At 33.9% G+C, this 52,083-nt stretch overlaps 4 protein-coding genes and 1 non-coding gene across 10 annotated transcripts; all 5 read right to left on the reverse strand.

Moving 5' to 3' along the window:
* Positions 1-6,464: 6,464 nt before the first annotated feature.
* Positions 6,465-10,769, reverse strand: LOC18051020 (fatty acid hydroperoxide lyase, chloroplastic). The gene is made up of 2 exons (XM_006447537.2): positions 10,125-10,769; positions 6,465-7,704 (listed from the first exon to the last, which is right to left on the reverse strand). Exons 1-2 carry the CDS (start codon positions 10,590-10,592, stop codon positions 6,673-6,675), a joined length of 1,500 nt encoding a protein of 499 aa, XP_006447600.1. The 5' UTR covers positions 10,593-10,769; the 3' UTR covers positions 6,465-6,672.
* Positions 10,770-13,553: 2,784 nt separating this feature from the next.
* On the reverse strand, positions 13,554-13,657 carry LOC112101293. The gene has a single exon (XR_002907420.1). It is a non-coding gene; the product is annotated as a small nucleolar RNA R71 (small nucleolar RNA).
* Positions 13,658-32,003: 18,346 nt separating this feature from the next.
* Positions 32,004-37,544, reverse strand: LOC18051021 (condensin complex subunit 2). Of its 3 annotated transcripts, none has more exons than XM_024191973.1 (13): positions 37,107-37,544; positions 36,746-36,847; positions 36,005-36,122; positions 35,775-35,848; positions 35,645-35,705; positions 35,351-35,551; positions 34,961-35,247; positions 34,722-34,878; positions 34,396-34,646; positions 34,208-34,241; positions 33,583-33,719; positions 33,213-33,323; positions 32,004-32,597 (listed from the first exon to the last, which is right to left on the reverse strand). In XM_024191973.1, exons 1-13 carry the CDS (start codon positions 37,368-37,370, stop codon positions 32,409-32,411), a joined length of 1,986 nt encoding a protein of 661 aa, XP_024047741.1. In that variant the 5' UTR covers positions 37,371-37,544; the 3' UTR covers positions 32,004-32,408. The 3 variants fall into 3 exon arrangements, with proteins under 3 accessions (XP_024047741.1, XP_024047740.1, XP_006447601.1); XM_024191972.1 differs by having other exon boundaries at positions 34,390-34,646; XM_006447538.2 differs by having other exon boundaries at positions 34,390-34,646; positions 34,722-34,854; positions 37,107-37,543.
* A 261-nt stretch (positions 37,545-37,805) lies between these two features.
* Positions 37,806-40,653, reverse strand: LOC18051022 (uncharacterized membrane protein YuiD). 4 transcript variants are annotated; one of them, XM_006447542.2, is made up of 5 exons: positions 40,186-40,653; positions 39,700-39,864; positions 38,584-38,634; positions 38,353-38,445; positions 37,806-38,136 (listed from the first exon to the last, which is right to left on the reverse strand). In XM_006447542.2, the coding sequence occupies exons 2-5, from the start codon at positions 39,862-39,864 to the stop codon at positions 38,077-38,079; spliced, it is 369 nt and encodes a 122-aa protein (XP_006447605.1). In that variant the 5' UTR covers positions 40,186-40,653; the 3' UTR covers positions 37,806-38,076. The 4 variants fall into 4 exon arrangements, with proteins under 4 accessions (XP_006447605.1, XP_006447604.1, XP_006447602.1 ...); XM_006447541.2 differs by having other exon boundaries at positions 39,700-39,856; positions 40,186-40,650; XM_006447539.2 differs by lacking the exon at positions 40,186-40,653 and adding an exon at positions 39,975-40,145.
* Positions 40,654-42,664: 2,011 nt separating this feature from the next.
* Positions 42,665-49,623, reverse strand: LOC18051023 (CSC1-like protein At3g21620). Its single transcript, XM_024190437.1, is given in 13 exon segments — positions 42,665-43,089; positions 43,269-43,502; positions 43,685-44,009; positions 44,314-44,559; positions 44,930-45,270; positions 45,694-45,774; positions 45,914-46,033; positions 46,814-46,915; positions 47,285-47,420; positions 48,267-48,413; positions 48,727-49,070; positions 49,295-49,435; positions 49,605-49,623. Coding segments are annotated over 11 exon segments (2,280 nt in total). The 5' UTR covers positions 49,041-49,070; positions 49,295-49,435; positions 49,605-49,623; the 3' UTR covers positions 42,665-42,855.
* Between the last annotated feature and the right edge of the window lie 2,460 nt (positions 49,624-52,083).

Below are 52,083 nucleotides of genomic sequence, written 5' to 3' on the forward strand. Positions count from 1 at the left end.
GTGGTGTATATATTTGTTCTTTACAATTTATAATTTTCACAAGTTGATTAGTTTAGTAACATTAAAAAAAATGCTACCATTGTTAATCTTAATTTAATTTTTTAATAAAAGATGTAATGATAAAATCAAATTTTATTATAAAGACAAAACTGTTATTTTATTTTTGAGTAATCACAATGAACATAATTTGATTTGTTTAATATTTTAATTTAGTTAATGTCATCATGTGAATAAAAATTTAAAGCAATTAAAAAAATAACTTCAAGAATAATACAAAAAATATTAGGTTTATACATAATATTGGAAATACATGAATTGTTGAGGGTATTTTTGAGATTTGAAATTGAAATTTTCTATTTAGACATCAGATTTCAGATAAAATTGAATTTTTTCTACTTTTTCTATTTAGATAAAATTGTTTGACAATAAGTGATAAATTAAAAAAACAAACAACCTAAAATAAACAAATGTCTAAAAAAAGTTAAATTCAGACTTCAGACTAAAAAACAAACAGCAACTTAGTCTAAATTTTAAATAGATATAAATGTCTGAATATGAATAATGTATTTATTTTTTTGTCTGAGTCACTAAAAATAAGTATTAAATTTGTTTGTTTTTTAACTTTAAAAAATATGAAAACCAGTATTTTTATATATGTGCCCTTACAACCAATTAATAATATCTCAAAGAACATAAATAAGATAATATATTTTTATAACATAATTATGCTTAATTGAATACAACCCTTTAATATTATATATTAGTTTGTATCAATCATAAAATTTTATTGATGTTGTATCAACAACAACAATTTTATTGTTGTTGAGGATATTTTATATAAAAAAATATTCATAAAAAAATTAATAAAGTCTACTACTATATTATCTTAAGTTATATAGATGGATAATAATGTTAATTATTAAACTTATTTAGGTGTAGATGAAATTAATTAATTGGATAGGGATATTTTTGAGAATATTTTTTAATGGTGTCATTTAAACTTTTTAGATTAAGTAAAAAGCTAAAAAAAAATTAGCTTAATAACTGAAATTTTTCATTAAGTTGAAAAAACAGACAGACTTAATGACTTAACTTATTGTAATTAAGTTCCTAATTCTTAATTGCAGTAAGTTAAGTCATTAAGTGAAAGAAAACAAACAGTCCCTAATTTTTAACTCCTTGGGAATCAATTTTCCATCTACCATTCCTAAATTGGAGACTTTAAGGGTGTGTTTTGTATCGTTTTACATCTGCCATTTTTCATTTTACAAAAACATAAAATAAGAAAATGTGCTTGGTTTCTATTCTCCAACAAAAATGAAATCATCTTGTTTTTCACTTTAACAAAAGAAAGTAAAAGATAACCTTTCAACTTTTTTTTTTATGGACCCACTAAAGCTTCAACTTTTATGCTTTTGTTTGTGAATAATGAAAAATGATAAATGTAGAGAAAAATAAGAGAAAGATGAGAGAACTAAAGAAGAGGGAAGAGAGAGAGTGGGTGGATAGAGAGAGGGGGTAAATTTCTCTCGTCTTTCTCTACACCAAGCACCACTATTCACACTGCACAGGTCCCACAATCCACTCACTTTGTTAATACTATATTATTTATTCATGTTATAATTTACTTTTTCTTTTTATAATATGCTAATAAATTTTAAAAAGTAGTACGCCAATATTATTTTAATTCTTTACAAATATTATAGTTAGTGTTTTAACGAATATCAAATTGCTATAATTATATATCATCTATAATTTATGTGTATAAATCATCAAACAATATAATTAAATAATGTTTTAAATGATATAAAATCTATATTATAAATTATGCCCTTTTATAACTATTGTAGTTATTTGTTAAAATTAGCATCTATAATAATAATAATAATAAAAGACCATTTAAAATATTTAGATATTGAAAAAGATTTCATTAAATTATTTCATCATTGTTTTTCATTGTCACTAAATTTTTAGACAAACAACCAAATATATTTTTACTGTTTTCATTTTCATATACTATTTTTAAACAATCAACCAAACACATTTTCAATTTCACCAAAAACTAATCATTTTTATTCTATAAAGTAAATTCAAAAACATTATTTAAAAAAGGGTTAATTTCAGTCTACCCCCTCACAAAGTGACAATTTTCAAATTGTCCTCCTTACTATTAAAAACATTAAGTTACCCCTCAAAAATCGTTACATGTCTATTACTTTTAACGGCTAAAAGGGTAAAACAATATTTGTGCATTCCTCTAAGAGTCAAAAAAGGAAAAAAGTCAAACCTTTGTATGGGTTAATTTTTATGGGCTCAAATATTTCTAAGTTTTTCAAAACACACATAAATATTTTAAATATTTATGATATGCATCCCTAATATTTTCATTTTGCATCTATAAGTCTAATTTTGTTCGAATTGATTAAATTTTAATTTTTTGTATTTAAAAAATTTATTTTAAAAATAAATAAAGAAATTAATTAAAGTTATAAATGGAAAAAGAATAATATTTTACATTTTTATATTTATTATTATAATCATTATTATTCCTTTTCCTTTTGCAAAGGTATTTAAAAAAATATATGGATAAAAAAAATCAAAGAACAAAAGAAAAATGCAACCACAAACTTAATCTAAAGCTTTAAAACCATTCTCACCAAAATCATTGTCATTGCACACAACCCAAAACTCTTCAAATCCTTTGCTTATTCATCAAACTGAAAAAAATAAACAATAATAAAATAAATTCATTCTATTATTAATAATATGGTTAGTTCAAGATTAAAAATATTTATAATCTAAAATTAAGTAATCCCAAATATCATTATTATTGTAAAATTCATGGAGTTTAGAAGTCTGCCTCTTTATTATTATCATTATATATTTTTTTCATTTTGTAAAGGTACTTAAAGAAAATATAGATATAAAAAAAAGGAAAATCAAAGAACAAAAGAAAAATGCAATTGGAGTTTCGCCAAACAAATAAAAGGAGTAAGGATGAGAAAAATGAAAGGAAAAAAAAAAGCTACTAGAGTCATGTACATGAAAGAAAAAAATGAAGAAAAAGACGAAGAAGAAGTAAGGATAAGAAAAAAAAATGAAATGAAAAGAGGAAGGAGTAAGGATAAGAAAAATTAAAGGAAAGAAAAAAAGTTACTGGAGTCATGTAAATGAAAGAAAAGAAAAAAATGAAGAAAAAGATGAAGGAGTAAGAATGATGAAAAAAACAAATGAAAGGAAAAGACAAAGGAGTAAGGATGAGAAAAAAATTAAAGAAAAGATGAAGATAAATGAAAGAAAAAGACGAAGATGACATTATCGTAATTTATATATGATGACATATCTTGTAATTTATTTAACTAACATGTCTAATTTAAGAAAACTATCAATTTATTTAGGGCCATTAAGTCATTTCAATTTTTTTTAATTTATTTTTTGGAAATTATCATTCATATACCCTATATTTGCTCTGTTATTAAAAATACTACAACATTTTTTAGGGTGTATCCATCGTCCACAAAACCGTTAGTTGTCGTTTGAAAGTTAACGGAGTTACAGTGAATTGACGATTTTACCCTTGAAAATTATCACTTGTATACCCTTAAATTCTCTTTTTATCACTTGTATACCCTTAAATGATCACTTGTATTATATGAAAAGACCAAATTACCCTTCTGACGTCATCATACTTAAACGGCAACTAACTGTTTGGTGGTCAGCTGATACATTTTGTCAACTTAAGGTGGACGATTGATACACCCTCAAAGTGTTATAGTATTTTTTATAATAGAGTAAACTAAGGGTATACAAATGATAATTTCCCTTTATTTTTCAATGACTAGTCATACATCAACTACTTTTTTCATTTTCCAATGACTAGTCACATATCAACCTTTTTTTTATCCTCACAATGTCGTTATAAGAATATTCTGTTAAAGTACGGATATTTTTATACTTTCATGAGTCAACGACGATCAATGATTAAAGATAACGAGTTTTAGAGAGTAACTTGATATTTTCAATAATAAGAGGGACGATTTAAAAATTGTCACTTCACGAATGAGATAGGCTGAAATTAACCCTTTAAAAAATAATACCAAACGCACACTGAGATTTCGACTGTAATTCACACTTATTTTATAAAGTAAATCCTATTAATAATTCTGATTTTTCGATTCTCTAATTCAAAAAGTAAATATACCTTAAAAGCGATGTGATTGAGAGCCCAACATAGAGAATAGTACCCAATTTCTCTACTTTGTAGTTAGTAGCAGGCAGGCAGCAGCTGCCCCTGCTTACCAAGCCCAACCCCATGCTTCTTTAAAGCCCATCTTGGTTTCCGTGGTCGTACTCTCAACTGACTCTGTTATTGAATTATTTATTCAGCACCGATACTCACACCACATTAAGCACCATGCTAAGCCCCGAACGCAGCGTTTTTGTTAATACTATATATGGTCACTGTTACGTGTTGACTTCTCAGCGCACACACACCGTTCGCAACACTCCCTCTCTGGCTCTCTCCCTTACGGCTCACTACCACAAATCTCCCCTTCATCCTCACCACGCCCCCCCCCCCCCCCCACTAAAGTTCACATGGTTCGTGGACGTGATTGCTTTTTTGCAGTGACATGTCATTGCTTTTCACAAGCAGAATGAACCTTATCTGTGATTGACTACCTCACTTTTAAAAGTCTAATTTTCTATTTAGTCAGTCTAATTTATTACTAGTTTAAAAAGTGCAAGTGTGCAACCTTAGGATCTTATTTAACACTTTGTATCCTGCATTAATAATTTTAATTTTATAATATACATATGCATTCTAATCCAAATCTGATTATGGTCTGTACTGGTATTGACATGGCTGTGTCATGGAGTTTTCCATGCCGTATTAATACTAGTCTATCTTTTCTTGGGACTCTCTGCTACCCCTGAAAGTCAATTGGCTGCTGGATTTTTTTTTAGGGGGGGGGGGAGGGAGAGGGAGGAAGTGATCCATGCGTTTTTGTGCTGGATTTGGAAGGGGAGAGGGGGGGGGGCAGAGAGAGAGCCACTGACGGAGCATGGTGAGGATGAACGGGAGATTGGTGGCTTAATGAGATTTGGGGCAGTGAGCCGTGAGGGAGAGAGCAAGAGAGCGTGTGCCGTGAGAGAGGTGTTGTGAATGATGCTTGTGAACGGCGCATGTGTTGACAAGTTAATGCGTAACAGTGACAATATATATTATAAACAAAACGCTGCGTTCGGGACTTGTTGTGGGTAAAGGTGGCCAATGGGCCGGACAGCACGAGGCACGGCATGTGTCCGTACAGCACGGCACGGCACGAGCACATCTCGGTAGAGCACGCAGCACGGCACAACACGCACGTAGGCAATGCCGGGCTTAGATTTTAGGCACGCGGGCCTTAAAAGCACAACACGATTAGAGATGGGTCAAAGCACGGCACGCGAAAAAGCACGCAATAAGCACATTTCATTTTTTAATGAAAGTAAACTTAAAATTTTATGATTTTATAAATAACTTGAAATTGAATCTTTTAAGATCTTTTATTGGCTCAAGTTTTTTAAATTTATTTAATTCTTAGTTTCAAAAAAAATTATAATTGATTTATGTTTATAATTTATTAAATAAATATTGATATTATGCTTTTAATAAATAAAATTATAAATATAATGATTTTATAAATATGTATTAATATTATTATAAACTATGATATATGACTCTACGTAATTTCAAGTTAACAATTGAGTTAACCCTTAAAAAAATTATTATTATTGTTATTGTTAAGTGCTAAAAAAGAATTCTAATACCATAGAGTCAAACTCAGTAACTAATATTACATTCTCTTATTATTATTATTATTGAATATGAACTTGAGTTTTAAATTTGTATTTTATTAAATTAAAATAAAGGCATATGGATAAAAAAAAATACATAAACTTAAAAAAAATAAGACAACAATTTAGCATACGCTCTTAAAAAAATAAAAAAAATAAAAACACTTAGTAGATTATTTTTCTTAGGCACAGCACGGCACAGCTCATGGCACGACACGTGTGCCGGGTTGGCACAGTACGGCATGACAAAATAAATAATGAACACGGCACGGCACGAGCACGAACACGCGTAGGCATCCTTTGCCGGCCCAGGCCCGTTGGCCATACCTGTGGGGTTTAACGTGATGTGAAGGTCATTTGCCTTATTTATTATTACTGCCATGCCATTTTGGATTCAGTGTCATTCAATTGGTCAGCAATTTAGCGCCTCATAAATGACTGGTCGAATTTATATCTTCATCTCTGTCGTTTCCTTATTTTAATTAACAAGTTGGGTGGCACGTCAATCAATTGCGACCAGCGGTAGCTTTGCAAGCCACCCATTTATGACGACCCCATTCACGTGACCATAAATAAACTCAAGGCATTCATAAAAAAAAGTAATGGGAAAGATGGAGAGAGCCGCGTCGCACCATAAATATCATCCACGAGACTTTTTTATTCATTCACCGGTTCGCTACTACTACATCCAAGGGAACCGGTGGGACCCATCTCTACATAACTTTCTCTATTAACAACCAAACCAGACAAACGTTACAACTCGACGTTACGTTCACGATCCATCACCGTCATACGACCCCATTCACGTGATGATGCTCACGTTCAAAATCACCATCACTTGGCCTTTTCAACGGCCGTGATCGAAGATGAGTTCCCAGTAATAGACTCGTACCTTTGGAACACATAAGCCACGATCAAACAAGCAACGAGAGTCACGTAATCCTTTCCGGCACACTGCTTGTTCATGTCATTGGGAGTCCCCGTCTGTGGCCCATTTGACCAATACAAGTAACTCAACAACTCGCTCCCCTTTTCGCCCATAAACCTCTCAGCCTTAAAACTCTCAGCATCGTCAAACACCTTCGAATCCCTCATGACCAAAGGCTGATACCCGCAAAGCAACTCACCTTTCTTGATATCGTACACCGAGTCGTACGAGCTCAGTTGGAAGTCCTTCCTTGCCCTTGCAAACTGGAGAGGAACCGGTGGGTTAAGTCTCAGAGTTTCGTAAACCACAGACTGAACCAACTCTAGACTCTTGACTGACTCAAAAGTCAAGGCGGATGTCCCACATTTCTCTTTCACTTCACTTCTTAACTTTGCCTGCAACCCAGTTGTGTCACTAGCAATTGCATTAATCAGCTTTGGCACAAAAATAGAGAACCCACCGAAAGCATTAAACCCTAGAATGAACAGCAAGTTGTGAATGGCCTCTTCTTTTGTTAGCCCAAACTCGTCCTGCCCCCGCTGCACAACTTCTTTGCCTTCCTTTTCAACGAAGTTGTGGAGCTTGTTGTAGTCTCCACTGACAAGGGCAAAAGGGTAAGCAAAAGAGTGAAGAAAGATCTCTTCAAGGGGCTGCAAGATGTTTATGCTGACTGTGGGCAGGATCTGCAAGGCCAGCCACTTGTCGAGCATGGAGAAGCCGTTCTCGGCGATTTCGGCGTCGGCTTTTGGGTCGGCTCCCACGATCGATTTTGAGAGGAAGTTAAAGACGCATTTTTGTAAAGGGACCATGTAGCTTATGCTGTTCTTTTCGGAGAGCTCTTTCTCGACGGTGTCGAACAGTGTGTCCAGACTTGATACCACTTCTGATACCCATAATTTTGAGCTTCTTTTCAGAGTGTCCATGGCGAAGCCTTTGAGCTGATCAATAACAAGGACGGTAGTTAATTAAACATTTAAATATATTTTGGCGGGAAAACTGTTTTTTTTATTTTTTTATTTTTCCAAATAATTATGGTAATGCTATCAAAATCATGAAATTACTTAAGGGTTCAACACAGAAAACGTGCACGTGTGTTACCATCTAGGAGACTTTTCCTCACCATAAAATCTAGATATTTTAGAAATACAAACATGACAAATTAAAATTTAATTTTCAATGGAAAACAAAAAGATTAATAATAGATACCTGAAAATTTTATTTCAAATTTATATTTTAAGTAATGTGCCATTCTGTAAGTAGTTGATTTCTTTTCCTATAAATTTTATGTAAAGTAATTTCACTACTTTCATAATCAATGAAATAAATGAATGATAAATTATTTAAAATAAAATTTTAAGATAAAATTTTATTATGTGTAGTACTACTAAGATGAAGAATCAGAGGAAAAATTTCAGCACCATACTTCTTTTCTATTAAATTTTTGTCATAAATATCTCGCCATACTAATCTGACTCACGATCAAGGAAGCATCCAAGATTTTAACCCGAAGGGCGAAAGGAACCTCCCATCGCTTGTGCTACTAAATAAGATTTGACGACGAGTGGCGTGAGAAAGCTTAAACGGACCACCAAGCTAGCTAGTTTCCAAAAATGCACTCTTAACTGGTAGCGGAAAACTTGAAATGTTTTCCTACACGAGACAAATTAATAGGAGGTGACAGCACGTGGGCACGCCAAAGAGAGTGCAAATATGTACGAGACTACAGGCTATGTGCCCGAAAGTTATTGGGTCTGCAAATATCGTCTCATGAACCTTATCTTCTCTACAAAATTTTCTCAGAAATAAATGGTTTTTCTGATGCTTTTGGACAAAGATTAAGTCTAGTATTAGATAGTGAAAAAAGACTATTATTTAATACTCCAATGTGTCCTCTTTTTATCTCTTAAGAGCTACTTACTCGCTCAGGCCTAATTAGCCTTAAATTTGATCCATATTTTACGCTCCGTATAGAGTTTGTAAAGATATATCGGTTTCTAAACCGTAAGCAGCTTGAACAATCACAGTAAATCAGTAAATGGCCGGAGTAATTCAGCCATCCACATCTTATCCTACCTGTCAAGTGTTTCACTCACGAAATGGCCTAAATGTTTGTTCATACAAAGAAAGTTCAGCATTTATCACTATTAATTCATTTAATTGGATTCAATTCCGAAAGAGAGGGGAAAAAAAAATCAATAGTTGATAACTTGATCTTGTATTTGTGTGTATCACATGATAGAAAATTCCAAAAAGATGCCTATCTGCCTCTCTATCTATATATACCCAAAAATATATATATAGTTGAGTTGCTAATGAAGGTCAATAATTGACGATATTTATTATATCAATTTAAAACAATAACTCAAGCAAACAATTACTAGTGTCATGCGTTATCCCCAAAATAAATAAATAAATAACAATTGATATTCTTAAACACCAAAACAAATGGCCGTCCATGATATAATTACATAAACATAATGATTGTCAACATTAGAGATTAGAGATGGCAAAACCCCGGGCCGGGTCCGGGTATTGCCATGACCGGACCCTGCCCGGATGCAACCGGTCCGGGTCTGGGTCCGGGCCGGGTTTTAATCCGGGTACCCGGATTTTATATTTTTTAATATTTATGTGTATATATTTTTTATTTTTTGGTAATTTTATAAGTTTTAAATTTATTTCAATAAAATTTGACATGAAAATATAAATTTTAAGTGTTTAAAACTTTATATATGTATAATAAATAAGTCAAATAAATATAAAATATTTAAAATAATATATATTTTATAATTTTTTTTAATAAAATCCGGATTCCGGGTTTATCAAGTGATGTCCAAGACCGACCCGGCTTCATACCCAGGCCAGATAATACCCGGCCCGCAATGCCCGGGTACGGTCCGGATCCGGACCGAACGGGTATTTTTACCACTCTATTAGAGATTGGATCAATCGTAGAGAATAAAAAAATAATATTAATAATAATTTTGTCATTGTCACAAATAGATACCAATTGATATTCGTACGCGCCAAAACCAATGGTCATCGATAATATATTCCGTACAGGCAAAGATTGTCGAAATAGATCAGATTTATTGTAAAGAACGAAAAATATATTATAAAAAATGTTTGATGTTTTTGAAAAGTAACACATTTTTTAAAAAACAAATTACAAACTTTCAAACCAAACATCATTTTATCATTCATGATGAAGAGTGAAATATAGAGCCTCACTACTCAATAAACAGCTAGCAGCAACAAGCAGTAACACAACACCAAAAAATAATTAAAGAAAAAGGTTAAAAAAAAAAATTAGAACTAACGAAATGAAACTAGTTGATGATGAATTAAAGATTCATACCTGGGCATGTTTAGGCTCAGAAGTATCAAGATAAGCACTAACCCTCAAGCCTCCTGTAAACTTAACACTGGGCATGAAATCACCAACAAGAATATTTTTCTTCTCCACAATCTCCATATCAAAGAGATGAGCAAAAGATTTGCAGTCAAGAACAGCAATGACATTGGGGTTTACGTTGAGAAACAAAGGCCACGTGGGTGGTATGTTTGTACGGAACACCGTGCTCTTGTGCTTTTCAATGCGTTTTCTGAAGAAAGTTTCAGGACCCTGGAACCAGAAATAGTCGAGGCGGTCGGAGATGGGGCCCAGAAGGGGCCAGCCGTAGGATCCGGGGATTGTTCGGAGCGGGAGCGACGTGGACGGTGGTGATGAAGTGGGTGTGGAGAGCGACTGTGACTGGAAGGGCGATGATGAGGGCATGTCTGGTGATACGCTCATTGAGTTTATCATCATCATGGAGGCATTCATATTGAGCTTGGATTGGTGTGTTATCTTCTGATATTTGTGACGATACTATTATCAATCAGTGGAGTTAATAACTTCATATTTATATTATATTGGAGGCAAGACTTTTGACGTAACACAGTTTTTGTACTCATCTTTTGATTAGATTGCGCATATGGAATCCATGGACGAAAAGTGACAGGCAACTGGCTACGGGCCAGAGGGCTTTGTAGATGCTTAGTTAAAAACTTAAAAGACATTTAATTTGCCACCGGCTATTAATGACCACGAGACATTTTAAAGAGCCATCAATAGTTGAGCAAATCTAGGGATGGGCAATGGGCACCAGCTGTCGCAAGTTTGTCATTATTAAATTTATATTTATAAAAAAAATTAATTATTAAATAGTGAGTTTTAATTTTTTTAAAAAAAATTATTCGGATTTTAATAATTATCAAATCTATAATAATATCCAATAAATTTTTTTATATATTTCATATTTAAAATCACAAATATTAAAAAATATTTTAATAAAACTAAAAAAATTTAAATTATATAACTCTATGTAAATTTGTAACAATACATAAAATGTCATATAAAATAATTAATTCTAAATTTATTCAATAAAAATGAAAACTTAAAATTTCAATATCAATCCAAAAAAACAAGTCCAAAAACAATTTTCAAGTTTAAATATAAAATACACAAGCCTATTGTTGAGTGTTAGAAAATGCATATTTATAAAGGAGAAAACCGTCATTTTACATTTCAAGTCTTACTAACAACCCTTACTTTTATGTATTTAACATTCTTATGATTTAATTACGTGTGTTTTATTTTAATTAAGTAATTTATGTATTTTAGGGGCATTATAGTCATTTCACAATAAAGGAGAGATCAGACGGCAAAACGGACATCACTTTTGAACTCAGGACGGTCGAAAACCTTAGGAGGAGCATAAAAGGAAAAATGGCACTATTCACATGTACGGTACTATTCACGTGTACGATACTGTATACGTTACTGTTCACGACACTGTTCACATAGACGGATGATGACGTGGCATTGACCGATGATGTGGCATTGACTGATGAGGTGTCACGATCCTGTTGGACTAAAATTCTTATGTACTGTTGATGGTGACGTGGCAGCATATCAGTGGACGAAAAATCTCGCGTACGGTGCATGCATCACACAGGATTATTTTCAACCAAACCGCGTTACTGTTCATCCGGGTCAAACCGCGTTACTGTTCAAAGTCGGGTCAAACCGTGTTACTATTCATCCGCGTGGTCAAACCGTGGACTGTTGACTGATGACGTGGCGCAATCCTGAGCGTCCAAACTGTTTTTAATCCGATGGCCATGATTTACTCCATGTATCTATAAAAAGGGGGCCTCCCCCCCCTAATCTGATATCTCTGAATCCATTTTTGGGATCCATTTTCTGTAATTCCCTCTCCATCTTGTATTTTCTTCGTATTTTAATAAATTCCCATTTTGCCCCTAGTTCAACTATGAGTGGCTAATTTTCTTTCAAGCTTGGGTTGAAGGTGAAGTCTCAACATGTGTCATGGGCTTAATTTGGTAAATTTATTTTCTCTTCCCCTCTAATTTTTGTGGATGTTTTGACTTCTCGTCGACAAATAATAATAGTCTTGTCTAGATACCGCCTTGGTTACACCGGCTCTCTAGTATAAGGTTATTATTATTTGGCACGATAAGCCCTTAGCACCATATTGATTAGAGCGTGGTTCATGAGGTGTGGATTCCCCCCTCATGATTTAATTAGCATTAATACGGATTATTTAGCCCATGATGCATGTTGATACGGATCCAGATACCCAAGTACGTCATTTCAATATAATTCTCGTCAATTTATTCTCGCCATTTCAATACCAATTTTAGAATTTATCCTCGCCATTTTAATTTAAGTTTTAGCATATTCCAAATCATTTCCACCATAAATCCAATCACCCATTTACAAAATTAATTCTACACAATTAAAATCCGCCTCCTCGTGGGATCGACACTCGTCACCATAGATCTATACTACAATAGATTCGTGCGCTTGCGAGTACATTAAAATTTGCACAACAAGTTTTTGGCGCCGTTGCCGGGGAGGTAAGTAATTTTAATTCATAGAATTAATTTTTGTGAATAATTTCTTTTATTTGTTTTCTTGTATTTTTTTATTATTAAAAAAAAAAGAAAAAAAAAAGTGAATCTACATTTAAAGGTTAGTATTTCTTTTCTTTTTCTCTTCTTTAAAATTCTGTAATTTAATTTTCCATTTATTTTTCTTTGTAATTTTTTTTGTTTATCTTATTAATTTAATTTTTAGTTAATTTCTTTCACGTATTTATTTTTGTGTATTTTTATAGAAAGGTGGTAATAGCGCAATAAGGTTAGTATCGTAATTTCTCACTCTTCTTTATTTTTATTTGTTTTGTTCCCATCTTTGTTTTTTGTTTTGTTTGCATCTTTATTTTTATTTTATTTATTTTGCATGCATGGTCGTAGGTCATTATTACCTAATCTTGAACCTATAGACCTTGAATTAGAAAAAACACTTCGCACACACAAACACGTTAAAAATAAAATGGATTTACAAGCACCACAGGAGAGGCCATTTAAGGACTATTTTAGTCCCTTAGCTAATTTGAGCACGTCATGCATAAGATACCCAAATGTAGCTGCTAGGAGTTTTGAATTAAAACCTAGTGTGTTAAATTGTCTCCCTACATTTTATGGCCTAGAAAATGAGGATCCATATAATCATTTGAATGATTTTCATGCCATTTGTCAAACATTCAAATATGAGAATTTTTCAGATGATGATGTTAAACTTAGACTATTCCCATTTTCTTTAAAAGATAGAGCTCGTTCATGGTTAAATACTTTACCTGCTAATAGCATTTCATCATGGGAACAAATGGTAACTAAATTTTTGAATAAATATTTCCCAGTGCATAAAACCAATGCTATTCGCAGGGAAATTTCAGAGTTCACACAAAGAGAGGACGAGCAGTTTTTCGAAACATGGGAGCGATTCAATGGGCTACTCTTGAAGTGTCCACATCATGGGTACGAGAAATGGCACCAATGCCAATACTTTTTGGAGGGATTACTGCCGAATGTGCAAGAATGGCTAATGGCAACAAGTGGAGGAGAGCTAATGTCAAAAAGTGCATCAGAAATTTGGGAATTCTTCCAGCGACAAGCGGATAATTCCCAACAACGGAGTCGATCACTCAGGAATACTAGACGAATTAAGGGAGTAAATGAGGTTCACATTGGCGAGTCAACTTCGGGAATCAAAGAAGTTAAGGAGATGGTTGAAGGTCTTGCTCGACAAATAGCATCGTTATCGACTGCTAAATCAACAGAACCACATGACCAGGACTCATACTCAGATCAAGCCAATGCCATAGGTGTAATGAGAAAGCCATCAAATTACAACCCATACTCCAACACATATAACCCTGGATGGAGAGACCACCCCAATTTTTCATGGTCTCAAGGATTCCAACAGAATGGACCAACAGCTCCAGCTCCACCAATTCCACAAAATCCTCAAGCCTCTCAGCCCCCATTTAGACCATTCAATCAGAATCAGAACTACTCTCAACCCAGACCATGGGAGGATGCATTCCAAAATTTCAAGAATGTTACTCACTCCACGATTGAGCAACAGAACCGCACCATTGATGGACTACGAAATGAATTGAGAGCGGGCTTCAACTCACAAGCTCAATCAGTTTCAAGCCTCGAGAAGATGGTGGGACAACTCGCTTCTTCAGTTCAGACCTTGGCAATGACTGTTGAGAAAGGAAAATTTCCAAGTCAACCAGTGCCTAATCCTAAAGGAGTGCATGAAGCGAGTACCAGTTCACCACAGCAGCATGGAGAGGTCAAAGCAATAATGACCTTGCGAAAAGGAAAAGAAATCGACAACAAAGTGGAGATGCCAGTGACAAAAGAAAATCAAATTGTACCTGTGAATGTTGAGGAATCATCACCGGAGGAGAAAGAAGAAACCAACCCACGAGAATACGTTCCGAAAGCTCCATTTCCTCAGAGGTTAGCGAAAGGAAAAAAGGGAAAATCTACAGGTGAGATTCTCGAAATCTTCAAACAGGTAAGTGTTAACATTCCTTTACTTGATGCTATAAAGCAAGTTCCATCTTATGCCAAGTTTCTTAAAGATCTTTGTACTAAAAAGAGAAATATGCATGTCCAAAAGAAGGCATTTTTAACAGAAAACGTTAGTTCTATACTCCAACATAAAATTCCTTTAAAATGCAAAGACCCAGGCTCCCCCACTATCTCATGTAGTATAGGGAACCACACAATTGAGAATGCTTTGTTGGATTTAGGAGCTAGTGTAAATTTATTGCCTTACTCTGTGTTTGTGAAACTTGGACTGGGAGAATTACACCCAACTCCAGTGGTGTTACAACTTGCAGATCGGTCCACGAAAATACCTCGTGGTATTGTGGAGGACGTGCTTATCCAGGTAGACAAGTTTTATTTTCCTGTTGATTTCATTGTAATTGACACTCAACCAATACAGGATTCAAGGAAGCACATCCCCATTATTCTAGGCCGACCTTTCTTGGCAACTGCGGATGCTCACATTCAATGTAGGACCGGAAATATGCAATTGTCCTTCGGCAACATGACTATGGAGCTGAACATCTTCAACATTGCCAAACAACCTCACAGTGCAGATGATGGAATTGTTGATGTGGATTTAATTGAAGCATTAGTTGATGACACTTTTCTTTCAAACCTTAGTGATGATCCTTTACAAACATGTTTAACTCACTTTGGTTTTGATTTTGATATTGACAGATCAGTCGATGAGGTCAACGCCCTACTTGACTCAACACCATCCATGGACACTAATAAATGGAAATCAAGAGTTGAGCAACTAGCACCATCAGAGAAGCAACTCATTCCATCATCAGAATCACCACCGAAACTCGAGCTCAAACCATTGCCCAACACTTTGGAATATGCGTTTTTGGGAGAAGAAAGTACTCTGCCGGTAATCATCTCATCATCCCTAAATGACGAACAAAAAGGTAAGTTGTTGGATGTTTTAAAAGAGCACAAAGAAGCATTAGGATGGACCATAACAGATATTAAAGGTATAAACCCAGTAGATTGCATGCATTACATTCACCTTGATGAAAATGCTAAAACTACTAGGGAGATGCAACGTCGGTTAAATCCTAACATGAAAGAAGTTGTTAGAACTGAGGTTCTTAAGCTATTAGATGCAGGTATCATTTACCCAATTTCTGATAGTTCATGGGTCAGTCCTGTACAAGTTGTCCCTAAAAAGTCAGGAGTCACAGTAGTTACCAATGCTGATAATGAATTGATACCCACTAGAGTGACTACAGGATGGCGTGTATGCATTGATTATAGAAAGTTGAATTCTGTCACACGTAAAGACCATTTTCCTTTACCATTTATTGATCAAATGCTTGATAGATTAGCAGGACATGAATTTTATTGCTTTCTAGATGGCTACTCAGGATATAATCAGATTCCCATAGCACCAAAAGATCAAGAGAAAACTACTTTCACTTGCCCTTTTGGCACATTTGCATATAGAAGAATGCCATTTGGATTATGTAATGCACCTGCTACATTTCAACGATGCATGCTAAGCATTTTTTCTGATATGGTTGAACGATTTCTTGAAGTCTTTATGGATGATTTTTCTGTCTTTGGTGACTCGTTTGATCAATGTTTACATCATCTAACACTAGTTTTGCAGAGATGTGTCGAGAAGAACTTGGTATTAAATTGGGAGAAATGCCATTTTATGGTAAAACAAGGTATTGTTCTCGGTCACATCATTTCGAGCAAAGGTATTGAGGTTGACAAAGCCAAGGTGGATCTCATTTCTAATCTTCCTCCACCCAGAACAGTCAGAGAAGTAAGATCTTTCCTTGGGCATGCTGGTTTCTATAGACGTTTCATTAAAGATTTTAGCAAAGTTTCTAGACCCTTATGCAATTTACTTGCTAAGGATGTACCTTTTATCTTTAATGATTCATGTCTTATGGCGTTTGAAAAATTAAAACGGTTGTTGACATCATCACCCATCATTCAGGCCCCAAACTGGAGCTTACCATTTGAGCTCATGTGTGATGCATCTGATTATGCAGTAGGAGCAGTATTAGGACAAAGAGTTGATCGAATTTCCCATGTTATTTACTATGCTAGTATGACATTGAATGATGCACAGTTGAACTATTCAACTACTGAAAAAGAAATGCTAGCAGTAGTGTTTGCATTGGAAAAATTTCGATCTTATCTCATTGGTTGTAAAATAATTGTGTTCACAGATCATGCTGCTCTTAAATATCTTCTCACAAAGAAAGATGCAAAAGCTAGACTAATTCGTTGGGTGTTACTTTTGCAGGAATTTGACTTGGAATTCAAAGATAAAAAAGGGACAGAAAATGTTGTGGCGGACCACCTCTCTCGTCTCCATTTTGACACAATTATAGAACAATTACCATTAAATGAGTCATTTCCAGATGAACAATTAATGAGTGTGGAAGTATTACCTTGGTATGCTGATATAGTTAATTATCTTGTTACAGGTAAACTTCCAGAGCATTGGACCAAGCAAGACAAGGCTAAATTCTTTGTAGAGATAAAGAATTTCTTTTGGGATGACCCGTATTTGTTCAAGTATTGTGCGGATCAAATTGTTAGACGATGTGTCCCAGAAAGTGAAATTCAGAATATCCTTTCATTCTGCCATGAACAAGCTTGTGGAGGCCATTTCAGTGCTAAGAAAACAGCGACTAAAGTTTTACAATGTGGTTTCTATTGGCCAACACTATTTCGAGACGCTTACACTTTTTGTTCTTCATGTACTAGGTGTCAACGAATGGGGAGCATTACACGAAGGAACATGATGCCACTAAATCCAATTTTAGTGGTTGAGATTTTTGATGTATGGGGTATCGACTTCATGGGACCCTTTCCCCCTTCTTTTGGCCATCAATACATATTGGTTGGTGTTGACTACGTCTCAAAATGGGTAGAAGCAATTCCATGTAGGACCAATGATCACAAGGTGGTGATAGCATTTTTGAAAAGCAACATTGTTTCACGCTTTGGATTCCCTCGAGCAATAATCAGTGATGGTGGTGCCCACTTTTGTAACAAAGCATTCAAAGCACTTTTGACAAAGTATTCAATCACACACAAAGTGGCGACCCCGTATCATCCGCAAACCAGTGGCCAAGTTGAGATCTCCAATCGAGAAATAAAGCACATATTAGAAAAGACGGTGAGGCCAGACAGGAAAGATTGGTCATTAAGACTTGATGATGCATTATGGGCATATAGAACGGCTTTCAAGACCCCGATTGGGATGTCACCCTACAGGCTAGTGTATGGAAAAGCTTGCCACCTACCTGTGGAACTCGAGCATCGTGCGTATTGGGCCATCAAGAAATTCAATTTTGACATGCAGCAAGCCAACTCAGAAAGAAGATTACAACTGGCAGAACTTGAAGAAATTCGCAATGATGCATACGAAAATGCCAAGATTTACAAGCAACGAATGAAAGTCTTCCATGACAAGCACATTATGAGAAAATCGTTCACTCCAGGTCAGAAAGTGCTTTTATTCAATTCTCGCTTGCACCTATTCCCAGGTAAGTTACGCTCTCGTTGGTCTGGTCCCTTTATTGTTCATACTGTTTTTCCACATGGGGCAATTGAAATTAAGGACCCAAAGAACGGTGTCACGTTTAAAGTTAATGGTCAAAGATTAAAGCCATATCTAGAATACCAACCACGTGGAGAAGACACCGAAATAAATTTGAGTGACCCACCAGATTTGAATTGATTTTTTTTCTTTCTTTTCGTTGATTTGATTTTGTTTTCTTTCTTTATATTATTCTTTTGCTAATTGAAATTGTTTTTGCATAAGTGTGTTTATTTTACCATTAAGTTTTCTCTTATCATTGTTAATCATGAGTCTCATACTTAGGCCATTCCTCCTGAACATTCTTAAACCACTTCAACGTGTCAAAACTCATCTCAAAAGGCAGATTCAATTTTGTAAAACACAACGCATTTGGGCTCTACAACCACCAGAGTTAGTAGCCTATGTTGAGGGTTTAGAAAGCCAACTCAGAGACATTGAGAGAAGTGTTTACGACATCCAGTTGGAGCTTGAGGTAAATTCAATAAGAGGACGATTTTAATTTTCTTTGTGTGTTTTAATTTGTTTTTCTATTTGTGTGCTTTAGTTTGTTACCCCGGTGAAGTGGCGGATAACGGTACTCCGTGACAATCAAGTCGGTTACTTCAGTTTCCCATAATAACTGATATTCTGAGGCGAAGGTATGGACAGAAACGAGATTCTAACGAAGCTTCACAAGCGATTCCCTTCACTTCCTCAGAATGCCCTCCTTACGATCTATAAAGCTCGGTCCGAACGCATGCGATTACTCATGAGAAATAACATACCTGCTGACATCCGTTGGTTAATCGAGGCTAAAGTACGATCGGCAGGTGAGTTACCTCCAAAATTTATTGCATACATGCCTGGTTGTGGTAAAGGAAATTATGCAAGAAAACGACGAGCTCGAAGAATTTCTGTTGCTTGTCATAAGTGTGCCAGAATGAGTTGCAATAAAAACCCATGTTCTTTAGGAATGATGTCTGATAACAGGGAAGATAAGATTCAATTCATTAGGGATGGCTTGAATAAGGAGTCATTGGATGATATCCTTTTGTCTCTTGAAACGCATCCCAGTGGATATGTGCAAGGAGCGATTCTCCAGTTATGGCCATTATTCCAGAAAGAGCATGCACGATATAGTCTCGGGAATCTGACTATAAACGACCCTGTTTGCCTGTTTATAAGAAAACTGGATGGGAAGCCTATCCTCGACCCATAGAGGGCGTTCAAGCCGTTTCTGGACGTAAAACCAGAGGAAGATGTGAGCCACAGTCGCAACTACGTGTAAATATCCTTTTACTTTACTGTTATTTTATTTCATTTCACTGTTGTTTTATTGTTTGCATTATTGTCTTTAATAATTTTATTACTGTTTGCTTTTTCCTTTTTACTGTTTTCTTTTTGACTCGCGAGCCATGTGCTTCATGCGTTATTTGACACTAACATGTTACCTCATTCACAGCTGTGACCCACTATCACCAAGACTCTTAAATGTGATTTCTTTTGTCAAACACTCACAAATTGTTTTTGAGAAATATTCCAATGGCAGCTACTCCCAATAGACAATTCAAGAACATTTGTGTGCTTTCTGGATTTACCTATGGCAAACATAAAGAGTTCGTTGAGGCAGCCATAGATCTTGGTCGAAGCATAGCAGCGAGAAATTTACATTTGGTGTATGGAGGAGGTAACCGAGGGTTATCAAAAATGGTCTCCGAAGCAGCTTTTATCAGAGGAAGTCAAGTGTTAGGCATCATCCCAAGAGTCCTAAAACCATTGGGCAGTTCGTCTGACTCATCAACTGGAGAAGAGTTAGTCGTCTCAGGTATGCAAGAAAGAATAACTGAAATGCTTAATCATGCTGATGCTTTTGTTTTCCTTCCAGGAGATCTTGCAACACTAGAGGCACTTATGACACTAGCATCTTGGGCCCATCTACACATTCACCAGAAACCCATCGGTTTGTTAAATGTCAATAACTTTTATGATGGCTTTATCGCATTTCTTAACCATGCAATAAAAAACTATTTCATTCCCTCTAATGCGAAAAAACTCTTTATTTGTGCTCACACTGCTAATGAGCTACTTGATATGTTACAAGCTTATCGACCGGAGCCAGACCCCTGGACCTTTGTGTTGGAGCGTCCAAATAATGATGGTAACAGTAGCCGCAGTAAGAAGTACAAATTAGATTTAACTCTCCGCCTGTAAATATTTTCTTCTGTGTTGCACCACCCAGGTGATGTCTTCTAAACTCTACTTCTTTCATTTCAAACATTGAGGACAATGTTTCGTTCTGGTTGGGGGGAGGGAATAGTCGACAATTGTGGAATTTTGGTTAAGTTTTTACTAATTTTTTGTTGTAGAAACTAACTGTTGCTAACTTTTTGTGTTGAAGATGGCTGAATATGGAGTGTAGTTACTCTAGAAACGCATCTTCATTGTTTAAAAACAAATTCAAAAAAAAAAAAATTCAAAAAAAAAAAAAATTAATTTCAGACATTTTCTTTTTCTTTATTATGTGTTTATGTTTATTTTTCTTCTTTAATTTCTCCTCTATAAATATACATTTTCCAACTTTTGAATCAAAGATGGCTGAATATGGAGTGTAGTGCCTCTAGAAACGCATCTTCTTAGTTAAAAAAAAAAAAAAAATTTTTTTTTCTAATAAATTTTTCTACATCATTTTCACATTCCTGCATGCATATTTTTCTTTCATGTTTAGAATAGGTTGGGGGGTAGAATGTTGTTAAAAAAAAAAAAAATTGTGTTATTTGTTTTAACATTGGATGACATGATTAATTTCAAATTTTATTATTTGTATTATCTTTGGTCTTAAGTGATGTTACGCTATGTTTGCTACTTTACATGTTGATGTCGGAGACAAATATGAGTTGCTTGAAGGAATGAACATGTCATAAATAAGTGCCAAGTGAGTTGTTGAGCCTATCATTTTCTTGGAGAGTAACCCTTTTGCCCATTCTCTATACAGCTTAGCAGTTTATTATTTTATACACGATCTCTACATTTCTTTTGAGTTAACCCTTTAAAAAAAATGGTAAAAAAAAAGAGTGTGTTGCTACATTTGGAGGCCCATCTAACTAGTAGATATTGAAAATTATTTAGAGCCCTAAAAGACGATGGAGAGGCCATCTTTGATCCGTTTGAGCCTTTCAAGCCATCCCTTTTATTTAATATCCATAGTTAACCCTTTTGAGCCTTTAAAAAAAAAAAAACATTTTCTTTGTCAACTTATCATCTTGACCCACTCCGATTTGGAGTATTACCTGATATCTTATAAGTTCCATCACCTATGTATGTTTGAGAAAATGTAAATAATTATTTTGTTCAGTGAAGTTATGCCAAATAAAAGCAAAAAAAAAACAAAAAAAAAAAACAAAAACAAAAACAAAAGTTGTTGTTTCAAAAGAATAAAAATAGGTGAAATCCACCTTGCAACTTCCAAAAAAAAAAAAAAAAAAAAAAAAATTCTCTGCATTTTTCTCAAACATACACTTTGTTTTCCTTATTTTCCTTCTTTGTTAGCCATGTCCCTAGCCTACGTTTCGTCCTAATAAAAGTCCTTCTTGATTTTAGGGAACTATAGTTTGAAGTAGAAGCTAGTTATATGGGCTAAAAAGATGTAGTGATGCATAATTAAAAAAAAAAAAGATAAATAAAGTGGGTTGACTAACATTTTATTTGACTTGAGATCGTATTATTTCTAAGCTGAGGGCATATTTATTTCATCTTGGTGAGAGCATGTGATATCACTTCTTTATTATTTTCTCTCTCAATTACCATTCATTGGAGTGACTATTTTTATTGGGATTAATTTATTTGTGAGAGTGTCACTACTTCCAGTGAGATTTTGGGGTTTGACATGTCACTCTTGAGAGTAGCTAAAACAAAGTCTACTGGGCTAATTCATGTGGATGGTTGATGTGGGTGTGATGTTGCTTTAGACTGGAGATAATGCTTATACTTTTATTTGATTGCTATCATTAATCTGATGGAATAAATACGAGTGTTTCTATTAAAACAAAAAAAAAATTATTTTGAATTTGAATTTTGTTTTCGCTTTATTTGCTAGGGACTAGCAATAAGCTGGTTGGGGGGTGTGTTGAGTGTTAGAAAATGCATATTTATAAAGGAGAAAACCGTCATTTTACATTTCAAGTCTTACTAACAACCCTTACTTTTATGTATTTAACATTCTTATGATTTAATTACGTGTGTTTTATTTTAATTAAGTAATTTATGTATTTTAGGGGCATTATAGTCATTTCACAATAAAGGAGAGATCAGACGGCAAAACGGACATCACTTTTGAACTCAGGACGGTCGAAAACCTTAGGAGGAGCATAAAAGGAAAAATGGCACTATTCACATGTACGGTACTATTCACGTGTACGATACTGTATACGTTACTGTTCACGACACTGTTCACATAGACGGATGATGACGTGGCATTGACCGATGATGTGGCATTGACTGATGAGGTGTCACGATCCTGTTGGACTAAAATTCTTATGTACTGTTGATGGTGACGTGGCAGCATATCAGTGGACGAAAAATCTCGCGTACGGTGCATGCATCACACAGGATTATTTTCAACCAAACCGCGTTACTGTTCATCCGGGTCAAACCGCGTTACTGTTCAAAGTCGGGTCAAACCGTGTTACTGTTCATCCGCGTGGTCAAACCGTGGACTGTTGACTGATGACGTGGCGCAATCCTGAGCGTCCAAACTGTTTTTAATCCGATGGCCATGATTTACTCCATGTATCTATAAAAAGGGGGCCTCCCCCCCCTAATTTGATATCTCTGAATCCATTTTTGGGATCCATTTTCTGTAATTCCCTCTCCATCTTGTATTTTCCTTGTATTTTAATAAATTCCCATTTTGCCCCTAGTTCAACTATGAGTGGCTAATTTTCTTTCAAGCTTGGGTTGAAGGTGAAGTCTCAACATGTGTCATGGGCTTAATTTGGTAAATTTATTTTCTCTTCCCCTCTAATTTTTGTGGATGTTTTGACTTCTCGTCGACAAATAATAATAGTCTTGTCTAGATACCGCCTTGGTTACACCGGCCCTCTAGTACAAGGTTATTATTATTTGGCACGATAAGCCCTTAGCACCATATTGATTAGAGCGTGGTTCATGAGGTGTGGATTCCCCCCTCATGATTTAATTGGCATTAATACGGATTATTTAGCCCATGATGCATGTTGATACGGATCCAGATACCCAAGTACGTCATTTCAATAGAATTATCTTCAATTTATTCTCGCCATTGCAATTCCAATTTTAGAATTTATCCTCGCCATTTTAATTTAAGTTTTAGCATATTCCAAATCATTTCCACCATAAATCCAATCACCCATTTACAAAATTAATTCTACACAATTAAAATCCGCCTCCTCGTGGGATCGACACTCGTCACCATAGATCTATACTACAATAGATTCGTGCGCTTGCGAGTACATTAAAATTTGCACAACACCTATCAAACTGCAAAAATATTTTCAATTGGAAAAAAAAAAGATTAAAAAAACCACGGACTACTATCCAAAAGTAACAATACAATTATACAAAAAGTATCACCATTGCACCATCAACAATTATCATCTCAAATTCTTATTCAACACAAGTTCCAAGATTTAAAAATCTTCATTTCATTCACCACCATTAGCACCCATCTAACTTAATTCCTATAATAATAATTTAATATTAATATTTTCTAACACTAATACTTTCCAAACTCTAATCTAAAGAACAAAATAATAATAAGTATATAAATAATCCGTAATTATATAATAATTGTAAGAAGTATACGATAACCATAATTATATAATGAAATTAACTTGTATATAATAATTATAGAATAAGTTTCAAAATTATTAAACTTTTAGAAAAATAATTGACAAAAAGCATGGGTATCTGTCGGATATTTGACATATACCAAACTTGCCTACAACCCAGTGCAGGTTTTAATTTGTGATGTCAAATCTGCCCTCAACCTACAAAATTATCTGCGGCGGGCAGATTTTCACAATCAAATTTAAATGAAGGGTAATTTTTAGGGACCTCCCCTGAGGTTTGGCGTATTTACACATAGATAGAATGTATTGATGTAATTACAGACACCACCCCTGCCGTTAGTATAAAAATATGTATAATGCAGCATAGAAGGGTAAATACGTAAAATCATATTTAAATTTTAAAATAATTCAAAATTTAAGCTGAAAATTTGTTGATGTCCGGGAAATATTGACTGTTACAATCTCTTGTCCAGTGCTTTGCGATACTTGATGGACAAAAGAAAGCAAAAATCTTCCCTTTATCTTTCACATAAGCAAAATCCAACATCAATTTCTACTTTCTAAAGCTATCAAGAAGCAGCTCCTTTTGCCCAAAACTTTATCAAATTGAAGGAGAGTTCAGCTTCTGTTATGAACGAGATGAGTTCGAGTGGTGGCCCAAGACTTCCACGAAGTGAGTACTGGCAGTGAATGGCTTCAGCCGCGACTGGAATTGGAGCGAGAAAGAGGTTAGTCCTCATTTGTGACAGTTCAAAGATGCAAATAAGATGCAGTTGATTATTTTGTTGATTATTTTTTTTTAAGAATGGGTTGATTCTGAATTACTTACAAATGAAAATGGGCTTTCGAATTTTGATTTTTTTTTTATGCATGTAGATCTCGACAAGTGTGGTCTCTGATTTCTTTTTCTGTTAGTCAATTATAGTAAGTTGTTGTTTTGATTGTTGTTCATCTTTTTTTATTTTTCTTTTATTTTTTTAATTTTAAATATTCACTGTGTTTTTCGTCTTTAGAATTGAAGAGCAGTTATTATGTGTTTATGTGTTTGTATTTTTTTGGCAAAAATCTGTGCTGAATTTATATGTTTAAATCTAGATGGCGATTTTACAGAAGCTGTTTTGGATGAAAGTACTTTCTATGAAAGCATCCATATAAGAGTCATTGCAATAATTTATTGAAAAACTGTTAAATTTTTCCAAAAGAAAACATACAGGGTTGAAATTCTCTCATATGCAAACCTTTTATGTAGCATATTATCTATGATTGGCTTTCTCCTGATATCTGCAAATTAAGTAAGGGTTTTGTTAACTAATTGCTTTGATACTTGGTAATATTCTACTAATGGAATAAAAGAAAGCATATACACAATTACACACACACATGCAGTAGAGGAGATAGATAGATATAACAACAATACCTTATGAGGCATGAGAGCTTTGGGAATCACTCTATGCAACAAACAAAACATTAACAGAGACATCTTGTAATTCTTTCGTGTATTTTATATGTAAAATAAAATATTAATATCAAAAGAAAGAAAAAGAAAAAAGAAACACTCAAGAAACAAATCATTTAATTCTACAGTTCCTTAGCCAAATCAATCTTACGCAGCTTTCCAATTTAAATTTATTTTGTTTTCCATTGATGGAAAAGCTATTTCATAGCCATAACAAGGTTCTTCAAATCTTTATTATGTCGATTTAATGCTTAATCATTTTATTATTATAAGCTATCATGTTGGTAGCACATAGGTTGCAAATGAGGAACTAATTTATGGAAATGCAAGCAGAAAGTATTATTACAATATGATGTTCTCATTCAAAAAAAAAAAAAGATTATAATCACTGTGATACTTTCATCTTATCTTGATCTATTTGGAGTTGGAAGTATATCAAATTTGCTTTTAGAATATATCTTTTAAAACACAGCTTTAATTTGTTGTTCTATTAATTTTGTCTGGTTAAACAAGTTGGTGTTGGAGAAGAGAAAAACCAGCCAAACGATATCCATTGCTCACCTAGATCTGCATTTCCATCTCTTCCTTTTTATTTTCTTCTTTTAATTCCATTAATTCTTTTTCTTCCATGATGAGACATCTCCATCTCTTTCAAATGTTTTTGTTCATCCGGATAGTAACATAGCTGATGGATCTTAGACCTCATAGAATTAGAATTAGCGATGTTGATTTTTTTTTTCTAATCCTTGAACTTTAAATTGGGTTTGGGAGTTTCAATGGTTGTGCCAGCTTGTAATTTTCAATACTTAGGCAGCATGGTGCCATGGCTTTGAAAAGGCTGGTAATATCAATTCTCTTCCTTTGTGGCATGTATCGTTAAAAATTTTGAGCTCATAAGAGCATGTAATGTTAGGAAGCTTTCGTCACCAATAGTATTTTCATTCTCATATATTAAGACAATTATTTGCTTTTACACATAGAAAGAGTTGTACATATCAATTCCAAATTTGTCGACTACACACAGAGTTTGAAGTGTTTTGGCCTCTAAAACTTAAACTCAAACCAGCTTAGTCCATATCGTAATCTTGTTTGATGTTCTCATCTTGAAATGATTATTATTGATGGTATAATTTTCTTTAAACTTTCATGTAGCATATTTTAATTTATTAATGGTTTTTTGTTACTTACGATATGCTATTGTTTATAACTTGCAACCATGTTTACATGGAGATCGGGCTGTGGTAGCTGGAGATGAGATTGATGTAGCAACAATAATTCCAGAGTAATACACCAGCTTAAAGAAGATGTGGCAGGATGTCAATGTCAAGAATGTTTGCTTTGACAAGCCTATAAGACATGCTAAGGAAGTGAGAGTTTATGTCATTTTGCCATGGCTCATTTGTTGTATGTTTGATTAACTGGATGTGTTTGAGCTTAGAAAATCCATATGGTTGAGACACTGTTTGATCTTGATTATGTTGCATGCTTCTATTGATGATTTGAATGGATGATATTATTGAAACAAATACAAAGATTTCTTAAGTAGAAGATGAAGAATAAATTGTGTTTTGATGATTTATTTACCTACAAAAGCCTCCATTTATAGCTGTTGTCGCTGTTCAAATTATTAACATTTATTTACAACGATAATAATGGTAGCTTCATTTGATTTTGAAGAGTTTTTTTATAATAAGCAATGTCAACTACTTTACATTGATTGGTATTTTGGTCTTTTTCTGATGTCGTGTGATTTCAGCCAAACTTATTACCCGTCAGTTGTCAAAGCTTTATTTATCAATTTATTATTTTGGTGGGAAGGATATTATAGTAATTTTAAGAGTCTCCTAACGGTCAATCTAACTTATAATTAACGGCAGGGTTGGTGTCTGTAATTACATCCATACATTCTATATATGTGTAAATACACCAAACCTCAGGGGAGGTCCCTGAAAATTACCCTTTAAATGAATTTACGGGTAGTATTGCATCCCTAAGCAAATAAAAAAAAAAAGAATATATCATAAATATCATGCCTGTTACGCAACAAATAAATTATATCATATTATGTACTCGGGCAATTATTTTAAATATGTAAAGGGTAATGATATTTGTCCCATACCGACTCAGTGATGGGAAGGGGCAATGAAAACTAAATAAAAACTATATTATTTTACTCGATGTGTGAATCTATTTTGAATAGTAAAGAGTAATGATATGATATTTGTGCCATACTGACACACTGATGAAGGGCAATGAAAACAGCTTTGTTGTGCATATATAATAATGTCACAATAGCATCAATCTTGTTATATGAATATTGTTTTATGATTAGTTGAGATACACGCAGAGCAAGAGTACAACGAGATTGAACAAAATAAAATAATATATACTCGGAGTATCATAGAACTTTTACTGTACAAGATGTTCCAAATTAAGTTTTCGAACTCTCTTGTTAATTTTTCAAATCAGATTCAAGTTTTGTTTTTAAATCCATGCCTATACACTAGGGAATCATTATTTTACCAAACGGATGTCCCCTTAGGATTAAAACAAGTCAATTGAAGGGGTTAAATTCAGAATTATTTGGGTTTTGAAAAAAAAATTAAGCTAATAGAGTCGTCAAGAGCAGGTGGAAAAAATTAGGTGGAATTTTTTTTTTTTTTTTTTTTTTGGACATAAGAGGTCATTTGATAACTGAATATTATATTAAATTCTGACTAATTTAGATTATCTCAATTTAATAAATATTTAATGCAGTTATATTTTTAAATTTTAAATTGTAAACTTTAATTCAATTAAAATAATTTCATACTAACAGATCTCCGCACTTATTAATAAAATTGTGTGAAATTTTAAGTATAGGCTAAATGTCATTTCTCCTTTTAGAGATGACTGATGAGGTTTCTACAGATTAAGATTATTTGATTGAACGTGTGAGAAGTAATCGTATCCTTGGACTACAAAACGGCGTAACTTCCCCAGTTCCCAACTCCCGCCACTCATTAAATATTCCAATAAAATCCGTAACCCACAAAGTAAAAGTGGTCCCTTGGAATCTGATGGATGCCTCGTGCTTGCTGCCGCTGTGATTTTCTTCAATTATTTTTTTATGTTTACATTACGTGTCACATCATCGGCATGAAAATCGTGAAGCGGAACATAAACAGTAAACACGCACCCAAAAAAAAAATGTCACATGTTTTACAGACGGGGTTGTGCGTGAGTTGTGACACTTCAATTTTGCATCCTCCCAATATATTCCCTATAATTCCCAATTTATCCTTATTACTATTTTTCACACACTTTACTAGTTTAACTCGAAAACTCTGCCCCATTAACTCTAATCTAATCCAAGCGTAGTTTAGTATTTTCTTTAAGCCAAATGTATGAGCCTAGTCTAGTTTTGACTAATTGTGGACTATTTCAACGTCCATTATTCTTATAGAGACTCAAAATGCAATTCCTGAGAGCTAATTATGAATTTAATAGGTGTCTAATAATGCGTTGGTACTCTCGACGATGTTAAAGACATTAATATAAGTTTTTATAGGATTCTTTCTCTTAATTTACAGTAATTTCTTTGTGGCTTATGTTTGGTCGAAAAGAAATGAGAGGAAAGGAAATTAATGTAAAGGAGAGGAGAAGGAAAATGAGGGAAAAAATAAAAATAAAAATCAATCTCAATTTCATTATAAATTTAATAATTAATTTATCTTTTTTCTTTTTATTTCTTTCTCCTCTCCTTTTACTTTTTTTCAAACCAAACATGTCATCTATGTGAATAAATTTTCAAGTTAATTTTGATAAACTTTTGGGTTGCACTATAAATGTATGTATTTGGAGTCTTAATAAACTCAAAAAACTGAAATATTTTTCTAAATTGTAACCATTAAAAACAAGTTTGAGTTCATCATTCAACCTATATATATATATAGGTTGATTGAACAATCAAGTCCTACATGTTGGACTTTATTAAAATATAACAAAATTATTAAATCCTATTTGGAATATTATCATTTTACCATCAAAGTTATTCTTGTTGGGAAAATATGCTCTTTAAAAGCATATATGTTTATTTAATTGTAATAAACATTTTTTCTGATTAATAAAATTAATGAGGTATTTTATTCAAATATCTTAATTGCATTAATATTTTTATTAAAGTCCATTTAATCATATTATATGTATTTATGTAATCACCATGTGGATTCACAGAAGACATAAATACAAGTTATCTTATGATTAAATAAATTTAATTCGCAGTTGATAAATAAAGTTGGGCACTTTATTTAGGTATAGACTGTAATAAATTCATTGAATGATTTGTCTTAATCATGTATGAATTTATTGATGTAGTACGACTATATTGAATAAGATCACATATGAGATTTAATTAACTTTGTAATAACTGTCAGACTTATTAAATCACATAGGCATTAGTTTTATTGTAATCTTAATCTTGAGTTAATTATGATTTCATGATTGTAATTGTTATTCCATTTGAATTACCAATGGGCATGACACATACTTGTAGTCTAGATTACCCGGTATCTTGGTGGGAACATTTATGAGTATTGGAGTTATAGATTAACAATATAGAATTTGTACAACACATCTCTTGATGGGTTTTCGGCACTTGATCATAGAATTCTCTGGCCAGAGTGTGTCAACATATTTAGTATGTTGAAAATGATCATTAGAGAAAATCAATAAGTATCAAGGAATAAGATGTTATTAAATTGATTAGACAGTTGAGATATCAATTTAATTAACGATGTGGTACAAAGGATTGTGCAGTAAAAAAATCAATGTGGCTTGGGACGAATTATTATTCGAGTATACAATTATGGAGGTCAATTCCAATCTTTTAGTGGAGTAGATTTGGAATTAAATAATTAAGCTAGTTTAATTACAGGCCTAATTGTTATAGCCACTATTGTATGTTCCCAAATAATCCCCGGGTTAGCTCATTTAATTGACTACGCCACTACTGGATTAATAAGCAAGATAACTAGCTATTTGGGTCAAAAGTCTAAATATATCATTTAGTGGGAGGCTCCATTTAATTAGCTTATGTGTAAGGGGCCTTTTAATTATTGGGAGCCTAGGGTTTTTACTAAAGGGAGATATAAGAGGCTTATTTTTTCTAAAGAAAAATAGAGTAGCTACTTTATACATATCAGAGAAAATCTTTTTCTCTCTATTGTTGAGAGAAAAATTTTCTCGTGCTAGTTGCTTTGGTAGTGATAAAAGCGCCCACACGTTAAGTACATATCAAACCTGAGTCATAACCTGGAAGATCATTGGTGACAGTTCGTGATCTGACAAACGTGGTGGTGACGGATCGTGATCTAACAGGAGTGGTGGTGACGGGTCGTGATCTGAGAGCTTAAATCACTTCAGCGGAAAAAACCAAATCGGATTTTCAAGGTACGATTTCTAGATTACATATTCTTATATATTATATGAGAGCGATCTTAAAAATGTTTTATAAAAATTAAAAAACCTGTATTTTTCCCAACAATTCTGACATATAATGTTAGTATCATGCTTTGTTAAAAAGTGTATTTTACCACTAAATGTTTGCATTGTTATCAATTTACCACTTTTTCGTTAAAAAAACGTTAGCGTTCAACAGAAAATGAGTTAAAAGTCAATTTTACCCTTAAAAAAGGAAGAAACAGTGAAAAAAATAAGATTTAAAAAACAACTAAAAATTATAATTAAAAATAATAATAAATAATATGCAGAATTGCGATAAATGGCAAAGAAAACAATTAATAAAAATTTATGTTTCAAAATTAATATTATAACCTACGAAATTCAAGTATTAATCACAACTAAAAATAATAACAATTTATAATAACAATAACAATTAATAAGATTTAGAAAACAACTAAAATTCTAATTAATAAAAATAATGAACAATATGCAAAACAAAATTACGACAAACAACAAAAATAATAATAATAAATTCTGCTTCAAAATTAATATTATAATTTATGAAATTCAAGTATTAATTACAACTAAAAACAATAACAATTTAATTAAGAAAAAAATTAATGAGAGAGGGACCGGTTTTAAGGTTATCAATTTCTAAATTCTCTAATTATTTCCCTTAATTTTTTTTAAGTTTTTTTATTGTTTATTTTACACTTGCAATGCAGTATTTTGACCTTATAGAAATTAAAAAAAATATTTTTGATACCCTTATGACATCAGTAAAACATCATAAATTTTTATTTTTTTTAACGAAAGGGTGGTAAATTAATAACGGCACAAACTTTTAGTGGTAAAATATACTTTTCAACAAATAATAATATTAACATGGTATGTCAAGAATAATTTTGGTAATAAAATGATAATATCCCATCATGTTTAATAGTATAATGCCTTTGCTAATAAGAAATTAGAGTAGTGGTCCAAAGTTTCCTTGTTATACACGGGACAATATTGATTGAGCAATCAAGTCAAACTCTTCCCATGAGAAAGGGCTTTGAGGTGGGACCATTTACTTGAACAAGCATGTGGATCTATTCATTGGTCCCAAAATGTTTCATATCTCAAAAAATAAAATAAATGTGTAACACATGGGGAACCAAACAAGAAAAGAAATGCGTAGCACAAGATGAATCTATCCACACAAATTAGCACAGAAAGATCAAGACAAATTTCGCAGTCTGTGGTACAAACTTGAGCGTGAACAACAGAGGCACAAACAAAATGTGGCCGGTGGAGCAGTGAGCTAATCTGGATACATAATTTTCATTGAGTGCAGCAAGCATCACAGAGATGATGATGTATTATGCCATTTGTGTGTACATAATTTCAGGGAAGGATTATGCTGAGATCATCTAAATTTGCACAACCTTGGATGCTTAAACTATGCTCATTAGCCAAATGCAATAGACATATGAAACATAGATGAGGGGAAATGTCTTTGATAGTTGCAGCAGCCCTGCAGCCACTGGGAAAGCTGGATAAGAGGCTCCTGAAAGATACTGTTTTTTCTGGATCCTTTTCACAAACAAAACAAAACTTCTAAAATTAGGAATCACCAATGGAAAAAAAAAATGAAATACATTATTAATTTTCACATAAAAATATCGATTTTTATGCAATTAGAATTGAGTCATTTAGGGCGGTAATGGAAGTTTGAGTTTGAGAGGAATTTAGTTTACAATTATGTAATATTTTAAAGGAATAATAATAACAAAAATCTGGTGGGATGCTTTTTCATTATTCTCAAGAGGGTTTTGGAATTAGCTTAATTGGTGCAAACCCAGCTCCCATGAATAGATAAAAGCTAAAATTAAATTGATACTTTCAAGCTGTCTTGTAAGCTTCAACTCTTTGTTACATAAATTCTATTCACTGTTTCACATAACTAATATCAGCCTGATTTATGCATTCATTGATTTTTTTTTTCTTTTCTTCTCAAGCTATGAGAATTGTGTGTTACTAATAACTAGAAGGGTTTGTCATATTGCAAGCAGTCATAGCAACCAGCAGTTAACATTCTAAAAAACCTAGTATCCTCATCAAACTATTTTGGTTAAGTTTACGTGTGTTATATATAGCACTATCTTATATCACAAAAGATCACTTGCAAAGGGCAAAGGCTATATATACCTGAGTAGCCATTTGAGGAGATTCTTGTATATGGACCCAGATGGTTTCTTTCAATGTTTGAACATCAACTTGTTTAGAAGTTTTGTCATACTCGACTTCCACCTTTTGTACCTGAGATGTTAAGATAAAGAACAAAAGCATGAGCACCAGGGCAATAGTTTCCAATACACATACCAAGTACTTGACATAGCTTTTTAGAGTACATATCAAACTATTTAAATACTGAAGCTTTTGCCTCTTAACAGATGTTCTAGTATAAATAACCTCATCATAAGACATTGCCATAAATTGCTATGGTTTCAAATCACAACCCCTGTAATTTACATTTATCCGGAAACACAAGGATTAAATCGAAGACACAACAACCAACCTGGCGAGGCTGAGAGACAAGTGTGTCGGAGCCCTCCACATCACTTGGATCATTTCCGTCATCAAATTGACCATCAAACATATTTTCATTACCCCAGGATGGAAATCCTTCATGATCATCAGTTTGCTGCCTTTCAACTGAAGATAGAGGAAAACATGAAAATACAACCTTTAGCAATTTATTCCATTTCATACATCAAAGAGAAATTATATCATAATTTAAAAAGAAAAATCAGAATCATCATGGGGAATAAATTTTTGTTTAATAAATCCTCATTATATATAGCTTCAATTAACTGAAAACAAAAATGTAATTAATAGAAATTGTAAAAAGTCAAACTTGTTGAACATGTAAATATTATATAATAAAAGAAGGCAACTTTTTTCGGAGTAACAAACAAAAGACAAATTCATTCAAACAATTTTTTTGGGACTGGCATTAATGACAGTGGATGCCAGGCAACATGGTTCTGATAAATTTATCAATAGTTTGTGCCAAAACATTCGTAAGATGAAAATTATTAAGCCTTTTCTACTGATGAGAAATAGCTAGACACTAATTATCAGTGTCTCTCCTTAGACATTAAAGAAAGCATTTGATAAGCATCTGCGAGAGAAAATATTACCTGAGGACTTTCTTCTCCTCCTCTTGTCAAGGCACTAGAACAGGCACAAGTATTTCTCATAAATAGAGTTAAGAAGATAAATGGAAAACCAAAAACCAAACGAATATGAGAAAAATAGAACCAGAAGAAGAAACATTCGGATGTAATCATTTCATAGAGGCATAAAAAGTGTCAAGTATTACCATTACATTAGGAAGAAGAAATAATTTAATGAGATCTTCTGGCTGATAGTGACAATCTTCAGGCAGTGTTGTATTACTGGGTGCTCTATTTCCAGGTATCAATAATGACTTTGGATTTTTGGGAGGAGCAAATAAATCTGGAAATTTTTCATCCAAGGCTTTTTTAAAATCAATATCAGGTTCGGGTTGTCTTCTACCCCTAATTTTCTTTGTTCTTACTGGAGATCCACCTTCTAAAGCAGGATCATCTTTTGAACCTGCAGAATACAGTCTATTTTATGTTCCCATGCCAACCAACCACCAAAAAGACAATCATATATTAACGGTATCACCTTCAACTGGACCTTTAGCTTTTCGATACTTCCAATGGTCAGGACCTGCCCAAGCATTTTGTTTTGAAGAGAATCCCAAATTTAAAAACAAGTACTCATCAACCCTCTCAAACCTGTCATCTGTATCAGGGTCCTGGAATGAAAATGATTCAGTTTCCTGCAAAAGTCAGTTAATCTTATTGGGGTACAATTTCATATTAAATTCTTCAAGTTATGAACACATAGTCTGAGACAAAAACCTCAAGATAGCTGGTAAAGGTAGGATCTGAACCACCAAGGTTCTCATCAACAATGCTTGATTGGTCATCATGATAAAAATCATTGGTCCCACAATCATCAAATGCAACACCATCAGACTCAGCTTCATTATTATGCACAGCTTCAACTTGGTCTACTAATTTCTGGATAGAAGAAAAAGTATCTGATGATCTTCTATTATCTTCATCATATTGGTTGACTATAGTCCTAAGGGTTGGTGAGATTTCATCCTTTGCTTGCATGTTCAGCACCATCTGTTCAATGTATTCTACGAATAGAAAAGTGATTGATTGCAATTAGAACCTTAATTTCTATAACAACACAACTTCAGAACAGACACAAAAATCAACATACTAGGGGAAGCAACAAACCACTGGCAAAAGAAAGGTCAATTGTATCTGACATAGAATGCTGGCTTGCACATGACATGCCCTTCCCTGGTACTTCCTGTGAATCAAAGAGCACTTGACATCCAGTATATACTCCAAGATTATTCAACAAGAGCCCCTTGGCTCCACCTTCATCGAATTGAGCAGATGTTTGATGATAGAGGGGATCAACTGCAAATGCAGCTAAAAAAAAAAAGAAGGAAAAAAAAAAGCTACATCATATTTTTGAAGTTAAATCTCACACCATTAATGGACGTGGCTAGGATATGTGGTCACCATCAAATTTCTTCACATTAAGTGCCTCAAAAGATGATTCCAGTGTTGATAAAGGAGACAGCTGCAATATGGAATCTGTTAATATAATTTGGATACATTACCAAATTGTCCACAAAAGAACAGTATCAACCTTTTTTTCTATATCTTTCTTCGAATAACCTTCCCTGTGTACACTGTGAGCATTTTTATCCTCCACTCTGGTGTCTGACATTATAAAACACCATCAGGAATCTCACAACCATGAAAGAAGCACAAGATATGTAGGCAGAATAATACTGCAAATCAGCTTCTTGAAACAAGAATCCTAAGATTATCATACAAATTTCAAATAAACAAAGAATCCATAATAAGAAACCTAACCTTGTTCATTTTCTTGACCTGCTCTATTAATCCCCCCTAGAACCTTGTAAGCCTCTGAATGCACTGAATCCACTCTTAACGAGTAAATCTTAACTCCAGCTTCAAGAGTGCAACTTGCCTATAAAAAAAGGAAATGTAGTACAAAATTTCAAGCATGTAACACATAAAGAGTGCAGGACTAGTTTTTGATAGCATTTGTATTATTATATTTTAAACAGGTTTAAAACTCATCTTCTCAGACATACTCAAATGTTTCAAGGATGCAAACATGCCAACAAGACATGTAAAAGGAAACACGTCTCAGCAAAAGCAAAAGAGTAGCGAAGGTGACTACTGAACCATAGGCATGATTAAGTGATGTGTCCGTGCATTGAACAATCATGTTTGAGAAGATGAGAGTCTCAAACTTGTTAGAAATACAATGCCAGTCAACTATTGATATGTCAAACACATAGTGACACAACAATCGTTTCCCCTGATATGCCTCAACACTACTGGAAGAGCACTTATCCAATTGTATGATCAATTATTGCTGAAGTAGTGAGAAGGCACGCTAATATGGCCAAATATCGATAAAACAATAAGAAAAGGTGTTTTTATTTCATAATATTTTCAAAATTTGACTCTAAGCCTATATAGCAAAAAAACAAAAATAAAGATTAAGAAAAAATAATCTTCTCCACATTAATCAGTTCATGATTTTTTCTAAAAAAATATACAAATAAAAAGGGGCTAGCATACCTTTTGGAAATTGGTCTCCACATCATTCTCTTCTTCAACCTTAATAATCTCACAGAGATGGTCAATCAAATTCAACTCCCATGTATTCTTTTGATTGATTTTCTGCGCATTCCATCAATTAAAATCCACAACAACAAACACATTAAAAGAATTCCATACAACTGAAACACCAAAATGCCAAACCACTATTTATGTCAATCACAATTATCTCACAAGAAAAAAAAAAGGTCCACAAATTTAAGGTATACTCGCTTCAACCATCTTCATAAGCATAAAGCATAAAAAATCACATTTTCTATCGAATGCATTTTAAAAAAACAGAACTCATAAACATTGAATTAAAGGGTGTTTTTGCACGGACATTTTCGCTGGCGAGCTTGATGCAATTGTGGAACAGTTCGAGAATCTGGTCCTTGCCGAGGCAGGAATCAGAGTGACCATGTTGCGGCAGTGGATAATGGACAGTGACGGGCTTGCGGCGGATGGCGGCGGCGCGGGCCGCGCGGGCCTTGGCTCGCTCCAGCCCGTCGTCATTGGAGCCCAAAAAGAACGGGCTGGTTGGAGATTGGATGCGAGAAGCTATGGCAACTTTCTGCCTCCGAAGCGGACTTAGGGTTTCAGCCATCTATGTTTGATTCAAATCAACCCAAATTTGGAATCACTGATTTGAATTAATTGCTTTAGTTGTTGTTTATGTGTGAGTGTATTTTCCCTCCACTTAGTGTTTTGAAATTTGAGGTCGGGAAAAAAATTATGGTGTGTTGGGATCCACGAGAGTAATTATGTGGCGTGGCAATCAAAAGCCGTTCGAACCACTAACTGGTTTATTTGGGGTGTTTTTATCATGTAAATCCCGATTTTTTATGTTTTATGAATAGATATATAGTTCATCCATTTGTGCTAAATTGGTTCTTGATCTCTCAAGATCTGTCCTTTTTGACAAGATCTATTAGCGAGAGAAATTTTACCCAACTGGCTAATTAGGTGAACGGTGACAATAAATTAATCTTGACAGATTACTTGGATCAAAAGTTGAATAACACATTCATGAGTTTCGAAAAGGAAAGAAGTGACGTTTATTAAGTTAACAGAGGTTTTAAGTGACGTTTATTAACAGAGGTTTTAAGTTTACAAAATGAAGTTCTAGGTTAACAAAAAAACATAGTCATCCAGTCTCCAAATAAACCCCAAAATCACTACAGAATAACGACTGAATACATTATACATCTGTTTAGGTCACTTGTATCTCCCAGCCGAGCTGCTGCCTATATCTACCAGGTTATCGGCCAATTGGAGACGAAACAAATAATCAATGTTGATCTTGTAATGATCTAGTTCGAGTTTCTCATCAGAAACGCTACAACGCATCCCAAAATACCACCGGCCACAACCTGTATGATACCAAACAAATTGATCATTGACTGGTTATAATGTTTTGAGTAAACATTCAGTTTCAGTGAAGTTCGTCGGTAGCACAGTCACGTTTTAACACACTAAAGCAACACTAGTGTTTTTTTACCATATAACTGGAGAATATGTGCATCTGGCAGGGTCTTGGGAGTTTACACAGAAATTAGAAGAGCTAGGGACAAAAGCATCATTCTTACCTGTAACGGGGTATGACCAAGTAATTCACGTAGAGGTCTAACGCTAGACAATGGGTGGTCTGGAGGAAACTCACATACTATTTGATTCAGCAACTGCAATGAGCAAAAATAAATAATCAAACATCAATTTATGCAAGAAGAATTCTGTATGTCAGTGTCTTTACAACATAATTATGCAAGCAATAACAAATCCAACTGAGGTTTAAAAAGAATCTAAGAACCAGGATTTACTTCAGCTTGCCGACCAGCATGTAGTCTGACCCCAGAGGCATCATACATTACCTAAACATTTTTAAGAATTATCAACCACACCCAACTAGCTTGTAAAAGCAGATTGCCATTATCAAAGAGGTAATAAAGTGAGATTTACCAGAAGCACAAGGACATTAATAATAAGCAACTAAAAATCAAATAACCAAAAAGATAGTGATTGGATCTATCAAGGCAAAGGCTGAATGAGGCCTCGTTATAGGCAACTCGAAGAAATTTACTGTATCACAGATAAAATAAACAATTCTGCATCATGACACGGAACATGTAATGATTATTGGAGTTATCACTGACATCCGTAGCATAGCAGTCAGATATCTTAATTGTGAATAATTGAGTCTCCTCAATCAAGGACATATGAAGAAACTTAAACTAGAAAAAGAAAAAGACAAAACAGCCCTCGGGAATAAAGAGTACCAAGAAATCCATAAAGAATTAATTTTAAAGCATTCAACAATGTAAATTGATTTTGAGAATATGGTCACTTTTTCTTTTTTGGTTCCCGCGCCCCCGGGGGGGGGGGTGTTCAATTATTATGGTTGGTAAATAGTTACTCGGTATAATCAAAAAGTGCATCAGTGTCAGGAGAAATCCGCATAGATTTTAATTCTCCAATCAGTTCAAAGTGAAGAAAACAATACTTTTTTCACATCATTTGCACTTGATTCCTCATTCTCACCAATCACTTCTTTTTTTTTTTTTTCAAATGGAGCGGGTGAGCAACAGTCGAACCGACAACCAAAAGAATGACTGAACCAACATGTGCCTGCTTTTATTATACCAGAATTGTTGACAAATGAAGGACATACATGAATAGAACACACTCTCTTAGGAAAAGATGAAATTTCAACTAATACAAGAAACCCAAAAACAAATAAAAATCTTAAGAGTCAGTTCTACCTTGGAAGCACATTAACAGATTGAAAAGAAATGTCAACAAGACACAGTAAGCACCAAGCAAATTCAAGCATATCATGCCCAATTGCAGAAATCAAGCCATATGAAAATTTGTAATGTGTGTGTGTGTGCGTGCGGATGTCTATAAGTGATAATTAATAAAGTTAAATGAGAACATACAATGCAAGCCAAGACCACTGCAATGGCAAAAGATGGACTTCCTGACCCTTCTTGCAGACCAATAGCTACTGCTAGAGCCGACACAGTAGCAGAATGTGACGAAGGCATTCCACCAGAGTCAAGCATCTTTTTAGAATCCCATCTCTTTTCTTTATACCTGAGCATCTAGCAAAAACATACAGAATAACTGAGACATTTTTATTTCAAAATAACAACTTTTTAATTACATTTGCTTAAACTAATTTTCAATTCAATTAACATTTATTATATCGTACATCCATTATTCTTTGAATTGGAGATCAACCACAATCAAAGGGAGCATCTTGGAGCTCCAAGCCCTAATGAAAAGGTCAATCTACTTTTTTATACAGACAAAATATCAAATCAACAAAATTTGCAACACGTAACCAACCAAATGAAGAGAAATGCTGCGAAAAAAATAAAATAAAATTACAACGAAAAATGGAGAAAATTAAACCGACGGACCAAGTGGTGAAGATCTTGAGGAATTGAGCAAGAGCAAAGGCGAGAAATGCGGAGATCAGAGGGAGGTTGTTAGGGAAGAACAGCGACGACGACGATGGAGGAGAATCCAAAAAGGACGTCGCTTGACCACTCCTAAACGACGCCGCATCTCCTACTGTAATCACCTCATCCATTATTTTAATTTTTTTTTAATTTTCCGCTTTCTCTTCACCAAAATTATTGGATGAGACGATCCCCAACAGTTCAAAATTTACAGTTCGCACAACCACAACCACGACCACGACCACAAACACAACCACAATCACACCACCTCCCTCTCCTCTTTCTCTCTCTAACGAGGAGTGAATGACGCAACGAATTCCCAATTGGGAATAGAAAAGAAAGAGAGCGAAGGAGATACCAAGTTGGTGCGAAGTGGGCCCATCGTGGGCTACCAATGAGGGCCAACTTTGTGGGCCCACTTTGGGCTTTAGTGAGATCAGAATCTTGGCACTTCTTTGTCTCCACCCCTTTTTACCCAGTCCTAAGTCCTAACCGAATGACTACCAATACCGACATAGGATATTTTAATAATAATTAATTTAGTATCCAAATCATTAAGCGGTATCACTTGTTTATAATTATAAGTGTTTATTTGATCACACAAGTATTTATCAAAATTTTTATTGTCATTTAATTATTTTTAGTAAAAATTTTAAAGATTAAATAAGTTATTTTATCTCTGATAACGAAAGCTCAAAATTTAGACTTTTGAAAGTAGAGGTTGAAACACTTTTACGAATTGTTAAAATATTTTAAAAAACTTAGTTATTAAATAATTTTATAACTTTTAATAAAAAAATTTACTGACAACCAAGCGACTAAAAATTTTTAGGTAAAAATTCTAATAATAAAAGCTCTACTTAAATAGGTTATATTTGAAAGGGTAAATCAAACGGAGCATAAGAAAATAACATTGTTCAGAAAAGAAAAAATTACTAGCAACAAAGTGAATAATTATTAATCCACCACAGAATTGTGGAAAAAAATAAATTTTTTTATGACACAAATATTATTATATAAATTATTGACGCCACGAAATCATTGAGGGAGATTGTTGTGTTACATAATCATGTATGTTACATGATTATATAGTAACCGTTGGATGTAAATTTAACAATAGTAAAAATATAAGATAATAAAATCATGTTATTTCTATAATCATTGAATTTTCATCCGACGGCTATTATATAATTATATATATTACATGATTATGTAACATAACAAATCATTGAGTTACTTATTGAATTAACCTGCTTTTTCATATATCATACATAGAGCTGCGCATGGCAATGGTGCATGCATCTGTGCACTTGTTGGCGTTGGACTTGGACATGTGATTTGCTTGGAGATCACTCTTTGTATTGCTTCTAGGTGAAGCATTCATATAATTGTTTATTGTGCCCTCAAACTTTGATTATGCAAATGCCAACATGCCGGTTTCTCTTAAAACAGTGTAATTATTAGTGAACTCATAAATTTACTTAAACCTATTAGTAAAATCTTATTTGCTATAGGTAATTTTACTGGTTACGAACGAATTTGGTATTTTAAACTTAAACATACTGTGAGTTATATGTAAGTTTGATATTAAAAAAAAAAAATTACAGATATCTGCCAACCCACACTTTTTATTTTTAATTATTTATGCATTTAAATTAAAATTATAAAAATTACGTTAAAAAATTTACTCATAAAAATTTATTATTTTAAGTTTAAAATTACCGATATTTTATTTTAATTTGATTTATTTTGTTTATTTTGCTTTAATGACTTGAGTGATTGCTTACTAAAGTTAGAGTTTTAATTGTTTAATCTATTTTTAGTAGTAGTTGTACAAAATTTACTTGTTAACATTATTGACAATACTTGTACACTAATTAAAAGCGGAGCAAAGAAATGAAGAATTGATATTAGTGATAAATGATTTACCTATAAAAAAATATTTTATGTTATATTAATATGTTTTATGCATTTGTTTTAATGCTGAAATTTTACTTTCTTATTTGTATTGATAAAATCTAAAATTAAATATTGTCAATGAGATTTTTATGATATTGTCAAAAATTTTATGGTTTGAATTATATAATTTAAATTTTTATGTATAATTAAAAAATATTTTTAATACTTGTGATTTTAAATCAGAAAATTCTCAAAAAATCCGCTGCAGGTTATAAGTAGTTATTATAATTGGGATCAGACTACGGTGCAACTGTGGCACCATGCCACAGTTGCATCTAGCCGTTGGATGCATTTAGATTGGTGGGGTCTACTGAAATCCAACGACTGGATGCAACTGTGGCACGGTACCACAGTTACACCTAAGGTTTCCCCTTATAATTGTTGAGACTTCCGGTAAGTGATTTTTTTAAAAAAAAAAAAATCTGCTAAGGGTTGCTTGCGGATTTGGTAACGACTAAGCCACAATAGATGCCATCCATTGCCATCCCTAGTTAAAATAAAATTAAAATATCAGATTCATATCTCTTTTACTAACTCTACCTCGCCTTAGTGTTACACTTTATCACATTTACAATGTATATCCGAACCGAAAGAAACCTATCTAACCTCCTGGGAACTGGCATGTACAATGAAACGGCAAGTTAACAGTTCCTACATTATTGGAGAATGTTACCCAAGGGATGTCATTGAACCGCTATGTTTGCTTGGCAACAGTGTGTTCATTCGAGATTGACGCTTTGTTGGGATAAGCACTGGTTCCTGATCCGATTCCTCAGAAGCTGGATCACTTTCACTCTCCTGTACCTCTTTGAAAACTGGATGGATATAAGCAATTTGGAGGAAGCTTTTCAAGTTCAGGTTTGGTTCCCTTGCCCGTTCCAATGTGTCTTTCATCATTGCTTCCTGGCAACCCAACAAAAAATTGTTGAAAATTGTGTAATTTGCAATTTCAAAACAAGAAAGAATTAATTAAAGACAAAACTAGAGGGCCAATGCCAGAAATTCAAGCTATTATTCACTTCATGATAGCATTTTACATCATGTACGAACAATGTGCGTGGCAGTTGCCGCGTTAAACCTACCTGTAATGGATATCTGACAAATGCAGGTTCGTAACGTCCTTTGCAGAACCTGTGGAACCATATTGTCAATATAGGAAGCGTGATCAGCAATGGAGTTGATTGAGCAGCTTCTTTTGTGCTTAATAACCCCATCAGCAGCAGCTGTGAGACAATTAGTGCTGTAATGATGCGGCCATGGACATCAGGCCAAAATGCTGCAGCACTCTCATACTCTTGGTTGTAGACGTTTATAACCTACAGATTAATTAGTATAGGGTAAAGAAACGATCATATATGTTTGGTGTGCAATGAAACTGATAGCATATGATGTGCTTGTATTCTTACTGCTCCTACATTACAAACATACAAGAATATTTTAATTGGCTGAAGCCTCAAGGAGCATAAAAGTTTCTTTTAGAAGAACCCTGAAATTTTACCTGATGGATGTAGACAACAAATGCCAGTGCGAAGAATACTATTATGAAAGGGAGGAGGAAGGGGGCCACAACAGCATAAACAAGGCCAAGTAAGAAATAAAGTTGAATTTGCGGTTCCCCAGTGTTAAAACCGATGGCTCCAGGATCCATTGCCTCTTCTCTATCATTTACAGTCTTCACCAAGAAGAAAATTTTCAAGTGATAGACTATCAAAGGTTTCAACCTCAGAATCTCCCCAGCGACTCCAGCCCACCCATCAACCATGATATAAGTAATGAAGAACATTGCTTTCATTGGAATGGAGATACCGATTGTCTTTGGTATGCTGCAGAGAGTAGTCAATTAATGTTAACAACAGATGTACAATACACCAAATGAGCATTGGATCAATTAATGTGTCGCAAATAAGATATAGTGGAGTATCCTGCTATGATATAATGATATGATGCTATTGAATATATCCAATGCAAACTGTTACTCGTAACTTATAGATGATTACAAAAGTAAAACTAGATTTTCCCAACTCTTAAATCTACAATAGAGTGGGAAAACAAAAAAAATATAAAATGGCAACTTATAATTGTTTAATCATCATTGTAAAACGTCTAGCACGTGTGAAAAGGACATACTCATTTGCTGACTGGTGCATGAAATTATCTAGTTGCTGAAATGCTGTTCCAGTGATTATGCTCCCAAGAAATACATTAATAAATTGGAAAATATAATATCTAGTAGCAGATCTCCTCCCTAAAGCTGCTCGGCTAATAAATCCTTCAGACTTCGACATTAGCATCAATATATCAGGTAGAAAGATTAGAAAAATCTTCAATGCGATTCCCGGAAGGAAACCTTGAATGAATGACTTTATGACCTTCCTGCATGAAAAATGTGATAATTTATGTTTAGAAAACTCAAGCCAGGACTGAGCAGAAAAATCACATTATCCTTTTTTAGTTATTCTCTTCAATTTATTTTCAGTAAAACTTAAAATTTACTTCAATAAAACTTCTAGCAAATCAAAAAGTGATAAATTTAAAAAATTCTTAAAATATTTCAACTGAATGAAAGCTTAATTTCAGGAGGTCCTACAATTGGCTGCAGAAACTTTTACGGTACATTGATTGGTTTCCCAAACAGATTTGTATAAATATTCCTATTATAAAACAAAACTACTTTGATCTGAAAATAGTGTGAGGATATGAAAATAATGAATTATAGGCTTTTAAGAAAGAAGAAGAAACTTACACTTCAATTATCGGTTTAAGGAAGGGTAAGGCTTTCTCAATGCCCTCAATATTTGCAAGGGATTGCACAATTGCAATGGGAATCATGAAAAAGAAGGTCAGGAAGAAATATGCGACAAAAATAATAAGTCTCCTAATTGTGAGTGAGACAAATGGAATTGCCAGGTTATCCCAATATACATCACGGGGCTCCGGAGCCCAATCAGTCAGCCATAGAGTCGGATTTCTGGTTTGTTGAGTTTGCGCACAAACAGCAGCTCCCCATCGAGTTTTGAAGGAAACAAATGCTGCTGGAATGACAGATTTGCTGCTTCACATTACCTTATCTCTCTCCAAGCTTATCTGAAAAGAATTCATATAAGACCATGTGATTAAGCACACAAGTAACATTTAAAATTGACCATCATATGCTAGATTCAAATCTACGAAACATCAATCACAAAAATGGGGCCGAAGAAAGTTGTTCAGCTTACACACATATGGATTGTATTGCTTCAGCTTCAAATGGAGATCTTTGACAAATAAGGACTAAAGTGGAATTCTCAGTGATTAGTAAATTAAGAAAGGCTTCAAGATTCCATTTCTAGAAGTTGAAGAAGAAAAAAGCTTTGGACATATAATGACAATAAATGTTTGTATACAAATAGGCCATCAGCTTGGACCAGTATGGGTAATCTAGGAGGCTTTAGAAACAAGGGAAGAATAATGCATTAAAACAACAAATTGAAACAACAAAGTCAAAGAAGATTAAGAAAACCTACTTGCCTCTTTTTTAAGCGTCTCAATCTTGGAAGTATAAAAATCAATTGGATCCACTGTTTCTCCCCAGAGGCCAAGAAAACCAGTCTGCTTAATGAGAAAGATATCCTCAAAAAATTTAGTAATCTTGCTCAAAACTACTAATTCCAAGCGATATAACCCCAAGAAAAAAAAAAAAAGAAAGAAAAAAGGAAAGACCAATAGTTCATCAATTGCTGTGCGGTACCTTCATAGAGGGTTTTTGGGATGGATTTCTTGAATATTTAAGCTCATAGAAGTCCAGCCAATTCTGCATTTTCTTCTTCTTATTAACTAATTCAGAGGGCTTGTTAGCATTAGAAACAACCTGGCCACATATTCCAACATGTAAAATAAAAATTAAAGAAGAAACATCGGCAAACTATTGAAGTTCTGTATAGAGAACACAAATCCACATACCACCTTCATATCCCAACGAAACCAAGAAAATAAAATATATTTAATTTATCAATGTAAGAACTTAAGGCCATGTTTGGTTGGAAGAAATGAAACCAGAGAAGAGGAATTGAAAGGAAAGGGAAGAGGAGGAGAGAAAATGAGGGAAAAAGATTATTTTTTTTGTTTGGTTTGACATGAACTTCTTCTTTCCTCCCCTCATTTCTTTCCCCTCCTTTCCTCTCTACTCCTTCCATTTCTTCGAACCAAACATACCATAAGGGGTATGGTCATCAAGAATTCCGCAAAATTATGAATTGGCTTTACATGAATGGCCTGTCTGGTTCAGGAAATGTCAGCTGATACTGTTTAACAAGACATGGTTAATCTGCAGTTGTTCATTCGTAGCCTTATTCTTAGAGCCAAATCTATACTAGCTACTCACAAGAATCATTTACCATGCGTGATGCACATCTAATATTTGAAGGATCAGCATAACATAGATTATAGTGTAGTCTAGTATAAGCTTATTAGTTTCAATTAAATTGAAATAATCTAATAACCAATCTTATAAAAATTTCTCTCTTTCCCTTATCCGTCTGTGTGCGTGGACGCGCATAGGGCTTAAGCATCCAGAGATAGTAATAAGAATAAGATATTTTTGTGTAGGCAGCTAAGGCAAGAATATTTGCATAATGATAATATAACAAACCTGATGAGTGAGATAATGATCTGGATGATTGACGAGAAAAAAATGTTCCACAAGCTGGGTAACTGATTCATCAGGATCTGGTGGGACATTTCTCATCAGCACCTATAACAAAATATGCAAGTTCCAGAAATCATGATTGAAAAGAAAGGAACAGCTCCCCGATTGGTCAAAGAAGTCAACTTGAAAGTATTTGAAATACTATTAATAACTTATTAGTATTCCTAAACCTCACAATATGCTGCAAAAAAGCTAAAAGAAAATGAACAGACCTCTGTGGTTGTATATTCTAAAAAGAACCCAAAATTGTGAATTACGCATGCAAAAGAGTGCATATACAAACAGCGTCTCTTGCTAGTGCATTTGTGAGAAACAAGAAACACCAATGCCCACAGTGGCTCTGCATCTTAACCGAATACAAAACAGGGCCAACTAGTTATACCAATTTTGATATCCCTCAACATTTTAACTTACTGTGAATTGATCTGGCTGCCTGTGTTCTGATGCAAGAAAATGCAACCTCATTGCTGCCACAATCTCATACTCCCTCTTCAGCACATAGCATGTCCAGAAGGTAAACGCATAAGCCATTCCCAGATGGATCCAAAATCTACGACCAAAGTATGCACAAGGTAAGAATAAATTTACTTTGCCAACATTTAAATATTATATTGATGGAAATATTTGCACTGGAGAATAATGATTCTGAAAACAGAAATTCCAAAATACGACTCACCACAACTATCTTCAAAGTGCTATACATATGATCCCATATGAAAATAATAAAATCATTAAGGCTAAGCCTCTATAATTGAATTATAAAATGAAATCCCCCAACGGTCATACATCTGACCATTCAGCGCCTGTAGTGCCTTTGCCTTTACACTAAGTTTGTAATGCCTATAAAACATAATGCAGATATACTGAAATATACATAAAACCAAAAGATGTAAAAGCCCTACCTCTGAAAAAAAAAAAATCTTAAAAAGGCCCAGGAGCCAAGATTGCTACAAAATCTTTGGAATGAAGACATTCTGAAAATGTGTAGCGAAATTTGTCAATCCACAGACAGAATCAACCACATTTTCTAACTGTCACGTTGGCTTGAATAAAACTCTGAAAATATCTACTTCAAAATGGTTAACTCCGGTGGAAGCTAAAAGAAAATCATTCAATAGTGGCGACGTCAGCCATATCTTTTTGACTGTCATCTTGATTTGCATAAAAATTTGAAAACAGAACCTAACTTCATGATTCTTAACTCCAGTGAAAGCTAAAAGAGAACCATTTAATAATAAGAGAATGAATCTCATGTTTGTAAATAAGCTAGCACTTATGTCAAAAGTTGTAAAAATTTGTTACTCAATGTGTAAACATCAGGAAGAAAAGATAAACACTGATGGTGTGAGAAAAGATAAAAATACAACAGACCTTAAAATCAGATGCTTCAGCTTACCTATTTGATCCAAGTGGAACATTTGATATAGAGAGCAAGTCTATATTGCTGTATTTTAATTTAGAATGCTCTAAGGTCTTATTGGTCCAATTAACTGGTACTATGACAGCAAAAGCAAGGCAGGCAATCAGAATGAAAATTTTGAGCCTGCACTAAAACAAGAAAACAAAAAAAAGTACAGTGAGTCCAGTAAGATAAATCAAGCAAATTCAGGCAAAAGGGAGACATTCAAAATACTATATCATTCCGATTCCAAATAGTACTTCGGGTAGAAAAACTAATTCCTAAACAGGGAATGACATAGGACAACATATAAGCAATTTTCCATTAATTTTTCAAATTGCGACAAGTACTTTTATATTTATTAAAACAACTCTCCTCTTGACATAAATCAGAAAAGATCGTGCATTTCAAATAGCCAATTTCACGAGCTAAAAAGAAACGATGCAGTAGAGCATACCCTATCAAGTAAATCCTCAAGTAAACAGCAGAATCCAATCCCCCATGTTCAATTAACTCTGGCTCTGGCATTTGCAGGGCCGCTGGCATCCAACTCAGAAACCTCAGATAGGACTGAAAGTCGAAATTGACAAATTTGCTTACAAATGCACCGGTGTGCAAAGATCTGCTTCTTAAACCCTTCAGATACCATTTGGGAAAGTAGACTCTATCATTTATAGGTTGAATCCGAAGGATGGCAAATGCCGAAAGGAAAGCAAATGCACTGAGGATATTAATAGTCGCAGCAACTCCTATATCACCAAGTGTAGCCATATGTCCGTTTTCAAAGATAAAAATTGATTCCTGTGAAAAAAAAAATCACTGAGTTTTGCAAAAAGAAAAAAGAAAATTTTTTGGAAGAACAGGGAAAAAAAAAAAGACTGTCTTTTATTCATCAAGAACAGAACAAGAAACACGAAACGACAAAAGAAACAAGTGTATGATAATTTACTAATATTTTCCCACAATTTTCCATCATCCAAACAAAGAAACAAAAAGCAAAAAACTTCAAAGACCCGTTCACATACCTTCTTTAAACTGAATCTTCTAACCGCACTTAATCTTCACAATCCAAAGTCCAAACCCCACAAAAATGCCACCAATGAGAAGCAAAATGCCGCAGCGTGTGGACCCACAGAGGAGTCGAGGCCTTTTGCAGTTGTAACTGTCTAGAAGCGTGACAGATCAGACACAAACACAATGAGTCAAAGCCCCATTAAAAAAGGCTGCACTCTTCATAATAGATTTTATTATTATTCTTGGCTCTTTATAAAAGAAAGAAAAAAAAAAATGGAAAAAGATTGGGAAAGCAAAGTAAAGTGGAACTGTTAATATTACCAACATGGAAACATGATTTGCTTTGGCTGGTACATTAAAATTATTTCGGTTTTCATTATTTTACTAGCAAAGGTTTGTGCATGCCCGGGATCTCTAGCGGCTACTATTTATTTATGAATGTGTAAAGTCTTCTCATCAATCACAAATTTATTATGAGTTTTTATCATAGAGATCCCTCATTGTTTTGTATTTAATATTAATAAGCATAATATATATATATATATACCAAATAGGCCCACAACTCTATTAAGATGACTCCGAGTATACTTTTTTATTTGCTATAATTTTTCAAATTAAATTTATCCAAATAGAACTTTTACAATTAAAGTTATTTTCATAAAAATTTTAATTGTTTAGTTATTAATGAAAATTTTTATTAAAATTTACAAAATTATTTTAACATACAATTATTTTGATGTTATAAAAAAATTGAAATAAGATAATGAAACAAAATAATAGTATTTTACATAGTTTAGCTTTTTTAAAAAAAATTTATAACCTCTATTCTCAAAAGTCTAGAATTTAAGTTTTTTAGAATAGAGGTAACAACTTATTAAATATCTAAAAACTCTACTCAAAATATAACCAAATAACACAAAAAATTTTATAAAAAAAACTTTTGTGATAAAAAAAATACTTTTAACTATTAGAAAAATTATACAAAACATACACTTAGTACATGAGAAGTACTAGTAATAGTTACTCACAAAAAGCGATTGTTACAATCGCTACCTCAACTACACGACGCTTGAACTGGTTGAGAAGATTTAAATAATTATATAATTATAATCGAACCATTAAAATGAACAGAAAGCTTGGAATGAAAATTTAAAATAGCAAATCGTAGGATTTTTTTTTATTTTGTTGAATTTGCTCAAATAACCAAACAAAAAAAAGGAAAATACGTGTCGCGTAGCTGAGAGAGCGAATCACTCTTATGGGAGATTGTTGCTAGCAGACCTTTCCGTTATTAAGTTGCAAACCCTAACCCTAAAATATAAGAATAATTTAGCCGCTTATTAAGTATACAGGGACATATTAGATATGAGTGTATAAACTAGGGTCCTTATTTCAGAAAACATTAAAAATGAGAAACCTCAACGATATCCTCCCAAAGGGCCAACGAGGGTCTACGTTATCCTGAGGGGACAAATTTCCTTGTTTTTTGCGGCCATGTAACGGACAAGTGTCTTTTGCTCCCAGTATTTTAGAAGATGTGCATTGACAAATGCCGCTCGGGCACTGTTTTGGTCATGCCGTGATTATAGGCTTTAAATTACCATTCTCGGATAAGATAAACACGTCAAAAAGACAACGCGAGGAATTCAGATACTCAGATTGTGAACTGAACGTTTCTTCTTACCACTCAAAAAGAAAGAATTTGGTGAGGGTGTTTAATTTTGCTTATGGTTCTTGGCACATTGGATTAAGGCCAAAACAGTGCAAAATGACAAGTGATACTCTCTTTTTATCAGTATCAGTGAATTTCCTTGCTAATTAAAGGAGAAGTGTTAAGATTTTAAGCCTAAACCACAGCAAGACTCACGAATCTTGGTGAGTAGAAACACCAAGAACACAATCGAATCAAGAAAAGCCAGAACAAAGAAGCTAAACCAGAAACAAAACAAAGACACAGACCAGCAAACTTAGAAGGAAAATTTACTCATTATTATTGATCAAGAACTAACCCAATCACAGGTGATTTACAGAAGATTATGCACAGATCACAATGAAACAAATTCTATGCAAAATGATGAACAAATGAAGACGATATTAGCACTGTATCAGGCACCATTCGTCAGCCTCTGTTTTATATCAGTGTGCTGGGCTTCGTTATAACAGATTACAACGAATTCATGCCACGTCAGCGGAAGATATCAAATAGACCCCATCAACTGAAGTCAATCTGCACAACAGCTCTCTACTTTTCCAGTTTCTTCATTTAAGTCCATATACACATATCTTCACAATCTCCACCTTGCAGTTGATTCAGTTGATCCCTTCAATAATACAGCACCTAAAAACCTTCATTCAACTACAATTCATCTTCTTGAATTTAGTTAGATTTGGGCATGATGCCCATTAGATTCACACAGAACTCAAATTTTGCAGTGGGAAGTGATTTTGTTAGAGCATCAGCTGGATTCACACTGGTATGGATCTTGGACACAACCACTGTACCCTTTCCAACTTCATCTCTGATAAACTGGAGCTTCACATCAATGTGCTTGGTTCTTTCATGATACATTTGATTCTTCACCAAGTGTATGGCACTTTGGTTATCACAAAAAACCTGAACAGTTTTCTGATTTAACCATAGCTCATTAAGCAAGCCCCTCAGCCACATGGCCTCTTTTACTGCCTCTGTAGTTGCAATGAACTCAGCTTCAGTTGAGGATAAAGCAACAACAGACTGAAGAGATGACTTCCAGCTGATCAGGCAACTATTTAACACAAACATATATCCTGATGTAGACTT

Source organism: Citrus clementina, unplaced genomic scaffold, assembly GCF_000493195.1.
Source record: "Citrus clementina cultivar Clemenules unplaced genomic scaffold, Citrus_clementina_v1.0 scaffold_2, whole genome shotgun sequence".
NCBI lineage: Eukaryota > Viridiplantae > Streptophyta > Magnoliopsida > Sapindales > Rutaceae > Citrus > Citrus x clementina.

What these genes read in the sequence shown, in the direction of transcription:
- LOC18051020 (XM_006447537.2), bottom strand. Translation starts at nt 10,592, where the DNA reads ATGAATGCCTCCATGATGATGATAAACTCAATGAGCGTATCACCAGAC. An exon ending in CTGAGCCTAAACATGCCCAG is followed by an intron (nt 7,705 to 10,124) that starts GTATGAATCTTT and finishes GTTATTGATCAG; the next exon opens with CTCAAAGGCTTCGCCATGGA.
- LOC18051021 (XM_024191972.1), bottom strand. Translation starts at nt 37,370, where the DNA reads ATGGCTGAAACCCTAAGTCCGCTTCGGAGGCAGAAAGTTGCCATAGCT. An exon ending in AGGTCAAGAAAATGAACAAG is followed by an intron (nt 35,849 to 36,004) that starts GTTAGGTTTCTT and finishes TTATAATGTCAG; the next exon opens with ACACCAGAGTGGAGGATAAA. An exon ending in TAATGTGAAGAAATTTGATG is followed by an intron (nt 35,552 to 35,644) that starts GTGACCACATAT and finishes TTTTTTTTTTAG; the next exon opens with CTGCATTTGCAGTTGATCCC.
- LOC18051022 (XM_006447541.2), bottom strand. Translation starts at nt 40,358, where the DNA reads ATGGATGAGGTGATTACAGTAGGAGATGCGGCGTCGTTTAGGAGTGGT. An exon ending in CTCAAGATCTTCACCACTTG is followed by an intron (nt 39,857 to 40,185) that starts GTCCGTCGGTTT and finishes CTAGATGCTCAG; the next exon opens with GTATAAAGAAAAGAGATGGG. An exon ending in CAGTGGTCTTGGCTTGCATT is followed by an intron (nt 38,635 to 39,699) that starts GTATGTTCTCAT and finishes AAAAATGTTTAG; the next exon opens with GTAATGTATGATGCCTCTGG.